Source organism: Dipteris shenzhenensis, chromosome 25 (genome assembly GCF_047967505.1).
Source record: "Dipteris shenzhenensis isolate YYH24624 ecotype China chromosome 25, Dip_SZ_1.0, whole genome shotgun sequence".
Classification (NCBI taxonomy): Eukaryota; Viridiplantae; Streptophyta; class Polypodiopsida; order Gleicheniales; family Dipteridaceae; genus Dipteris; species Dipteris shenzhenensis.
Window position 1 is genome coordinate 21,730,092 of NC_141620.1, and position 72,089 is coordinate 21,802,180.

The following is a 72,089-nucleotide window of genomic DNA, read 5'->3' on the forward strand; positions in this document are numbered from 1 at the left end:
AAGCTATGAATGGCTGATCATTAGAATGACCTTTTCGAGCTTGAATAGCTTGAGTTCTGAGTTCTTCACCAAGTAGGATTGATTGAAGTTCTTCCAGTGTCAAAACTTAACATTGGATGGCAATACTCTGGACTAGATTCTTGTATCCCTCTCTTAGTCCATTCAGGATTACTTGAACCATTTTTGCGGGGTTCATAGTCTCTTCTGCTGTTGCAAGTTGATCGTTGTAGTCTTTTATCTGGAGTACATAAGCATGACTGGTTTCGCTGCTGTTGCGGAAACTCTGGTTAGTTGGTTTGTCAGTGTGAGAATCCTGGATGTGTTCTTGGACTTGTAGAGAGCTGCGAACATATCCCATGCTTCTTTTGATGTCTTGATTGTGTTGAGCTGTCCTAGCATGACATCTTACACATTTTGCTTGATCAAATGATAGGCATACTTGTCTTTCTTATCCCATTCTACCTGAGCTCGGGCAATGGCAAGATCTGCTACAGGTGTGAAAACTGTTTGTGTAGCTATAGATCCCGTTGTAGATCCCGCCGCTAGTGTTGTGACAAACAAGTGGAGTAGAGCTACCATTGGTTGGATTGTCCAATGGTCTAGGTGTAGACCCATCGACATACTCCCATTTGTCCTGAAGTACAAGAATGGTCTCCATTCAGTATTTCCATGTACCGTAATTGGAGTTGTCTAACTTAGCAGATGCCTCCAAAGTCATAGACATGGTGTAAGAAATGTACTCAAAAGTGTCGTGAAAATCTCTATATGAATCAACTGCAAATACACTGATTGTGCCAAGTGGAATCTGAACTGTCGGTGAAGAACTGCAATATATAGAATCTGATCTGTGTTACAAGGCTTGTGGCAATGATATCAGGAGTTTGAGGTGTTAGTGATTCTATCCTCTATTTCCAACAATGAGCATCCATCTATGTTTCTCTTCTTTCTAAGGAAAGCAAGCACATAACTCAAGGAATGTTATGCACTTCATGTAGTTTTGTTTCGATGAGGTCATGCATACTTGTAGACTTTATTTTCCCATTTTGAACTATACAACATCAATCCAACAAAGATAGCTTATAGCTATGGAGATTTGTCTTGGAGACATGTGCTATATGTTTTGAAAGTGAGCAATGAGTGAACAGTGTGGAGTGGGAATTGTGGACACAAATTATGTGCCTTTTTTCAAGGAAGCACTAACATTTGAGGGACTTCAAAGAACATGAAGGAGAAGCTTCATTTTTGAAGCAACAAATGAGGGGATGGGTAAAGCATAGCTTTAAGCCATAAGTAACCACAAAGGGTGTGATCATTGAAAATTGCAATTTTATTTTGGGTTTAAAGTTACAATTCCTACTCGCTTGGGGCTATATACCAAGTCACCATTGTTGATGCACCCAATTGCACCTATGAGGATTTTCAACGAAGAGTTGGAAAAGGAAAATTTGCACCATGCAAGCACATGTACTTATATATAACAGATTTTGGGATTGGATATTAAAGCAATATGTGCATACATTAGGGAAGGTTCATTACACAAGAGCTTTTCCTCATCCTCAATCGATAAAGGAGTGAGGCAACACTTTAGAGTATAGTATAGTACCTATTCATTGATTGGAGTGTGATGAATTTTTTTGCATTGTTTAGTTTCAATCCACAATCTGGATCTGGTTTTTCCCATTATGGTAAGTGAGCATTGAGTGTATTTGAATTGTATAATCTAGTTGAAGGCTACTCAAAGATTGCTATTATTTTGATGAAAAGGAATAAGAGGCATGCTTGCATTAATTTTGGCATTGTTGTGTGTGTTGCTTTGCAAATCTTGGAATGCATATTATATAATGGTAGCAAGCTAGTGAAAGCATGTTCAAAAAACCTCGCACAACCCACACCAAACTTATTGACATTTTGCCAAAGCTCTAATTTTGAACACAATTGTAATATGGTTCCATACTTTGGCATCAAGCCAATTCTGAAAACTATCTTCCAAAATGAGCTAACAAGGTTACAAAGAAGCAACAAAGTACCATGGACAATAATCTTGATGCTGAAGAAGAATAGTAATGTTCCTTTTGCTCCTCACTTATCAATTGTGTTTAAAAAAAAAGATATGCAAGCAAACTACACACCTAGGTCTCTTAACTTGGTTGAAAATTCCAATAAAAAAAATTTTGTTTTTCATGCTTTAAAATCCCATAATGTTAGAATAGTTAGTTATTAAGTCTAATATGTACATAGGATAGTGAGTGTGGATAAGGATGATAAGGCTTGGATAAGGGGATCAATCCCATCGACATATACATAATTGAATATAAGAATGTTCTTTTTTTTAAGATGTAGATTGGTAGATTATTATGTTGTGCACCTTTGTCATATGTCTACCGCTGTGTGCCCTCCCTTGCCAGTCCCTATGCTACCATGCTATTTGAGCATGCACTACCTCTCTCGTACTCCCTTGCTTAAGTGGTGGAGACTAGAAGCTTCCTAGAGAGCATTAGCCTTGAGGTGAGGGAGCATTTGATGTTTACAAAGAGCACAAATCTCAAGAGAGCTAAGGGCCAAGACACTAGTCAAGGTGGCATCACAAGTTGTGGGGTAGAAGCCTTGGAGGCCTCAAAGGCCTAAAGGTTTCCATAGACTTACACTCTAAGGGAAGGCCTCAACCTTGTCTCAGTAGTCAAAGAAAGTGAGCAAGAGAAGGAGTATGTTGAGGATTAAATTACATTATGTGTATAATGTAATTCAAATTACATTCACCCTCTCCTATTCACCCTCCAAGTTGAATTCAAAAATCTATGCAGAATGAATGAATACACAAAATCTTCATGTCAGATCAATTCCATCACACTCCTAATTTTTGAGCGAAAATTATCATAGGCTCAGAGTGGGAGGCTGATAGAGGGAGGCAAGAGAGGCAGAGAGACCTCCATGCTCCTTCTCCTACACCTTACTCTCCTGCCCTCAATTCAGCCTCGCCCTCCCCTGTCCTTCTCTCTCCCCGTTCTCCCTTCCCTTTCCCTCTGCCTCCCCCTTCCCTCACCCAATAGCCTTGGAGTCCCTTCTCTCTCCCCCTCTCTCCCTTCCCTCTCCCTCTGGATAGAGCAGGGACACGTGGTAAAAAATTGACATACAAATCAACCTTACATTCAATTTTGTCCCTTCCCCCCACACGCAAGACTTCCATGGATTTTTTTTTATCATAGGGCACCTATTTGGGGCAAGTATAGGAAATTGCATATAATTATAGAAATGGGTATCTTCTACATTCTAAGGAATGGTGTGAATAGCCTAATAGGGTTATGCATATAACCACTCACTCATTCTAAGCAATGGTGTGAATAGCCTAATAGGGTTATGCATATAACTACTGACCCTTTTGCAATAAAGAATCGTGCATTTGTATAGTATCTAGACTTGTGGTGGCTACCCTCCTCCCTCTGATCCCACCTTCTTTCAAGAGTCTCTCTCCCTCTCTCTCTCTCTCCCTCTATCTCTCTCTCTCTCTCTCTCACACATATGTGCCCCTAGGATAAGGCCCATTCTCCTCTCCGACATTCACCACTTCTCTCAACATGGTAATAGAGATTCAAGTGACACACACACACACACACCCCCCCCCCCCTCCCCCTAGGATTAAGCCATTCTCCTCTCAGACCTTCACCACTTCTCTCAACATGGTAATAGAGGTCCATGTGGTAATAGAGATCCAAGACTAGCTCTTGTCCACTCCATTCTTCCCTAGTTAAGGATCGTTTGTTATTTTCCATACCATAGGTGCTTGTTGTGGGTGACTAGCCATATGTTTTTTTTTTAAGATTCTGGAATTTGTAACTCTATGAATGGAGTTTTATAGATCAAGTTACACAATTTTAAGATTTCAACCTTTAGAAGTGAGTAGTTTTTTTGTTAGGTTTCCACCTTTAGAAGTGTGGGTGGGTAGTTTTTGGTTAGGTGGCTTGTGAGCACTCATTTCATAGCTTTAGCAACCCATCAAGGACAATTTTGGACTCCTACATTGGAGAGAGCTCAAGCCAGAGCATGTCGAAGCCTATTTAAAGTGAGGTGGTGTTCCTTTATTGTCATGTCAGCACAATAAGACTTCTTAAGCCTATTTAAAGTGAGGTGGTGTTCCTTTATTGTCATGTCAGCACGATAAGACTTCTTCATCATGGTTTGTTCAAAGTAGTTTCAATCCTTTCATTAGCTTGCGAGAATACTTAAGCAACTTAGCACATGAAGAGAGCCCAAGAAAGTTCCATATGAAGCTCTTGAGTCGCTAAGAAGACCTACAACATCATAGAAGTTGCTCTATCCCAACAAAGGATTATCAAAGCCTTAGAAAGCCTCATAGGAGGCTGGGTGACCTTCACGAGGAAAATTGCAATGCCTAACAAAACTCGAGAAGATGTCAAAAAAAGCGCAAGATTGATGTGAAGCTTGTGAAGAAGAAGGCGTACATGTGCATGATGGTAGTGCAATGAGATTTTATTCTTTCCTTTCCCTAGACTCCACCGAGTCTTGGTTAGTGGTTAAGCTTTATGGAGAAGGTCTTGTGTTTGTGTCCTTGGTTTGTGCACTTAGTTGTTAAGTTAATTAAATGACGTGTTGCACTTGCCTCATTGAGAGAGAGAGAGAGAGAGAGAGAGAGACTTCATGATAATTTTATACAAGGAAATGCAATATCTTTTTTTGGAAAATAATATATGACAACATAGTTTTTATGCCCAAAAAAATTATATTTAAGGGATACATTTTGTAAAACAAAGGTGTGGTATAGTGTAAGAGAGCAAGGAAGAAGTGATAGTAAATGAAATATCATGTGTACATGAGTGCACTCTGGTTGTTTAAGAGGTCTCATTGCCCCATTGAAAAAGTTAAGAGTCTTTTTTTAAAGGGGATGCATATCCTAAAGAGCATCCGCAAACAAGAGAATGAAAACAAAATCTTTTGAATACCAAAATGAAGACACAATCTTTTCATTAAGAAAATGAAATAACGTACCACCATTACAATGGGTGATGATTTATTGACTTTTATGTTACACTTATGATTAGCTAGCTTCCTCCGTGGGATATCACCCACTCATACAACGACTCCATGGGTTGCTTGAACTTGTGACAATGCCATTCGACTACACTGCCACCAATTCTCCCGCCACAATAACCCCATACAAGAACCACGATGCAAGCACGGGTGGAATGGCATCATCACAAGTTCAACCAACCCGACAAGTCGTTGTAAGTAAGAAGCTAGCTAATAATAAGGGTGACATAAAAATACAATGACGGTACATGATTTCATTTTCTGAATGAAAAGATTGTCATGACTCATAATGAGGTTGGCTCTTTACTGAATGCACGCACTCTCACTCGAAAAAAAAGACTCCCAATCTCAACCGAGACGCCCGCGTTGCCTTGGCACTGCCTCCAACCACATCGTGCATTGAGAAGCGCTCAGATGCATTGAGAAGCGCTCAGATGGACGAGCAGCCGGCGCTGGTAAAAGAAACAGGCCAACCGTTGGAGCATTGCTTGAATTATCACAAGGGTCCTCAGCACGATGGCTAAAGCCTCGATGGGAGACCGCCTGCTATCCTTTCAGCACATACCGGACCGCCTGCAGGCCAATAATCACTATCTCCAACCCTGCAAAAAACGCAGCTGCTCGTGAGCATCGGAAATATTGAGCTAAACATCAGTTGGTACCACTCGCTGCAGTCCTTCGGACTTGAGAATTGCAGTCAAGGGTTTATGGCTGCCAAGTCTTTCCTGCTGCAGCTAGCCGTTCCATCAATATCTAACAGGAGAAGCATTGGAAAAATTGGCAAAGACAACGCTATCAATGCCACATCACAACAGTCTGCCAATCCGAGCAAAAAAGATGAAGAGAAAACTCAGAAATAGACAAAAAAGATCTTCGGAAACAAAACTGTTAGCAGCTGGACAGTCAAAGAAGCGTACAGAGAGACCTGATGCTAACAACTCCAAGATATCTTCCGACTCTTAATACGATACTAGCAACGCTTCTTTTCCAAACAACGTTATCCAAATACGATTCCTCGTTGCGAGTTTCTTAACCTCTCACCTCAGATTTTGGCTCCAACTCATGCGGAGAACTTAGATCTCCAGCCGATGTTGCAGGCATGCCTCTGCCAGACGAGCTGCTCCATTGCCTTCGCCAGTTGTTGCCTGGACGTTGAACAGCATATCCGAGGATATATCAAGGGGGTTCAAATCCTCAAAAATCCTTCAAACCATACTTGTTGCGCCGCGAACACTCCCGAATTTTGGCACTGGGCAAGAATACGCATAGAGCGCGGATCCGCCGGCCTAATGGGATTTCTACACGGACCATTAGCATTTCTAGATAGAAATCCCTCTAGCAATGACGATCACCTTTAGAAAAACATCAGACGACCACTCATTCGATGGAAGAGATCTACACTGATTCTTTATGGTCGCTCTCTTTGGCGAGTCTCCTACCGTCTTCCTTCCAAAATATAGTGCACGAGCAAAGAGAAATGTTAACTCAAGAGGAAGAAACGAGTAGGTATTTAATGCAAGGTGTGAGACATGTGTGAAGAATAAAGTAGAAGTACTAGGATTTGTGAGAAGGTCTTAACTCAAGAGGAAGAAACGAGTATACTCAATGCAAGGCGTGAGACGTGTGTGAAGAAGAAAGTAGAAGTACCATACAACAAGTGTGTGATTTGTGAGAGAGGTAAAAGTTCAAAGTATCAAGCAATAAACAACAAGAGCACTACTCAATCTCTAATGTAAGACCCCCAATCAAGGAGTTTGAGGGGATGTGAGCCACTGCTAATGCCTAAAGATACTTAAAAATATGAAATACAAGAGGAGAGGGGGGGGAAATAGTGTTCAAGAAGAAAAGTAGAGTTCTACCATACACAAATAGTGTGAAAAAGGTAAAAATACGATTTCAAAGCATCAAGCTTAGAAGTTAAGATCCACAACTCCCAATGGATGACGACAAAAGTATAAAGAACAAGAGCATTACTCAATCTCTAAGGTAATGTGAGGGGATGTGAGCCACCTCTGATGCCTAAAGATAATTAAAATGCAAAATACAAGAGGAGAGGGAAAAAACAATAGTGTTCAAGAAACAAAGTAGAGTCGTGCCATGTGCAAGGAAGGGAAAGGCTTCAAAAGAGGCATTTAATTTACCATACACAAATGGTGTGAAAAAAAAGTAAAATATGATTTCAAAGCATCAAGTGTAGAAGTTAAGAACCACAACTCCCAATTAATAACAGCAAAAGTATAAAGAACAAGAGCACAACTCAATCTCTAAGGTAGTGTGAGGGGATGTCAGCCACCTTGATGCCTAAAGATACTTAAAAATGCAAAATACAAGAGGAGAGGGAAAAAACAATGGTGTTTAAAAACAAGAGTCGACCTAATCTCTAAGGTAGTGTGAGGGGATGTCAGTCACCTCTAATGCCTAAAGATACTTAAAAATGTGAAATACAAGAGGAGAGGGGAAAAACAATAGTGTTTAAGAAGAAAAGTAGAGTGGTGTCATGCACAAGGAAGGGAAAGGCTTCAAAAGAGACATTTAATTTACCTTTGCTTTATATTTTATCGTACTTATTAAAAAAAACCTTGGCAACAAGCCTCAAATGACTCATAATTGTAAATATATTTGGTCGAGGCCATAACAATAAATGATGGCAATCATGGACTCCTTAGCAACACTTGTGTTTTAGTGAATATGATTCCTAAACAGATATTACAATGGTTAAATATATTAATCTATTTACTTAAAGAAATCTCAAAGTAAATATGTCTAATAAGAGACCTTTTGAGATACATTTCATCTCCAATGAGGGATGCGATTTCTATGCTTAACTGTTTTCTGAATAAATTTGGATAATCTAGTATTGGCTTTACTTGCAAGTTACCATAGGTTCGTACAACACACCGATTCCATTCATGGACTTTGTGAGAACATATCATGGAAACAGCAACTATTACATGAGAATAGCAACAAAAGCATTTAGTTTTTTAAAAAATTGTAACTCTAGAATTTTTTGACATTTTGATGATTTTGAAAACAACCTTTTCACTTGAAAATTACAATCAATGAAAAGTATTAGATTTCATGATTTTAAGAAGTCTAAAAATTCATACAATATGAAAAAAAAAGAAAAATAGAAAAAGAATTTAGGAAGATAAAAATAGAGGATAATAAACCAAAATGAAAGGATGCTAAACTACAAGCGTTCTTTGGTTTATCAAAATATTATAATGTCTAATATATTGATTATTCATAAACTAGAGTTAAAAGCCACGGCAGACAACACCAACGTGATAACACATGATATCTCTCATGATACACAACTTCATTTAGATTAAAATAATTGATGAAAATGAACCTTTATATTTTGAGAATACATAGTTCCACTCTTGTATGTAAAGGTTGAAAAGACCCCCGCTCTCTATCTTTAATTGTATTTTAGTCGAATGACCAAAATTTGTCCTTGTATGCAATTTCTTATGTAAATAAGTTATCCTAAAAAAAGGGCAACCCCTTACTTTCTAAGAGAAAATATAATACTTGGGTGGAGGGCAAAGAAGTTATCCATCGTCTCATTTATTTGACTTAAACCTATAAGAGTGCTTGCATCCGTTCTAGTTGGTGTGCACCCACATGCCCTAGGGGGCACCTTTTATGGCCTAGGGGGTCGCTTTTATGGCCAAACCACATTTTCAAAGGCGAAAAATCTTACGTCAATATGGCTTGTTCCGTCACCCTTTGCCACATATAATAGCTTATAGACATGTCACACAATCGTCCTAACTACCAAGCTAATGTCTAGTCAAAGTCTAGTATTTTCTTTGCATTCCTTCGGCTAAAATGTGATGTATCCAATAATGAAGTATTCAAGAAAGTGAATACTTGGATGAATCATAATTGACTCATTTTTGTTAGCTATATTGGCTCCCTAACAATAAAGATCACTAACAAGTAACCGAGGAACATGGAACGCTCGTATGACTCAAAAGGTCATGACATAGTAGGTCTATTGAGACAAACCTAATCCCTACTAACTTCCAGGCACAAGTTTCATAGTCTCTCCCTCTTAAGCATATACCAAAATCATGGCAGGCAATGTCCTATAGCCTCCCTCATGGTGAGTCATAATCCGCATGGAATCTAAAGGGAAAAAGGATAGGCCCGACCCTATAGTTTGTTCTCTAAGCAACAAAAGATGCTTGTCCTAGATTAATCACTAATGTATGTAGCTCAAATAGGTTCTTGAATCCATGAGTAGGCTCTTTAAGTTAATCATTACCTATCAATATTCATTTCAAGTAGTTGATGATAAGGCTTTCCTATAGAGTATGTAAAATCCCCAAGACCCTGAAATGGAAAAGGCTAATTGTGTTGCTTTCGCATTAGCAAATGTGGCATTTGGAGGGGGAAATAATGAATTAGTCTATTTACCATGTATGTGTTAGTGTGGTCTTTGGATATATGTATGGTGAGTAGGCCTCTAAAGCAACTCCCCCTGACCCCAACCCAATGCAAAAGGTTTTTGGGGGTGCTCTAGTGATGTGCATTGATGTCTATGAGATAGTGTCTCTCACAAGTTTTTGGTGGTCCTAACATGGTATTAAAGCCGTAGTTGTTCTTGCCCACAAGGGCGGGGTGGTTGTTTAGGAATGATCAGATGACACTTGTAGAATATATGAATGGATATGGCATATGTAGAGCATGGTAGAGGTATGTGTCGGGCGAGCTTGACATGTGATGGTGGAAATTGGAGTGGCTCTTGCACAAAATATGGTAGCTTAACCTAGATGCCACACCTAAGCCTAAAAAACCCTACATGCAAGCAAGGCTTGACTTGTGCCCGAGTACAAGAGCTTTAAGCTCAAGTAGTTAACATGACCTGAGCATAATATCAACAGCATCGATATGGATTGTTGTAATATGCGATGTTGCAATGTCCCATCTCGTTTATTTGAGTCGACCCACTTCAATACATGGGTTGCCCCAAAAAAAGAACCATACATGGAAAAATCTATGAGCTTGAGTGACAAGCCGTAAAGTCAAATGCAAAGCACCAAAGCAAAAGGTAAAGTCTCCAAAGCAATTTAAAGAGAGAAACTGCACATGTAAGGCCCGACGTATCCTGGAGTATATGAATTTTTGGGCTTGAGAACATTAGCTTATGCTCAGTGCAAGCCACTCTAGCTCATCACACATTTCCCCATAGACTCTAAAGCAAAGCTCTCCCAACTTGACAAAACCTAGTATCCGGGTTTTTTTGGGGTGCTTAAGTATGTGTACGATGGCTATGGGATGTTCTACGTGATCCTACACTCCATGCACATGTTATCTGTGTGCATGGACTACAATTGTCACTCTTTGGTGGTCTTAACACGGTATTAAAGACTTTAAAAACACGTCCAAGTGTTTTATTGGTCTCAATCTCCAAGATATTAGTTGTAACTTGTAGGTTGATTTTGACTTGCCACTATCCAATATATGAGCTTGAGTGACAAGCCATAAAGTTGAATGTAAAGCACTAGAGTATGAAATCTAGACCTCACATGTATGCACCAAAGCAGAAACTATAGTCTCCAAAGCAATTCCGAGAGGGAAATTGGCTCATGAAGGTAACTTGACCTAAGAAAACCTTACATGCAAGGCTCAACTTATGCTCATGCATATGAGTTCTTAGGCTTGAGTAGATTAGCTTATGCTCATTTCGATCAACTTTAGCTTATCATAGGTTAGACCTCTAAACCTCCCCCCTCTACACGCGCTTGATAAAACCCAATGCCTAAGACTTTTTTGGTGCTTTAGTATGTGCAAGATGGCTACGGGATGGTGTACGTGATCCTACACTCCGCACACATGTTGAGTGCATGCACTACACTTGTCACTCTGGTCTGGTCCTCACATGGTATTAGAGCCCCCAAAAAACACGCCCAATTACCCTCAATGTTTAATTGGTCTCAATCTCCAAGATATTATTTGCACCTTGTAAGTTGCTTTTGACTTGCCTCTATTAATGATTGTTAGTCAATAGGAAGTATTTTCTATGTAATGTGATATACACATCATCTAGCCTATGAGATAACCCAAAAGTATATTCCAATCATTAGCCTCCTTTTTCTCTTACTAACATAGACTCCACGAAGTCAAGTATAACATGCTTGATCTGGCCGAACCTTTAGCGTGAGTAATGTGTAAGTGCAATCCTCTTATTTTGTATTATCTAAAAGACACACTCGAAACGTTTTGGGCCTCAGTAAGTGTAATAATACTCTTAATTATTTGTATTATCCAACAATGGCAACTATAGTCAAGCAATATTGAAGCTTTTATACGTGTAAGGAAAGATGCATATGTTATGTGCTTTTGGAACCACTCAAGCATCATGAAAGTGATCCAATGCATGAGAACATCTAGTTTCCCACAAATCCATTCATCAACTCCAGCATCTGCCTGTCAAAACTCAATTCGAATATAGAATTCAAAGCTTCCCTCCTATGAGCTGATTCGTGAAATACAAATTTGTAACAAGATCACTCTCTGTTGAGCCTCTAAAGGTTGTAGAGAGTATGATTTCTCTCCACTCCTCATGGTATTAAGTCAAACCCTAGGTCTTTTATCAAGAGATGATGAGTAGATATTCCTCTAGTTGCACATACATGTCATGTGATTGCTTCTGGACAATAACTGAAGTTGTAGACTACTGGCTACTTCTTGATGCAATGCCAGCTGCAACAAAGATTTCATATTCGTTGTTAAGCTTCTTGCAAAATCTTCCCCCAAAGACGGACGCCCAAACTCGTCATATAAAATAATCTCAAGATGGCAAGAATTCTTGAGAGAGAGATCAAGCTTGCAATGTCAAAACAAAATGCAAAACTTATCAAGCCCAAACCCACTCACCCACGACAATTACCTTCAATCAATAGAAAAATCACATAAGGAATTTCTGGTTTTCTATTGTGGCGGACAAACAATTGCCACGGACTGGCCAATCATGTTTTCCTTTCTTACGGTGGAGGGACCAAATTTCCATCTTCCGTAGCAGTCAACAGTCAAGGTGAACTATGCTCGTTTATGAGGCCAAGATGGTTTAATAGAGAAGTCGAAAACTGGAATATGTTAGCTAAATTTATGGGAGACCACACAATTTCCAAACCTAAATTGACGATAAGAAAAACATCCGGTCAGATACATCAAATCATACATAAACATGTGCAACCTCACATGATCAACACACATAATATATAACAAAAGAAAGAACATGTGCAACTTCACAATATATAACATTCCGGACGAGAAGAAAAACATCCCATCAGATACGTCAAACAATGCATAAACAATGTAGATTCACCAGTAATTGTGAGTTCCAGTTCAAGGCAGAGGGGGACGTATTAAAAAATATGTAAATCTCATACCACCAAAGAGAATCCACTATTGTTTCATAGTCCTTTCAACCATACTAATTCATGGAATTTTTTACTCATTCAGATAATATTTGTAGCTCGTTGTAATCACAAATGAGGATTTAGTTTTGAGAGGAAAGGAACCCTTTGCCAGAAATGCCTTTTCTTCCTCGGTACAAAAAAAATTGCCACTTTCCCTTGTCCGACACACTGAAGCTGATGACATTTGAAAAGAACAGCTTAAGGTATGTCTAAGGGGGCCAACTTTTTGGCTTTGTGATCGACAAAGTGTACCATGTAAAGAGAGAAAAGAAAATGTCCTTTGCTGATTCATTGAATCGTATTTAGAATTGTATAGGTCACGCCATCCAAGGAGAGAACAACTTTGCTCTCCATGCTGCTTAACAGAAATCTCTATCATGTTCTCAACCATGCTGGATCCACTACTAGGTGCATCCTCAGTGTCGTCACCAGAAGTGTTTGAGTCACACCTTCGTCTCTGTAATTCTTTCCATGTACTGGATGGAATGCAATCAAAATAAGAGGAGACCTTTAGGAACGTTGGTATCTTCCATATTGTACGAGTGACCATTTCTGCCAGGTCAGCCATCACATGGTCTGCAATTTCTTCATACTCATACTTGTCATCATTCAAAATTCCATTGCTGTTGGTATAAATGACAGCTGACAGGAAAAATCCTTGGCCTCTTTCCTTGTCAAAAATATACCTGCATTCGAATCTATCAGAAATGCAAACAAGCACTCATAGGTGACTCGGTTATCATGGTACTTAGATTACTCACGCGTTTTCAATCGTGAATCCATAAGCACGTCCCAACTTGTTAAAAACTCTAAGAGATTTCTTCGGTCGCACTCGACACAACCCTGGAAGAAATAGCTGTGATAAACACCAACCATCATTCTGATGTAAGGAAAATATAAAAGCACATACTTAGTATCACACGCCCTACAGTTAATAGAAAACATTCGTAATGAACAAAAGTGCACTGAGATTACCACCAAACGACTGAATTCCATTTGTGAACCACCTTTGACTGTGTAAAAGAGTAAATGACATCCACTACTGAAGTTTCAAATGCAGACCCAAAGATCTGAGGGTTTGATGCTACCATGCCCAAGTCATATAGAGTAGTGCAGAGAATTTCCTAATGGTCATGTAATGAATGATGAAGAACTTCTTCGAAATTGCATGGAAGACTCTTATTTTTGGGCAGCTTGAGTGGCCTAAACTTACCTAACGAGCATCCCTCCAAAGCTACCTTTCCCCATCTTTTGTCATCCCACTACTGCTGTGATGCTTGAAAACTGTCCTATGAAACTACTCTAACATCCATAGAAGATCCCCTTGTTCTCTCTTTTCCTCTTCCCTGAGATGCATCATTGCTCTTTTGAAATTTGGAACGGAAGCATCTATCTCATGAGATTACATTCCCACAACAACAAACTTTTTGAACTAGGGTTGAATCACTAGAAGATGAGAGAGAGAAAAAAAGAAAGAAAGAATTATATATTACCATATTTTGGAGGCCTCGTGGGCCCATGAGACAAAGTACAATCACAAAGGTTGCCCATACAAGCCACCATGGGCTGAATTTAGCAAAGGGCTCACTAAGATCCTTTGCCGAGCACTAATATAAACAAACTCAAACTACAAGACAACAAAACTAGTATTCAAACTTAGGGTTAAAATACATAGCCCGGTGCTAGGGTGGCTCTCCTATGAGCTGTGAAAATATCTCATATCTGTGTCTGCCAGGTGATCTCTCTCACCGGTAGGGGGAGTGGTCTCCATGATCTCTATATCCTGTGGTCTATGTCGATAGTATCTCCTCTGGTCAGGTGATCCCCTCCGAATATGGCTGTGATGAGCTGAACCTCCATCATACACACCTCCATCCTACGTGCCTTGGTCCGTCTCTGCATCTCTGGTTGCGTCTCTCCTCCTTTTCGTCTCATCCCACTAACCCACTCAGCTCTCATATTATCTATCTCCTCTTCAACTCCACTATGTCCAAGGACAGACTCAAATGTGTAAAAATCTGTAACATGTCACTGGGCATCCAGCTCAGTCTCAGTGTCACTGTCTCCCCCTGCTCTCTGATGTGGTGCAACAAGGTCTCGCATCTCCATCAGGTAGAGACCAACGCAAAGCTGGTCCTAGAAGTGAATCAACCGGGAGAGAGGCCCCAACCCGTGTCCCTCCTGAAATAAGCAATGATATTGTCCTAGTATATAGGACAAGTACGCAAGAAGTGCTCCTCTGTCTCCAGCTCCTCCAAGGTGCATAGTCTACAGATGCGTTTCCTCTCTCGGTGTACCTGTGGCTCTCCCTGCCTCATGGGGTACGATCTACAGGACTTGGGGTACGATCATGAGATCATCTAGGTAGTTATGGCACTTTATGAGAGAGTCTCCGGTAGGGTTCGGATTGATGCAGGATGGACAGAGGAGATGATGAGCACTATTGGGGTCAAACAAGGTTGTCCATTATCACCAACTTTGTTTGGCCTCTACATTGATGAGCTTGAGACTTTTAGGAGGCCAGTTGATCCTTGCTCCAAATATTGCTATATGCGAATGATGCGATCCTACCATCCTCCACTGCAGAGGGGCTTCAACGACATCTTGATGCACTACATATCTTTTGTGAGACACACGACTTGAAGGTCAACCTAGGTAAAACCAAGGTTATGATCAACACATCCCAGGGAGCCATGCACAGAGAGCATTTCACTTTGGATGGGTTGCCAATGGAGGTGGTTGCATCATATACCTACTTGGGGGTCTTGCTCTCCGGCCCGATTTTCACGATGCGACTAGCACTACAGGCTCGAGTGAGTAGAAAGGTACGCTACGCTACCCAGACTCGAGCAATAGTGCTTTCACTCTAACTTCCAGGACCCTCAAACCAAGTCTCTCCTCTTTGACTCTCTTGTTCGACCTACAAGTATCTATGGCAGCCCTTGTTGGGGGCATGATCTTTTAGAGACGCAACAGGCTCGAGTCGAGAGACTTCAAGTTCTCATGCTTTCACCGATGATACATCGTAAGCCTTCTGCTCCACATCAGATGGTCCTGGCCAAGTTCGAGGTATCCCCACTACAACTAGATGCGGCATTCCAAGTCATCGCATATCCGTTCTACATTTGACAATATGGATCTTACACCATAGGGCGACGTAGGCTCCCATGGCCGGCTTTATGATCCTCCATGACACTGGCAACAGAGGGGGATTAGAGGTGTTGGTATGCACATACTCACAGGTCGTTTGAGAGCCTTGGGCTCGACATAGACAGATTACCCCCCTTCTAGTATAGCGTTGAGGCCCCCTCTATCCCACTCACCTACCATGAGGTGAACTGTTATGCTCTAGCCGAGATAGCATGACCTCGGATAGATCGGTGGGCATTTTCTCTTAGATGACCAACTTTTGTAATAATTAATGTGCGTAATTAAATGGTCAAGAGAAGTAACTGCCAAGGTCCTAGGTGAGGGCGTAATGGCATTGACTAGATAGTTCTAATAGGGCTAGGGCCTAGGTGCATCTAATGTGTAAATTGCCAAGGGGCAATTGTTTTAAAAGGGAACTCCAAGAGAGGAGTGAAAAAAGGATGCATCTAAGTAAGGGCCTAAAATGTGACATGTGGCCAAGAACTATCTAGGGAGATTGGGGTCTCAAGGATAAGGATGAGAAAAGAATAACGAAAATAGATACGTAACGAGACGAATCGTATCTTGAGAGATTGGCTGGGTGGATAAACGAGTTGCCAACGCCCGTGACTACTTGAGTTTAGGATCGAACTTGGGAAATGGTGTTACACTTGGTATCAGAGCACAGGAATTTAGAGAGGGTTCGAGGGACAGACTGAATCTATGCTGACCTGCGAATTGATCGACGAAAGACGCGCAGCAAGGGGCAAAGTGATCGCGATTTCAAGCGATTGGGGGAACTGAGCGTGAGCGTGAAAAGTCAGAGCGCAGGAACACTATTAGACAGGATCTGCAGACGAAATCGAGGGGGAAAAAAATCTGTTACGCTTGGTATCACGTAAGATGACGACGAGCTACGAACGGGGAGAGATGGTGCAAATGGCGACGTGACTGAACTAGCGTAGGAATAGTTGATAAGATGGTTACTGATCAACGAAAAGAACTGACGGGCTCATCCTCATCTAGACCAAGGCTGTGCGGGAAAGGAAGTCGCTGAGACTGGAGCGATGGGGAATAATTAGGCGCAGCTTCAGTTTAAATTTGACGAAAAGCGTCGGAATTGACGATCTAAATGGCGTTACATTTGGTTAATCGGAACTGACGAAAAGCCCAGGGAGCATTTTTTCTGTTCGCTTCAGTTTATCGTTTTTCGCAGAGTGAAAATTTAAAAAAAAAAAAAACCAGAAAAAGGAGGCAGTATATATTTTCCTTTTATTTTATTTTTTTTAAAAAAAATTCCCTTCCAACAAAATGGAACCAGAAGGGCAGAGTTCAAGGGTGAATCCTAGTGAGTCTAGAGCTCAATCTACACAACAGATGTCCAATCACGCAGCACCTACATTGATTGGTAGGATCTCAATATTAGAGGATGCTTTACAGCAGATCATGAACCAGCAGCTTCAGGTGAATGCTGGTCAAAATGAGATTAGGGAGATGGTGCAAGCCTTGTCGGCTAGACCGTCTAGGATTGATAAGGGCAAAGCTCCAGCAGAGCCAGAGCCCAGTGTACATTCCTTAGAGCGCGCAAGGGTCAAAGTGCCTAATATCGCTAATTATAGACCGGAGAAGTACGCTGGTCGGATGACCGAGCGCAGCTCTGATGTGATCGAGGTTTGGTTGCACAAGTGGGAAGAAGCCTTCGCCATTTGTGAGATTAGATCCGATCTAAAGAAGATCTGCGAGGCCACACACCTGTTTATTGAGGCAGCGGACAGATGGTGGATAAAGCAACAGAAGGATCAAGTTGCTCCAACCACTTGGGAAGGGTTCAAAACTGAATTCAAGAAACACTTTCTCCCACCTGATGAAGAATCCCGAGCTTGGGATGCTTATAGAAATCTTCGTCAGAGGAGCTTGTCAGTGGCAGAGTACACTGACAAATTTAGGGAATGTGTTATGAAAATAACAGACCCTCTCCCTATGTCGGTTCAGTTAAAAGACTACATCTATGGACTGAACGACAAGATAAAAATGGAAGTTCGGGCTAAATATGTAACTACATTAGATGAATCTATTGCAGTAGCCCTGAACTATGAGGATGCCAGAGGCAGATCTGGTGGATTTGTGCAGGCAGGGACTCAGTATGAGCACCCGAGGAAAGGGGGATTTTCGAGGAAATGGGTTTCAAAGACAAGTGTCTCGCAGCCAAGTGGCCAAACCAAGCAGGTGAAGCCGGTTGAGGGACCAGTTAAGACAAGTACCACCGTTGGGGTGAAAAGGAAAATAACTCCAATGGCAGCCCGGGCTTGGTCAAAGTCCTCATTGACCCCTAAACAAAAAGAGAAAGCTAGGAAAGAAGGATTGTGCTTCGGCTGCCTTCAGCGACATCAGTGGAAGGATTGTCCACTGAATAAAGATCGTCGCACGGCTAGTATGATAATATCTGAATGCGACGTGGAAATGCAGGAGAGTCCCAGTGCGGAACATATGCAGATGCAACTGGCGGGACCTTCTCAGAGGTTAGTACCTTGTTTGTTATGTGTATCTGTTGCTAAGTTAGTGACGAGTGCACCTGATAACATCCTATCTAAGCCCGCAGCAACGGGGTATACAGCCTTCAATGATACGGAGCTAATCAAAATGAAAGGGCAAGTGGCCAGTCATGATGTCATTGTGTTGTTTGACTCAGCGTCAACTCACAATGTGATTAACTCCAAGCTCGTGAAGAGGCTGAAACTAAAGACAAGTCCATCTGACTATGCGTACACAGTCAGGATGGCAGATGGAAGTTCAACTGAAGTATGGGACCAAAGGGTTACCCAGTTGGAGCTTCGGATTCAGGACTATGCTGAGAAGCTTGATTTTGAAATGACCAAGCTTGCTCATGCGGATATAGCCCTGGGAATGGCGTGGCATTCTAGTAAGAATCCAGCCATTGATTGGAAAAAGCACGTATATCAATTCAAGATGAATGATGTGCTTTATGTCTTGCGAGGTGAAAAAGATATACCTCAAGGACCGTTGGTTTCCGTGATGGAAATCAGAAAGGCTCAAGTAGAGTTTTTATACCTTTGCACAGCATCGGTAGAGTCGGTGGATGATTCTTCGACTAGCAATGATGTTACGCAAAGTGGTGAGATGGCCAAGCTGGCTAATCTTATAACAGAGGAGTTCTCTGAATGCTTCAGGGATGAACTACCTTATGGGTTACCTCCAGAGCGGAATGTTCAGCATAAGATTGAACTGATCCCGGGGGCAGAACCTGTAAATAGACCTCCCTATAGGATGAGTTTTGCTGAAGAAGCAGAGGTGCGTAGGCAACTGAAAGAATACCTCAAGTTGGGGCAGATTCAACCAAGTTTCTCACCTTTTGCTTCACTAGTGATATTAAAGAGGAAAAAGGATGATACGTTTCGCCTCTGTATAGATTACAGAGCATTGAATAATATCACTGTTAAGCACAGGTATCCGATGGCTCGGATTGATGATTTGCTAGATGCATTACATGGAGCCGTGATTTTCAGCAAGATAGACCTTAAGTGCGGCTATCATCAGATCCGGATTAGAGCCGAGGATGTGCATAAAACCGCTTTTAGAAGCAGGTTTGGTCATTATGAGTTTTTGGTAATGCCCTTCGGACTTACCAATGCTCCAGCGACCTTCGTCATGCTTATGAACGATTTACTACGTCCGTATATCGGAAAGTTCGTAGTACATTTTATTGACGATATCTTGATATTCAGTAAGAGTGTTACTGAGCATTGTGAACACTTAAGGATAGTGTTCAGTACTTTGAGGAAAGCCAGTCTTTACGTGAATAAAAAGAAAACTATACTGTGTATGGTTAGGCTTGAGTACTTAGGGTTCATAATTACTCCACAGGGGGTAGAAATGGATCCGAAGAAAGTGGCTGCGATACTAACTTGGCCAATCCCTCAGAGTCTGACCGCGTTGCGATCATTCTTGGGATTTGTCCAGTTTTACAGAAGGCATATCAAAGGATATTCCGGAATAGTATCGCCGTTGACTGATCTGACCTCAGATAAAGTACCTTTTGTTTGGGGACAGAATCAACAGGAAAGTTTTAACACCATAAAACAAGCTGTGGTCACAGGACCGGTGTTAAAAATAGTTGATCCCCAGAAACCGTTGTTCCTAGAAACCGATGCGAGTGGCATTGCGGTAGGAGCAGTCCTCCTTCAAGAGGGAAGGCCAGTAGCCTTTGAAAGCAAGAAGCTTTCTCCCTCTTAAAGGAATTGGCCAACTCATGAATTGGAGTTGTATGCTGTTATCCATGCTTTGAAAACATGGAGGCATTACCTGTATGGTTCAGAGTTTTATGTGGATGTGGATCATGATACTCTGAAACATTTTTGTAAACAGCCTGACTTGAGGGGCCGCCAAGCTAGGTGGGCAGAGCTCATGCAGGAGTTTAATCTAACGATTCGGTACCGAAGAGGAAAAGACAATAAGGTTGCTGATGCGTTGTCTCGCATTGTACACAACCTGAGTTTCACGGTATTAGAGAGTGCTCTAATGACCGAGATCAAAGAAACTCAAAAGGTGGACGAGTTTGTCCAGAGCTTATGGCCTAAGGCTCATGTGTTAAAACCCGGGGAAAGTGAAAAGGATGACCTGGCATCCAGAAAAGGCCAAACTTATGCAAGATATACCATAAGGAATGGTATGCTAGTTAGAAATGGCAAGGTTGTAGTACCTGGTCAGAATGATCTCAGGCAGAGAGTCATTCGGCAATGCCATGATAGCCCGTGTGCGGGACATCCAGGTGTCGAGAAGACATATGATCTCGTGAAGCGAGATTTCTTTTGGCCAAAGATGAAAAAGCATATTCATGAATATGTGACACGGTGTTTCTCGTGTCAGGTAAGTAAGGCCGAGCGGGTGAAGCCACCCGGACTTTTACAGCCCTTGGAGATACCACTAAGTAAGTGGGAGAGCATTTCCATGGATTTTATTGTAGGACTACCTGCAACACAAGGAGGGTATAATTCTATCCTTGTGGTGGTTGATCGTCTAACCAAGATGGCTCACTTCATTCCGACTAGAGAGTCTGTTAGTGCCCCGCAAGTGGCGGATTTGTTTATTAGACATATATTTCGTCTGCATGGATTGCCTAGATCCATAGTGTCAGACAGAGATGTCAGGTTTACCGGTCATTTTTGGACAGCGGTATTTGAGACACTAAGGACTGAGTTGGGAATGAGTAGTGGGGATCATCCTGAGACGGATGGTCAGACGGAGAGAGTCAACCAGACTTTAGAGGATATGCTGAGAGCATATGTGTCATTGAGGCAACATACATGGGACAAGTGGTTGCCATTGTTGGAGTTTGCCTACAATGATAGGAAACATTCATCTACTGGGTTCAGTCCTTTTGAGCTGAACTATGGTTATAGGCCAGCCAATCCGACTATAGTCGGAGTACCTCAGAAAGTGCCTAGTGCCGCGAACTTTGTAGTTCAGATGCGGGAGATGCTAGCACTTGCGAGAGCTAATATCCGTCAGGCTATGGATAGAGCCAAGGTGTATGCGGATGAAAATCGGTCTATAAGAGTATTTGAAGAAGGAGAAAAAGTTTTTCTCAGAATTCCTTCGCACTCGAAGTCGTTGACTTCAGGAGAGTGTGCTAAGTTATCACCTCGATACTGTGGGCCGTGGTTAATTCTGAAAAGAATAGGCAGTGTAGCCTATAAATTAGAATTGCCACAGGGGTGTAAGGTGCACCCGGTTTTTCATGTTTCGCGCTTAAAGAAATTTTTACATACTCGTGACTCACTAATCGAAGGTGTGGTTTTGTTTCAGGAGATAGAGGATATTGCAAGGCGCAAACCAACAAGAATCCTGGACCGAGGAACAATGCAAATACGAAATCGGAAGATACCCACGGTGTTGGTTGCATGGCATGGTCAGCCTCTATCGGAAGCTACCTGGGAATCCGTGTACCAGTTGCGGAGAGCATTCCCAAATTTCATCATCAAGGACGCTGATGCTTGAAGAGGGAAGGAATGTTATGCTCTAGCCGAGATAGCATGACCTCGGATAGATCGGTGGGCATTTTCTCTTAGATGACCAACTTTTGTAATAATTAATGTGCGTAATTAAATGGTCAAGAGAAGTAACTGCCAAGGTCCTAGGTGAGGGCGTAATGGCATTGACTAGATAGTTCTAATAGGGCTAGGGCCTAGGTGCATCTAATGTGTAAATTGCCAAGGGGCAATTGTTTTAAAAGGGAACTCCAAGAGAGGGGTGAAAAAAGGATGCATCTAAGTAAGGGCCTAAAATGTGACATGTGGCCAAGAACTATCTAGGGAGATTGGGGTCTCAAGGATAAGGATGAGAAAAGAATAACGAAAATAGATACGTAACGAGACGAATCCTATCTTGAGAGATTGGCTGGGTGGATAAACGAGTTGCCAACGCCCGTGACTACTTGAGTTTAGGATCGAACTTGGGAAATGGTGTTACATGAACTAGGTTATACAAGAGGATCTCCTACAGCTACACACATTCAGGACTTGGTTAGCACCACGTGAGCTAGATCAGCTTCTATAGAGACCACTACCTACAGATTTCAGAGGAGGGGTTCATCGACCCACCAAGATACATGCGGATCCACCTCCCCCGCTCCATGAGGATCTCGATTGGGCAGTTTTGGGTCTCATCACACCACCTCTGTATAGAGAGTGGTCGAGCAGAGAGCATACCCAAAGAGGGCCACATTTGTACTCTGTGCAATTCCCGGGAGATCGAATCAAAGGAGCATTTCGTTTTCAGGTGCCCAGTGTACTACAAGATCAGAGGTTGTCGATACCACTACCTCTTCAGAGATCTTTCAGCTCCCTACCCAGCCTTCTATCCTACCCAGACTAGTGGTGCTTGGCAGCTTTCATAGATTGGCCATTCGGCAAAAGGAGCTGTTGCTCAGAGCATGTAGGGGAAATGAGTACACACATCTAGACGCTACCGAGTTTTTCCAACCAAATAGTTTTGATCGCGAGGGCTAACAGAGGCGACAACCATGGGGACCCTAGCTAGAGCCAGAGACCCACCAGTGTATTGAGGCACAGATCATGCTAGGGGACATTACCTTGATGTTTGCTCGACCAGATGCACAACCCACTGGAGTGTGATTGTGGCACTTGTTCGCCACAAGGATACAACTTGGAGACCTTTGCGGGCTATACATGCCGATAGCTGCCAACGCCCTATCACAAGATTTTTGCCCCTGGAGCACCCTGACACACCGACGCCCCCCTCCTAGAGTTTACACTCTTGCCGGATTCCACCCAAAGAGTCTTTTGCTTTTATTTACCGACGCCTTTCATGGGCAGGACTATGGATTTTTTTAATTATGTATGCATCCTGGGTGTTGATGCCTATTTAGTGGCTCCACCCATCAGTTTATTGTATCAGCTTCTTTTAGTCTCATAGACCCTTTCTGGTCTTCTGAACATTGTAATAGACTTTCTTTCTTTCTTTCTTTCTCCATTTCTATTCAAATGTGCTGCACTTCTCACATGGTATCAGAGCCACGGTTGCTAGAGACTGGAGGTGTGGAGGGAGTGTTCAGCCAGAGGAGGTTTAGGGCTGCTGTTCAGAGGTATTCGTGAGGAGTAGTGTGCAGGGGTGTGGACCGTATGGGTGTCATTGAAGGCATAGATTCTTTGAAGGGTGTTTTCAGATTTGAAAGGAGTTCTCGAGGCAAAGGTGTGAAGATGCTTAGGCTCTAAGACTCTTGATCGTCCTCTTCAGCCCTCTCCTCTCCTTTTTCCATCCCTCCCCTTCTTCACCTTCTTTCCCATCCAGTCTCTCTTCTAGTTTGGTTCTCTCTTCACTCCGACATGTCTACCCTGGCTGAGATGGCAGAGAGCAAGGAAAAATTTCTATTTCTGCCCACCTTCCCCATCGACCGTCAATTTTAGGGCCCCACCTATAGGCTGTAGAAGGGGTCGCCCTAGGGTGGCTGGGCTGGCCACATCAAGCCTGCTGGTTGGCCTGGTAGACCAGCCAACTATGCTGAGTACTATGCTGAAAGAAAGAGAGCTCAGTAGCTCAAGCAAAGTCAAGTACAAAACATATCATATCATGTGCTATCTGCTATCTGGAGCAAGCTGAGACTTGCAGCGGGAGCTAGAACTCAAAAAACGAAACCCGGCACTGTGGTGGCTCGTCTATGAGGGGTGAAAATGTCTCGGATCTGAGTCTGTCTGGCTGTCTCATGTTGTGGTGTCAGAGAAGGGGTGGTCTCCTTGCTCTAAACCTGCTGAACTATGTTCACAGTGACCCCTCGTCTCGAGCGGTCCCCTCTGAGGAAAGCTATGATAGGATGGACCTCAATTGAGTGTGCTCTAGTCGCTCTCCATGTCGTGGATGGCCTCTGCAATCCTCTCAGTAATCCAGACTGCCCGCATAGCAGTTAGCTCCTCCTCCTCCACTCCACTGTGTCCCGGAGCTGACTCAAATGCATAGAAATCTGTGGCATGCCGCTGTGTCTGGTCAGCCTCTGTATCATGTGGTCTGATCGCCTCCTACTGCTCTCTAATCTCTCGTAGCAGGGTCTCCCTGTGTTGGCGCATCTCAAGCAGATAGAGCCCAATGCAGACCTGGTCATGGAAGTGGATCAATGGTCTAGTCATGGAAGTGGATCAATCGTGATAGTGGACCGAAGCCACTCCCATCCTGATAGAGACAGTGGTATCGCCCCTGAATCTCGTAGTAGGTTGGGCAGGTGTAGAGAAAGTGTTCCTTTGTCTCAACCACTCCCAATACACACACCAACTAAACTAGAAAAGAGAGAGAGAGGCAAGAGAGACTGCAAGGGATCTCAGACGAAACCCTTGAAGTACAGGGAAAAGCTCTGCTATATATAGGCACAATTGTGCTCCAAACTAAGATGCCACATGTGAGGGAAGGGGGGCCTATATATAGGCATCCGCCCCCTCCCTAGTTGGCTGGTCTACTAGGCCCACCAGCAGGGCTGAGGTGGGTCGACCCACCTACCCTAGGGCCGACCCACCCTACAGCCTATAGGGGCTGCCACACAGCCAGTTAAGGGGCTGTACCCTTGCATCTCTACCCGATTGGGCTGCTCCAAGGGACTGACCCCCTCCAGCCCCCTCATGGACTGCCACGCAGCCATATAGAGGGGGTGAACCCTCCTACCAGGCTGACCAACAAGGCAAGGTGGCCGGCCACAGGTCGGCCCACCTCAGCCTATAAAGGCCTCCTAAAGGGCAGGACTCTAGTGCGAGGGGCAGCCATGCAAGCCCCCAACATTGCCCAGCAGATGTGCCACAGCAAGGGCTCACCTGTGGCAACCAATAGGCCTAGACAGACCCCCAGGTGGGGCCTCCACAGTGGGCAGATCTTCCCTTAGACCTACCCTACTCTACCCTCACAAGGGGCAGGCACACCCACAAGAAGTCCTCACTCAACCTAACCTAACATCTCACGGGGCAGGCATACCCACAAGCAAGGCCCTCGCTCTCTACTTAACCTACCCAAGTGACATCAGGAGATGTTGACCTTGTGACAGACGATGAGGTCCCTCGTCTGAGGTTGGTTGTAGAGAGCCCAGATGCCCTCCCAGAGGTGATTCTCTTGGAGACACTTGAGAGAGATACTCTTTGCCAAAGACTGGAGGTCTCTGGACTACCAAGCTAGTGTTTGAGGTGCAAACAAAAGAGGCACCTTGCCAGGGATTGTACGAGGGGTTCGAGCAAGGCCCATCCCCCCTCACAAGAGACCCAAGGACAGCATAGTAACACTCTAGAGCATGGGTCCGGAGACAACCCAAGCAGACATAGCAATAGGCTCAGCGACAGCAACCAAAGTCATAGACCCCTTGGGTTGAGCCTTCGGAGGGAAGATGGACTAGAGTAGGGAAGAAGAAGCGGAGTAATTGGGCCAAAAAGAATCAACAACTACATGCCAACCGTAAGCGGCACGCGCAGGCAATGGCGCAGTCATAGGGAGACAAGGCTAGAGGCCCCCAGGTTGGTGTATCTCAGGACACAGAGAGAGGGCCTTTGACTTCAAGACATTCTTTAGGCCCCACCAAAGGCAAGACTTCTTGCCCGCAGGATCCTTCACAGCAGCAAGAGCAAGCACCAAAGGCTCCCCGAGCACCAATGCCTACTGCCCCTTTGACCCACCCTCCGCAACGTTTCTCAAAGGCTGCATACTTTGGCAGTGGCGGATCCTACATAGCCCCCCCTGGACCCGCTAGCCCCCACGCAACAATCCCCTTGCATGCACTCCCCTTCTCCGCCTCTCCCACCTACTCCTACAGTGATGACCCTCACCACTCGCCCCCCCCCTCCTCCCCCCCAGCTCCTCAGGAAAAAATGGCGTCACCAGGGGCCTCTTCCTCACATGCCCCCCTAACTCTACAGTGGACCCATCAGTTGTGCATAAGGGAAAGGCTGTTGTGCCGACCTCTCCCCAGTAAGTCGGATCTGTGGGCACATAGGATTCAGCTTCTTCTTCTCATACCGCTAGGGAGAGGGGTCCCGAGATCTAGTCCTCAGGCCTCCACATGCGTGCTAGAAGGCCTTTGCAGAGAGAGTTCTGACAGCTGGACCTTGGAACTATTTGGAGATCTCGGATTTGTGCCCCATGCCCTTGGAATTGACCATCCTCATCTTGCAACCCAGGAAAGGGGGCATCAGTGCGGTAGGATCCACCCACCCCGTTCCGATCCTCCAGTTTGCCTCCACAGGGTGGAGAAGTGGACTCCAAATCTTTTCAACACGATGATGGAGCACCACATATACCAGATGATGGACGAGTGGCTGGGGCCTCACGGCATGGATCTCTTGCTCGTGCATGGTGCTTCCGCGTATTTCCAGCTCGGTTTCTCCCCAGTGAAGCCTGTGGCAATAGCAGTGATCCGCCTGCTGCTGGAGGTCGTACTCACACAGCTCCACTACTAGACACTTCAGTAGTGCGCTGACCTTTTTGGTGTTAGATGTTTTCATCATGCAGTATTGGGCACAGAGGATGGGGATTGAGCCAGTGGCTACCTCTGTTCGTCGGCGTACAGATACAAATTACTGGCCCTCCAAAAACTAGCGAAATCACTAAAGTCTAGTTTCCTAGAGCAAGCTCCCACTCACACGCGAGCCTTGTTGATTGCCGACTCATCTCCATAAGCTAACGTTGGTGAGCTAGAGCGTGCATGGGCTTCACGACCGTGCGCGTAACCAGCCGCAGTTTCTGATTCTGCGTCAGGAACTGCAGTGGTCTCTAGTAGGTAGAATAGTAGAGTTCCTTTTGATTCAGGAGCACATGTTTTCAGCAGAAAACATCACATGTCAACACCATCTCCTTGCTAGGAGGGGCCCTGAGGTTTGGTCCCCCACAGTTGGCAAGAGTGAAGGGGTATGCATCTTGGTATCACAGGCAGTGGCCCCGGAGATTTCTTCACAGGGCAAACTCATCCCTGGCTGCGTAGTATGGATGGGCCTCCAGGCAGGAGACACTCGGATCGATATCATGAATGTGTATGCACCCGCTTGAGGCAGCACCCCTAGCTCTCTGGTGGCAGCTCATAGATAGCCTCCTAGAGGTGGACTCATGGATTGTTGGAGGTGACTTCAACAATTTCCAGCTCATGGAGGATTAGGGAGGAGCCTCTTTCGCAGAGATGCCAACGAGGGAGAGAAGTACTTGGGAGCAGTTCATCTTTGCAATTAGCGGCAAGGATCCATGGCGTGAGCCGGAGCTTACCAAGCTTCCGGGTAGCCTGTAGTTTTCCTTTGCTCAACGGCGCCATGATGGCTGCTGGAGCGCCTAGACAGATTCTATATAGGAAATTGGACTCTACTCCGAGGCGGCTCCACCAGTATTCTAGCAGATACCACGATGTCAGACCACTATCCAAGAGTCTTTCATTTGGACACCTCCGTCCCCAAAAGGGGGTCCGTATACCAGATGATTTCTTACAAGAGGTGGAGGTGCAACAGGAAATAGTAGAGCTCTGGAGACAGCCTGAGGGTAGACCTACGAGGGGTGGGCAGCATGGGTAGCTGAGAGAATTATGAGTGAGGGCTTGTCTACGGGCCCCCGCCTCTCTAGGAAGCCACCTCCATGCCCCAACGGATCTAGCTCATCCACTCTCCCACTGTGCCCATCCAATGTGAGTCCGCTAACCGAGCATGTGCCCCTCCGAATCCCTAACCTCCGGGTGCCATATGAGCAGTTGTCACTCAAACTCCTCCCTGCATGACGGCCTAGTCCGAATGAGTCCACCCGCCAATCTCTGACATACACTGCAAAGACTCCTCATCAATGGAGAACCCTTACCTATCAAGGGAGCCTCGGAGAAGATCCACCTATAGGACTACTGCCATTGGCCTCTGATGCGTGGAATGCTCCCAAGAAGCCCCCGCTGAAGGAGCTTCCATGGTTCTGCTCCTAGAGTGAGGCCTCTCACTATCAGCTTGCTCAAGAGGGCACTGCTCTGCATTTCTGGATCAACAATGCCCAGTCCACCCTACACCGTGGCTCTGGTGTTGCGCGTTCCATCCGATCCTGACTATAGAAAGTTATGAACCAGGCACCATAGCTGCCCCCATGCAGCCCCGGTGGAAGCACCAGTAGGAGGCAATGTACCAAGCTGTGGCAAGGAGTAGCACCCGACCTCCAAGCGAGAGTTTGGCAGGCTCCAATACAATAGCTTACGTCGAACACACTCTAGGACTGAGCTGAATTGCTGCTCTGCCGAGATGTATATGCCAACCCGGCAGCCCAAGTACCTCGCTGTCTCCCCTCTCAAGATCCATCGAAAGCCAAAATCAGCTCCCCAATCTCGAGCCTCCTGGACTCCTCAGAACCTCATGAATGAACTAACAGATTTGGTTCAATTTATGCGAGCTCCGGAAGCCTCACAATAAATAGATAGGGCTCCGCTAACCCTCTCTAGATTGGATGCTGAGCCGTCCACATAGAGGGTTGTGTCATCTGCAAAATCCGAGTCTCGGAGCTCCTCCTCCTGTTGGATCGAAAGCCTCATCCTCGAAAGTCCAAGTGCCTAGGAATGCAGAAAGTACCCTAGGGCCTCCGCTACAAAGAGGAATAGATAGGGGGCCAAAGGACAGCCCTGCCGCACTAAACGGGAAAGAGGAAGGCCTCTCCAATGTGGCCCCCAATAATCACCTAGCTGGAGCTGCCCCACCCGCATACAAAGCTGAAACCCGTCTAATCCATCTCTCCAAGAAGCTGAGTCTCTGCATAGTACCCTCCAAGAAGGACCACCCCACTTTGTAATATGCCTTCTCGAAATCAAGAAGAAGAATGGCTAGAGGCTGAGACTCTATTCTGGACCAATTCACGACCTCCCAAAAAGTGAAGATATTATCTAGTATGCTACGCTCTTGGACAAAACCGGTTTGTGTCTCGTGAATGATGTTCAGTAAATGGAGTCTCAAATGCAAGCTCAAGACCTTAGCCAACATCTTGTACGCTGTGTCAAGAAGGGTGATCGGCCTCATCATACCTTTTGCCCCCCTTGACAGGTGCTACCTCTGCTCAAGGAAGGTGGAACGGATCGGCACTCGAAAATCTCCTAACAGGCTAACCTGTGTTAGGTGGAGATATACTCCTAGAACGCATCGAAAAAAGGTCGGGGTCAAGCCGTCCTCTTCCAAGCATTTTTGGGCTGGAAGAGCCTGTAAGGCCTCCAAGAGCCTGCTAAGACTCTATGAAACAACTGAAGGAACCTGCTCCCATACCGCTGATAGGACAAAATCTGTATCAAGTTTTTGAGCACTATATATAGCTGTGGGTAGGCACATAGTTGTACACATCTAGGGTAGGTGTGGGCTTTTGGCATTTGTGGATTTTTCTTTCACAAGCATGATGGACTGATGTATAGTTTTTTGAGACAATAAAGTATGTTTTGCAGGGACTTCATGGGAAATGATGAAATGCAATGTGGTTGTACTAGACTTCCAGAGCAAGGGTGTCCAGTGTGTGATCAAGCGAAATGTTTTTGGGGTCATGTAAAGTCAAGTCATGAAGGGTTTTTTTATATTTTCCTGAGTCAATGTGCACTTGCATGTTACAGGAATTTGACATGTTATGGTGTCCATGTCAAAGGGCTTTTCATGTGTGTGTACGGGGTTGCATGCAAGCTTTAATGTGCATGCTAATGTGTGTGGGAATTGTGTGACTAAAGGTCCAAAATGTGCATTTAATGTGATTTGGGGGAAATGTCTTGAGAGTGGTAAAATGTCACTAATGAGGCGGCAAATTAGGCTGAGGTGGCTGGACTGATTGGGAAGGCATCTTGCTCATGCAAAGGTGGCTACGTGATGGGATGAAGGGGAGCTTCTAGGCTGTGAGCTGGAGCTACGTGGAGATGGCGGCTGGGAGCTGATTCAGTTTTTACACTGGAAGGATCTACGATGCAAGGGGGGCTTTGAGAAGAGGAGGCTGAACGACGAATAATGGAGGGGGCTCTCGTAGATGAAAGAGGGTGTGTGCGCTGAGGAGACCTTGGCGCTGGGGATCTCCAAAGATTACAAGCTGTTGTTCGTTGACTAAGCATAGCTACTACGTAGGTAGGACAGTCGTTGTTTGCACATGAGCTGATGCAGAGAATCGTGGTCTGGCTGAGATCATATGGAAGGGCTCTGTTTTTTTCTGATTGAGGAAGCTACGTGGCTGTGCGGGTGATGCTATAAATGTGAGCTAGTCTCTCCGTGAGAAATGAAGGCAGCAGGGCTATTGCTGGAAGTGTCTTCCGTTGGGTTTGTGCATAGTTGGTGATGATCTATGGATTAACACAGCTTAAGGCATAGCTGTGTATCATTGTCTGCTAGCTTAAGGATTTTGGGCGACAGAGACTCCATGAACTCCGTATGCAAAGAGATAGAGGGACCAAGGAATTGCGGGCTAAGGCGCAATGGATCGTGACCTGCATCGATGATGGTTGTCCTAAAGGAGTTAGGCAATAGATGCTTGCTGCAGATGTTCATCAATCACTGATCTTCTGCTTTGTGAGGGAAGAGAAGTTACCGTAAAGGAATCGAAAGCCTCTTTGACATGGTTGTGATCTTATGTTGATTTGATTGCAGGAGATTTCTGAATACTGATAGAGAGGGAGAGGAGGAGGCGCTGTTGCAGCTTTGCAGGAATTATGAGCTGTTGTTCTTGATGGAAGCTTAGGAGTGTGGGCTGTGGGTTCATAGTATTCTGAGGCTGACTGTTTTCTGAGTTTTGGGGGAAAGTTCAGTTCTAAGTCTATCTGTTTCGGGCTGTGTAGTCTTTTGGCTCTGTTTAAGTCTGTGTGATCCATGTTCAGTCAGTTTTTGTGGGGGGTTTGTCTCGGTGCCTAATACAAAGACACATGCTCTGGAGGCTTATAAGCTCATCATCTACGAGCCCATATTGCAGCTGATCAATATGAAGTCTCAGCTATCTGATGTGGTGAAGTACATAATTCCTGGTTGTCTTTCCTTTTTTTCTTCTTATCACCGCCTCTCTTGCCAGAGGAGCGGTGGGCGAGGCCTCCTCCTACTGAAAGAGCTAGCGATAGAAGGCCGTGGTCATCTCGATGTTCTCCTGAGGCTCGGTATGCATGTCCCTAAGAGTCCCTAAGTCGCTGAAGCTAGATCCCGGCAGACCGAGGTCCTGTGGTCCGGAAAAACTGTTTGGTCATACTGTCTCCCTGCTAGACCCATTTGGCCTGAGCAGAGCGATAGGAGAACTCTGCTCTGTAGACCTCCAAATCCTGTAGCTCTAGTCGTGCATACTCCGGACCCCTGAGCCACTGTGAGCTCAAATCCTGCTCCCTGAGTCTCTCGATAGATGCTAGGTCTTGACAAAGTGCTCTGTCTCGCTCCTGTACAGCCGCTCTCCGTCTAAGAGCCTGACACTGTAACTCTTGACTTCTCCACTCCAAGAAGCAGGTACTAGGATGGTAGAGATTGAGGTAGCGATCCCGGACTTATGGTGGGATGGATTACGGAGTCTATGGCATTGCTAGTCAGGACAGTTCTCGCGACTAGGGTACCACTTAGGATACGCTTTTTTCGTGAGTCTCTTGGATTTGGCTAGTCTCGGATTATAGGGTGGGACCTGGAGGTTCACTATAGGCTAAGTCAGAGATGGAGGATGAGGCAAAGGTGGACCTGAAGGCTCTAGAGTGGCCTCTTGGGCGGGACTTGGTACATCGACCCCACCATGAGTGGCGTTTATGGATTTGCAAGGGCACACCCTGATGCGACATCCAAGAGAGTGGTTCTCGCCAGCCCGCATAGGACATTCGAACTGGGTAGAGGAGGTATCCTTCTTTCCTTGCACAACGCGCATAGGGCGTCGTCTATAGCTTGACTCTTGAGGCAGCAGCATGGTCCCCCTCTAGAAGACGCCACTGGCTAGAGCTAGACGTCTCAAGAGAGGTAATTTCCCGTCTTTGGCCTCGCCTTTGGACGAACTTACACCCACGTAAGATCTATTTCTTCTAGTTGATGGCTCACCAAGTCTTCCTACTGGCCCATGGCTGGAGCAGATGGGGGTGGATGGTAGATGCAGTGGCTACACGGACGGAGTTTTGGAGACGATTCCCCATGCCTGTCGGGTTGCCCGATCGCACAGCGGATTTGGTTGGCGTCTTTCATGATTGTGGCTTGCACACAGAGGATGAGGACTTCACTAGGGGAATGGCAGCTTGGCTCATGGAGAGAGGACACGCCTTTGCGATCGACCCTGTCTCTTCCGGATTGAGGTTCATGATGCACTCCAGCCTTCCGTTCACGACCATCACCTATACTGGCAGACAATGTATGGGAAACAGCATCCAGCATTACTACTTGGAACATCTGGGTCGCTCGGTTCTTTTGGGTGACGGGAGGCCAGCAGGTTTCTCCGACAGCTACCCTAGTAGTCATCCAGCAGAATATCATCTTCACTCTGCACGCCATTTGGGAGCGTGGTACTCCAGGTTTGAGAGCGACTGCCAAAAAGCAGGAGTGCTTCTACCAAGCATGGCCGGCAAGAGTCTTCTACACTCTTTCCACGAGGGGCATTCGCTGGATGTATAGACCTCCATCTTGGTTTCTAGCTCCTGCTTCGGAATCTCTCTAGGCGGTGAGCCGTGAGATCCGAAATCAGGTGGCCTTACTATAGCTGGCAACCTGTTTTTGCCTTTGTACTTTCATCGACAGCTCCTTTTGGAAGCTGTTTGTATGGTGTTCTCAAGCATTAATAGAATTTACTTTTTTCTGGAAAAAAAAAAAGGAGATGTTGACCTCCAACACTTCCCACCCCATGATGTCTAGTGGGTGGGACTGAGCTGGAGGATCAACAAGAGTGGAAGGCACAAACTCAGGAAAATCTCCATAATCAGCCAGAGGCGTAAAAGCATTGCTCTACATGAGCTAAAAGGGAGCTGGAGTCCGCAAAATTCCAACCTGTACTAGGGCAGCCAAAAAAGAAAATGAGATCTCCACTTTGGACTGCCAGCCAAACCAGGTCCTCCATCAGGTGAAAGAATGAAGGAGAGAGAGGCTGAACAAGAGTCTAGGAAGGCTGGGCATGAGAAGATGTTGGTTGCACCAAGTAGTACAAAGATGCACAGCTGCGTCACAGTAGTAAGAAGATGCACAGCTGCATCACAGTAGCACGAACATGCCTAATTGCACTACAGTAGCACGAAATGCATCTTACACCAATGGCTTTTTCTGACAATATCTCCTTAACAAGGACATTACATCCTAGGAACAGAACCAAGTAGCAGATAGTGTGAGGGTCTAAGACTATTAGTTAGTCTTAGGAGTCTAATCATGGTGCAATCCTAAGAGTGGGATAAGGCCTAGAGTGACTAAAAAGGAGGGGGTACCTTCCATAGCGGGGTAATCATACCTAAGCAAATATAGAACAGTGTAACCTAAGCTTACGAGTTGTGGGGTAGCAGCCACTAGCGACCTTTAGAACCTTCTTCAGAGTGGGAGAAGGCAAGAAACTGTCAAATGGAGACAACCATCATACACAAAGGCTGAAGCTGCTCCTGAATCTGCAGTAAGAGATTTGACCAATTGTAACACAGGGATCACTCCAAGGCATAAGTTCTTATGCTCAATCTAAGAGTTGGTCCACACATTGTACATAGGATCAGATTCAAGATGGTGTTGCCAGATTCGTTTGTAGATTGTTCACACCCTATGAAGCTAAGCTTGAAATTACATGCGACCTCATTGATTTTATTAGGCTTTTTGTAAGGGTATGGGCAACAAATACTATGGTATTCTTCATGTTACACATTTGCTAACTGTTCTGCTATATATTTGATTATCAAGAGGTCTTTAACAAAACTCAGAGTCTGAGAGGAAAAGTGGTGAATGGAATACTCAATGTCCTTTTATAACCTAGAACCAGCATGTAACAGTTTTGGCAACTCTTCCATTAGACATTTGATCATCGAGACATTGGTTAAACAATCTGAGACTCTTAAGAGGATAAGTGATGGACCTATTAGAACATTTTCAGTTATTTTCTGAGAATGGATGTGTGAGATGCTTGACTCACTTTTAACTGCATCTAATAGTCTCTCTAGAAGTGGCCAACAACATCAACTCAATGGATTGAACAGTCTTTGCAATGCTCATACTTGAAAACTTCTACTTGCCAGTGTGAGGTGTAGCCATAAGTTATGGACACATGACAAGACTTGGCACAGATGTTTTTCAAATAAACACTAACTCAACAAAAGGTGCTCATGAAATTAAAAATGCCCAATATAACTCTCAAGCTCCGAATTACCTTGCCGTAGTCATCAGGAAACTCAGACTCTGCATACACTGGATTACAAGACTTTGAAGGATACTCGGACATTGCATCCATCAGCATCATTTGATAACCATGAAACAGATCCATTGCTTCACCATCTAGCTTCATGGAGGCATAAATAAATGTCACAAGAAATTTAAGTCCATGTGTGCCCATTTTGAAAGATGTTTCGTTCAGAATATCTGTTGTTATGAAGAAGCTATCATTTCAAGGCAATGTGTCCAAATTTGAGAACATTTAAATTCCAAAAAAGCTTGATCTTCTCACCTTAATATCCTGGCAAAAAATCTTTACTAGTAGGTTCTGTAGATCAGATAGACTCATATAATTTTTATCTGAAAAATCTATTGGTTTTGAAACCTGTAATTGAAAACAGTTTGCTCCAATGAAAGTTGCAACAAGAAAGTGGATAACTAGATAACCAAAAAAACTAAGGCCAGAAATAAGCCTGAAAAACAAACACCCTTTAATCCATACCAGATCTCCATCTGTGAGAACATGAGCTATCCCTAATTTCATGCCTTCCACTTCCTTACTGATTGGTTGCATGCATTCGCTTTTCTTAGGAGGGAGAGTGACTGACGTGCCTCCAAGATAAATTCCAACTGGTTCACAAAATCTATTGTCTTCTGTGCTGATTGGCTCTGACAGCCTATGCTGAAGTCTCGTGCTTTCTAAGCCCAACTGCCACCTTCAAACAAATTTAGAGCACCTGATAGGATTGAGTCATACCTAACATCTCCTTGATACCTTGAGAAGCAGAAATTATTACGTTTTGAGTCAATACTTACATGGTCTTGTTAAGGTAGTGTTGGCCAGCAAAAGCATATAAGCGATTAAATGCCACATTATCTGACACCTGGTAAAAGACATTACCTCTGTGACGATCCAAAAAAGGACAAATCATATTTATTCGAGTACAACCAGAGATGAGCTCAGCACATAGGACAAAACAAAGCGCCTATGTTTCTTTAATTTGTTTCATTGTTGCAAGTATGGTCTAATTTTCTTTAATTTGTTGCAAGTATGATCATTAGAAAATCTTATCACTCGGAGCTTGCGGAGGATTCCTCAACCCACAGATAGAACAACATTTTTCCCACAACCCCTACGGCCATGTATCATAAAGAGAATTCTTCAAACATCCAGATTTTGTGCCAAGTATACCTGAGCAATGATTTGTACTTTTAAAAAGAGTGTCGTCTCAAGCACTCAAAACATGATGCTCAGAGGCCAGCATGATTTTGGAATCCTCCAACTCTCTACTATAAACAAACAGGTTCCATCCACCATCCCATCATATTTAGGTGTCAAAGTAGGAACTCCAAGAACTTGAGCAACCCTTGCTTGCTGGATGTGTCGTGCTGCAAGCCCTCTTGAAATAATGTTGTACCTCTCCATCATCATCAATTATGTTATGTCCATGGCTAACTATAGGTTGCCCATTTAAGGCTTTGGTTGGGCATCTGTTCAAAACATGTGCAGCACATAAAATGGCTTCCATTCAGAATGTATGTGGCAGCCTTGTAACCTTTATCATACATGTGGCTTTCATTAAAGCTCAGTGAAACCATTTGCTGAGATGTGTACGGCACTGTACACTGGTGAAAAATGCCTTTGTTCTGCAAACATGACAAAGGCAATTGACATACATTCCCACCCTCTATCTATTCTCAGTGTCTGCACCTTGCAACCTGTCTGGTTTCCAGCCATGATTACAAATTGCTAAAAATGCATATATACATCTGAATTCTCCTTCAAAGGATAGACCCAAATGAAGTGGAAAAGCCTTCTATGAAGGGCACTAAATACAGATACTTTCCCATGGCTGGTGTCCTCACGGGACCACACACATCACTATGTATGAGCTGTAATTTCCTAACTGCTCATACAGAACCATCCGTTGGAAAGACATTCCTATGCATCTTTCACAAACATGTTTTGAGGGGGTCTCGAGTGTAGGCATTTCACAACCATATTGTGTATCTAGAGAAGCTACAAACTGTTATAGCTTATGTGGGAAATTTTGGTATGCCATAATTCTGCATATTTCATTGCAGATGTATCTGTTGCCACACAAGCATTTCAGGAAAGTAAAGGGAATTTTTTAAATTTTATGCATAGAATGCAAAAGTAAAGTGCCTACTTTGTGTGAAGGCAAAAGAAAAGTGAAGTTTTGTAGAAGGCATTAATTTACATGCATACGTAAAAGCCTAGCATCATCTATATCTGTTGCTGCAATTTTCGCCTAGTCTTCACATTACCATTCTCGGGCACACAGTCGCCTATGAATCTACTCCATCTCTCACCACTCCTTTTTTGCTAAGGTATCTACCTTAGATCTAAGTTTAATTTATGAGTCCTCTTTAGTGTTTTATGCGGCTTAGGTGACCTAACTGTCCTATCTAAGCCTCAAGTCCCAACTCCCATCCATCTTGATTGGCTTATTGTCCTAAGATATACCTGATTAATCCAGGAACATTCCCGAACTCATCCTCTAAAAACACAACATAGTGCACTTTCAATCTCACAATAGTCACTCATAAGATTGAAAACCATAAACAGTATAAAAATATGCTCTCACACATACAAATCCACACACCCACACATACTTGAGCATCCATTTATACAAAGTCTTCGTACTGAGTTTCTGTCGGCACTCCGGAGGTGAAGGGCAAATTCAGCCATGACGAAGGCTAGCACTAAAGTAGAAGGCTAATCAAAATGTAGTCCAAATCTCTTCATTCAAGCTACAACTGCTTGTGAAGTCTAAACGATTTCATTTTAGTCTCTCCCAAACGAGAATCTAAATCTACCTGATAGGGCAACGTATCATTTAAGATAGAAAGAATTATCACAATACCAGCAGGCCGCAACTTGGGCGAAAACTTCACAAGGTGAAATTTGCATGTCCGCTAATACAGCAAAAGCATATACCTAGATGAATCTAGGAACATTCCCGAACTCATCCTCTAAAAACACAACATAGTGCAGTTTCAGTCTCATAATAGTCACTCATAAGATTGAAAACCATAAACTCCATCACGCATAGCAGGGACTAGCTACTATGACATCCCACTGACGTCATCGGCGCCCAATAGTGGGTGTAGACCATAGTATAAAAATATGCCCTCACACATACAGATCCGCACACCCACACATACTTGAGCATCCATTTATACAAAATCTTTGTACTAAGTTTATGTCGGCACTACGGAGGTGAAGGGCAAACTCAGCCATGACAAAGGCTAGCACTAGAGGAGAAGGCTAATCAAAAAGTAGTCCAAATCTCTTCATTCAAGCTACAACTGCTTGTGAAGTCTAAACGATTTCATTTTAGTCTCTCCCAAACGAGCATCTAAATCTAGCTGATAGGGCAATGCACCATTTAAGATAGAAAGAATTATCGCAATACCAGCAGGCCACAACTTGGACGAAAACTTCACAAGGTGAAATTTGCATGTCCAATGATACAGCAAAAGCATATACCTAGATGAATCTAGGAACATTCCCGAACTCGTCCTCTAAAACACAACATAGTGCACTTTCAATCTCACGATAGTCACTCATAAGATTGAAAACCATAAACTCCATCACGCATAGCAGGGACTAGCTACTATGACATCCCCACTGACGTCACCAGCGCCCAACAGTGGGTGTAGACCATAGTATAAAAATATGCTCTCACACATACAAATCCACACACCCACAGATACTTGAGCATCCATTTATACAAAGTCTTCGTACTGAGTTTCTGTTGGCACTACAGAGGTGAAGGGCAAACTCAGCCATGACGAAGGCTAGCACTAAAGGAGAAGGCTAATCAAAAAGTAGTCCAAATCTCTTCATTCAAGCTACAACTGCTTGTGAAGTCTAAACGATTTCATTTTAGTCTCTCCCAAGCGAGCATCTAAATCTAGCTGATAGGGCAACACACCATTTAAGATAGAAAGAATTATCGCAATACCAACAGGCCGCAACTTGGACGAAAACTTTCTAACGTATCCTACTTGCCTAAGTACTAACTGCCCTTTCTGTCCGAAACATTTGTAGTACCATTCTGAAAAAAGGAAGAAAAAAATCAGAAAGCTAGCCAGCTGCAATACCAGCCACATCCATGGGGACATGTAAGATTCTGCTAATCAAAAAGCTGCAATAAGCCTTCCTTTTTCCAAGGTAAAATAAACTCCAACTCTAGGCCATACAGTCATGTGCAGGTCACTTGCGGCTCAAGGTACTATGGTACAAAAACGTGCACATCTATCTTCAAATGAGCCCCTATCAAGCAACAATATGCAGATGGACACTGCTCAACTTGAGCAAAAGCCTACCACCCACAAGTGGCATATGCCTTCCAATCCTATGTGTCTTGCATCAGTATGTGCACAGGCTCAGTTTTTAGAGGCTTTGTCTCCAATCCTACATAGCAAACTTTTGTAGATGGGACAGCAACTTCGTTAGCAGATTAGCCAATAGGTTGGCCTGAGCAACATGTAATGCATGGGACTGAGAATGGAATTTGTTTGCCACGGGGCTGTTTCATGATAGATGCCACATGTACCATGCCACCTCACAGGCTGCCACATCAGCATTGACTGCCATGTCAGCATGCCTGCCACATCAGCACAGCTGCCCATGAGCATGCCACATCAGCATGGCTGCCACGTGTCATTCCCAACCTGCGTCTTTAGCATACAACACTTTGTTTTGTAGCATACCTTTTCTTAATCATACCCATATAGAATGCATTACTTGATCTGATTTCACCCTGAAGTTCCTATCGATTAGCTTTAGTCATTGGCCTAATCTAGGATTAATTCTACAGTCTTGGTTTGTTCGGTCTTCTCACATATCCTATTAGGCCTATTTAGTTCGTCATCTTGCCTTGTAAATCTCTCTTGTCTCATTCATGTTCACAGCCCCACACTTCAACTACAAACATTATTGTTAATAGTCACTAGGTTGGTATACATTTTATGCATTTGATTGGGGGGTGGGTCTTTTTCCCTGATAGAGCTACTTCTCAACTTGTTGGACGCTAATGCCCTTGATCCCTATTCTAGGAGTCCACCCAAAAATGCTGGACCCTAGCCAACTGGTACATGACTGAATAGTAGGAAAACATATATATATTTTTTGGCAAGTTTCCAAATTTAAATTGCAGAAAATAAAGATATGCATTACCAAGCAATTGGCATGGTGCTTACTGAACCTCTGGTGCATTGAGCGTTGAGTAAGCGAAACGCTGCACTTACCCCCAGTCCCCGAAGGGCAGACCCCTATCGGCATTCGAATATATGCTTTGTGTGAAGAGAAGTGACAATGAAATAAATAAAACTACCAAGCAAGTGGATACGGTTTGAGAAGAGCGTTGACATGTCATCCTCAAAACCTAGGTCAATGCTCTAACACCAACCAAGGGTACCCACAACTCAAACTTGCAAGAACAAAAAATCAAAACTGCTTGCAAATCCAATACCGGCATCACAGATGGAAAAGCACAAAGCAGGTGAAGCATGGTAATAGAGGATAGCTTGCTAAGGAGCAGGAACGTTGTCACAATTACAAAACTGTCACTGTTAAGCCTAATGTTATGATAAAGTAGTTAGGTTCTCTTTGTTACATGGTTATCAAACTTAGCATTATATGACCTAAAAGCCTTGCTGGTTTAATTGGGGTTTAAGCTTCCATAGAGAGATTCGTAAATGACACACAGACTCTTGACTCTTGTAAAAACTCTTTTATCATAAGGGTAAGGTACTTGATTACACAGCTTCTTACATTTAAGAACCCATTTTTAGATGTCATATTATGTCGCATTCACAAGCTATTAAGTCATGAACAAAGACAATTTGAAGAAAAGTAATAGTCACCAGAAATAGCTTGCGGATCTCATGAGCAATTGTTATATTTCCACTAGCAATGTTTGACGGGTCATATGCTGCTATTTCCTCCTCTTCTCGCAATGGATAAAATGCCAAAGGTGTCGTGCATGTTATATCAAGACCTAGGGACACAAGGAAACAGATTCATGATTCCAGAACATCAAAAGTTTGCAATACAGTTTTAGCTACATGTTTTTTTCATGCATCATGCCATCAATATGTGAAAAGATCTCAGACGAATCACATAAAATGATTTTTCAATCGTCAGCGATAGCAGCTCACCCTTAGGCACAACGATGCTCAAGGTTGGGGATACTGGCAGTTGCTCCCCTTCGCTTGAACATGTAATCATGCGTTTGTGTGTGTGAACTGAGTGAATAACTCGATTTTCTTTCCATTATTGTTATTCCCACATATACAAATGTGTTATCCAACACCTTAATGCTGTATATAACTCTAGAGTTTACTCTTACCACTAATTTTGCCTTACTGTAAACAACGTCAAAGTTACAATAAACAAAGCAGACCAACTTCTAAAGCTCATTGAGAATAGCTTCTGAAACTCACTGCTGAATACTGCATTCTCAATAACTGCAATGTAACCGTTTATTTAGGTTCTCATCTGTGTACTTAAATAAACATTGTAATACCTTTTTCTCAAAAAAACCAGAGGGTATCATCACATGGACAAGAGTAGAAAAAGTGCTTTTACAAAGTGGACAGCTTGTTGCGACACCAATCATAAGACTAGACTACATCCACTCTTACAAATTAAGTTTTTTTATAGAACAAGCAAAAGAACAAAGGGGAAAAAAAGAAAGAAATGAGTAAATTAGAAAAATAAAAAAGAAGAAAAAGAACTTAGTAAGCAAAGTTACACTTATATGTTCTCATCAGTACCTAAGCATAAGCTGCCATCTCGGTCTCAAAAGATTCCGTAATCTCTCAAGTAAACTCGGTGCTTACTAAGCTTTGAAATCGCAACCAAACAACAAAAACTTTGAAAGCAAAAAAGAAGAAACGAGTGAAAATTTAGAAGAAGAAAAGCAGAGAGAGAGAGAGAGAGAGAGAGTTTAACTGGTTAAATCTCCATCACAACCCAACCTAACCCTGAAATTTTTTAAAATGTAAAAGAAGCAGAAAGAAACAACAAGGAAACAAAGATATACCAGCATACAAATTAAACACCAACACAAGCACAAGGAAACAATTATTATCATTATTATGTAATTAGTTCGTTTTTTATTTGTTTATTTCATATATATATATATATATATATATATATAAAAGAAGTGGGAGAAAAAATACACACAAGAACTAAACTAAAGAGGTACCTAGGAGCACAAGAAATTTAAAAATAGAACAATCTAAGAAATAAAAAGAAAATGGGCTATGAAGCTCCCCACTTTGGATTTTGATTCTACGTTCAAGGATCCTAAGCATACCCAAAGCCGAAATTCTGAAGATATAACACTACAACGACGGACAGGGCGGAGTTTCTTCATCGCTTTTCTTGTATTAAGCCTTTTCTAAGAAGTAATAGAATTAAATTTAGAGATACATGCACTCTTACTTGTGCAAAGACAAGAGAAAACCTATAGAATTGGGAAGTAGTCACTCCATTATTAGCCATATCAGAGATGTTTCAGTCAATGTGAGGCATTCGTATGATATTCATACGCAAGTTGTTGTCACTTATCATAGATATCAATTTCTAAACCTAAGGAAGGTTGAGTAATGCTAAGGTCCAAGAAACTACAAAAGCTTCCAATAGATATGCGATTAAGTTCACAAAGCTCTCAGGGATAAATTCCTCCACCAAATGAGTTTGAATCTTTGTACATAAAATCTCTAAAGTTTGGAATGTCTGGGACAAATAAGTCATCTATGAATCTCCTAACCTGACTTAGTTTATGGAGAGCAATTGGAAAAGTCTCACAAGAGATCAAACGCTCCATAAACTCAAATTCATAAGTAAAAAGGTAGAAGTTTGCTAAGAAAATAGCACAATTAGTGCCCATTGGAATACCAATGCTTTGTTGAAATAAAGAGTCTCCTAGAGCTATGAACAAATTATATAGAAGGAAGTTCAACCAACAATGGACATATTTAACAGCTATCACTTTTGTGCACCTTTTCTTCAAATCCAAGTCTTGCTTTTTAGATTTCATCCAACGAAAATCAAAATGCAAGGCTGATTTTTCAACTCTTGAAACTTTGCATCTATCTTTTTCATATCTATAGTTGAAGACTTGTGAAACAAGATTTCCTATTCGTGACTTCAAATCTTCTAAGTCTATCTTACTAAAGAGTGTAATAAAATTAAATGTTTCAAGCAAGATTGGAGCACACTTCTCTTCTACACTCTAAGAGGAGTTAGAAAACTTTATGACTGCAAATTATTCAAAATCCAACTTAAATCTACTGTCAACATTTCTCCAAAGTTCATGGACAGTTGGTAAAACGGCCTTGAAGCAATAACTCAATCACTTTGAGAGAAGTCTTAGAAGCCACTGCAATGAATCTAGGTTTCTTAGGATTTTTATGGAACTTCCCGGCTGCATAGAGATAAGGAGGACTTGGGTTGCAAACGAACCCAAAAGACTTACAGAAGTTTTGATGTTTAAAAATCAAATCCTTTGGAAGTATAGAGCAACTAGCATATGTCCTTGCTACAGGGAAAATAAAACTTTTTACAGGTGAAGAAGTCAGATCCTATGTATACTTGGGATGCATTTTCACAAGCCCTAAGCTTACCATGAAACCAGCAAGACAGGCATGTTTGACTACAGGGCATGCTTCATTCTTGAATTGGTGAGACATTGTTTCCAAGCCCACTTCCATCACATAAACATGAAATTGTTCCTTTTTTATTCTCTAGTTTGACCAATGGCCTGCTGCTTTTTGGGTAGTAGACCTTAGAGAGGATGAGTGGATTAGGTTTGAAAGACTACAGGACATGATGCTATCTCACATGATCTGGGCGAGATGACATTATCCTCCCATAGTTTGCAATGTTATTCCAAATCATTACCTTTCTGGACCAAGTCAAACAGTTTGATTGGACAGATACAGACCATTTGGGATACCATCATTGCCACATCTTGACGCTAGGCTACTTTACACCATCCATGACTTACTCCCTACACAAAGAATGCCAGCACTAAAGCTTGGATATGTTCCGAATACACCAAGATTTGTGGGACCCCAATCGGGCCAGATGGCCATCGGTGCCAAGGAACGAGAAAAGAAACAGGAACGTCTGATGCTAGAACAGAAATGTTTCGGGATGGGGGAACGGGAAAGCGACATCGCACAATGCATCATCAAATCACATGGAAATATACCAAAGTATGACAACAAAACTAGGCTGGGTGTGGGCTGCAAAGGACTGGCCGTCGGCTAAGCTATGAGAGTGAGAGGCTAGTGGAGAGTAGAGTGAGGGGTGAGTCGGTAGGAGAGAGTGTAGTGAGGGCTGAGAGGGCAGTATAGGCTGAGAGGGCTATGATGCAGTGAGAGCGTAGAAATGGACCTCAATGTGTAGTTTCGGCCTGTTTTGCTAGTCATGTGGCACACCAAATCCCGGAACACCATTGATTGCATGGGAACATGTTTCCAGGAATGGGAATGTGTTCCCCTTTCGTGATGTTACTGTGATGATGAATTGAAAATGACAACGGAGTTGTCTTGTGCTTCAAAGTACTTTCAATCCCTTGACACATTTTAAGAGAGTCATTTTCCTCCATCAGTTTTGCACTCAAGGCATAAAATTGTTAAAGTTTCTCTGAATGCAAAAACAACTTTGATTTTAGTTTCATCATTGTTTTTTTTTTTTGTAGCATGAAATAAAGTCTCTTGCATGATACTGTTTGGAGGAGACGAAAGGAGAAAATCAGAGGTAGTTGCACAAGAGAGCTGCGCACAGGTAGCTGTGTGCTGAGCTGCAGGAGGCTGCGAGGCTTGGGCTGGGAGAAAGTATAGTGCTCCCATATTGCGCCAGTCTGATTCTTTCCCTGTTTGTGTGTGTGTCTCTATATGGGATACAAAACTTAAGATGGGTCGTACTAGTTGGATGTTGGTCCTTTATATTGAAATGAGTAATCTCCTGGCATTGTATCGTTGAGGCTATTCAAGCCAAGGCTTCAATCAGTGGAAGCATTTGGTTGATTCCGCCGGAAGTTGCATCTAGCATATTGTATCAAATTATAGCATGTGTGTGTGTGTGCACGCGCGCGTGCGCTATTGCTCGTGCTAGAGTTACCCAAAGGGTTTATTCGACAGAATTCTCTGCATCGGATCCTAGTTCCACTCCGAACTCCATATGAATGGCTTGAATAAATTGCAGACATAGATCACAAAATCATTTTTGAACCTACTCATGACAAATGAAATAAGTAGTGTAGGTTGTAGGAATGTTCGAAATGGCTTGTCACTATGTGGGTTGATGAAATGTGTTAATTGTCAGTATTTTTACACTTCTCCATACAATGTACATGTTCATGTATTGCAAGGTGGTTACAGAGATCACACACATCACCCTATTTTCCTATCATCGTCTGATGGTGGCTGGGGGTTCTGCTCTCTCGCTCTCACCTTCTCTGTCCTCCATGAAGTGATCTAGGTAGAGAGACTCCTATTTGGCAATTTGCTCTGCCTTTTGGATTTGCTTGCGCTCTACTGGCACTTGGTCGATCTCACCTTCCAAGAGGATATTCAGCTCAATTAAGCGAGTCTTCACATCTTGGGGAAACTAATCGATGGACTCGTGCTTCAAGCTCTATAGCTTGCTCCGCTCATCCTCTTCATTCACTTCCTAGCTGAAACACCGAAGGAAGGCTTCATTGATCTACTTCCAATCCCGAAATTATCCTATCAGGAATTCTTTAAAACAATCGCTAAGCCAGTTTTGGTAGCTGAAGCAAACTTCTCCTGGGTAGAACCCTCCTACCAAGGGGAGGAAAATCCATGGGAGAGCGAACCCCTACACCTGCGGAGAGGGATGCTCTGTCGATAGGAATTCGCAGAACAGCATTCCCAAAAGTGGAGGGTACAAACTCCTCTTCCCCAATATCTGCCATATCTGCCAATACAGAGAAGGAGTTCCTTTGAATCAAGCCTGGCAGAGGCGTACAGAGAATCCCTGCACTCAAAGGAGGAGGAGAGACAACCCCCTTGCCTCTATCTAAAGAGGTAGACCGAAGGGCAGAAGAGGTAGGGGGCTGCACCAGAGAATGGCCAGGTGTCTGAAGATCACAGTGAGCATCACCACTACTCCTATCCAAGGGTGGATCTGAGGTATCTCTGGCGGGGATCAAGGCACTGGATAGCCCCTCTTGAGCTGCAACTGGTGGAACAAGGGCTGGGGCATCTGTATCCACAACTAGAACTAGGAAATTCCCTGCTCGAATCTGAGGGTCGGGGGCACGGCAGGTGTCCTCCTGTGAGGAAGATGGAGGATCAATAACCCTGACCAGTACCCAACCGGGGGCAATAGGTGCTGGTTGTGCTGAGAGTCCTAGACGCACTACAGGTGCTGGGTGTGACACTGGAACTGGCCACCGAAGTTGCAGAATGAAAAGATGGTGCCGAGGAAGCACTACCAGGAGCCGCACCAAAAGAGCACTTGGGTCATAGGCAACTGCTTTGTAATCAGCTTCATCCAAGTGTTACTGGGGGCTCCATTGATCTAGAAATTGTGCCAAGTCAGGCAAACCCAAGTCATACATTTTGGTCACCTACCTTGGGTTCTAGGAGTGGTACATGCAGTTCAGTTTCGCATCTTTTTTCCCCTTGGTTGTTGGACACGGGGTGATTATTCCTTCTAGAGCTCAGTGGATTATTCTCTTGATTGGGGTCCCCAAGTGTAATCTGTGTGTCGGTCCTCTGAGCTGCCGTGTCACTAGCTCTGGGTCTCGATCATGCCTCTAACCTATGGAGGGGGGGTCTATATGGTATGGTTGGAAGAAATCTGTGATCATGCTCTGAGAAGAGTCCACCAAGGTATGCTCCTCATGTCTCTGAGATCGGAGTAAGCACTCACAATGCCTAACGAACTCATGGATGAACGTGGCCAGGCACCTCTGATCTGGAAAAGAGAGGAATCGGGATAACAGCCCAGAGCTATCTCTGAACAAGCAATAAAAACGTCCTCTAATCTCATATAGTAAATAGGGCACCTAAAGATGAAATGTTCCTTAGGCTCAATCTCTTGAAGTTGCACAACTTGCATATACGGCTCTCCCTCGATATACCCTCTACCCGATCACTCTCAATGCGGAATCTATGTGAAGAGACCCAAAACTGCCCAATGGATATCCTCAATGAATGGTGCAAGTGTATACCCTAGTAGGTCAATTAACCCCTCATCTAAGATATGTAGGCAATGCTCCCTGTAGAAGTTAAGCTTCACTGGAAGCTCGATCGGCTCCAACCAAGTCCGGAATGTGTGTAGCTGTAGAAGATCCTCCCGTGTGACCTAGTTGACCTCATGATATCGGAGTGGGGAGAACGCCGCATCAATGTTGTATTCGAAGGAAGGAAGTCTATCCATATGTAACCCCAGTCGCTCAAACCATCTCACTGTATGCGCAAACCAGCATCTTTGGTTCCCTGCCTCTAATAACACCATGGAGGAGGACAGTGCTAACCACGGTAATATGTTGCACTCCGAGGTGTAATCTCCATATGCTCAAACTCTATATAAGTAGGTAATGACCTGAAATGCTGCATCGAGCTGCAATGGTGAGGATCCAAACTCAGCCAAGATGATCTGGTGAGGAACTGACGGCTTACTACGAATCATTCGTGATAGCATAAGAACCTGTAATTGCTCCACACGAGCCCACTCAGTATCAAACAAGTCCGGCCCCCAACAAGGGCTGCCATACATCCCTGCTGGTCTAACTAAAGAGTCGAAGAGTAGACACTTGGTTTGAGGGTCCTGAAAGTATGAATGGAAGCACTGCCTCTCCAATCTAGCTAGCGAGGCATATCCTCTGCTTAGACGAGCTTGTATCGTGTAAAACTCTCAAGGATATCTCACGCTGCTATGCAATATAAACTAGACCTGCGCTACTTCTTCCTCACGGGCGATGGCTATTGTTCTTTCCTCCCAGCCAACTCTCAAGGACTTGATGCGTGATTCCACCTTTCTCAACGTTAATTCCTTCATCCTTATCCCTGAGACCCACAATTCCCTAGATAGTTCTTGGCCACATGTCTACATTTTAGGCCCTTACTTAGATGCATCCTTTTTCACCCCTCTCTTGGAGTTCCTTTAAAAACAATTGCCCCTAGGCAATTTGCACATTTAGATGCACCTAGGCCCTAGCCCTATTAGAACTATCTAGTCAATGCCATTACGCCCTCACCTAGGACCTTGGCAGTTACTTCTCTTGACCATTTAATTGCGCACATTAATTATTACAAAAGTTGGTCATCTAAGAGAAAATGCCCACCGATCTATCCGAGGTCATGCTATCTCGACTAGAGCATAACATTCCTTCCCTCTTCAAGCATCAGCGTCCTCGATGATGAAATCTGGGAATGCTCTCCGCAACTGGTATACGGATTCCCAGGTAGCTTCCGATAGAGGCTGACCATGCCATGCAACCAACACCGTGGGTATCTTCCGATTTCGTATCTGCATTGTTCCTCGGTCCAGGATTCTTGTTGGTTTGCGCCTTGCAATATCCTCTATCTCCTGAAACAAAACCACACCTTCGATTAGTGAGTCACCAGTATGTAAAAATTTCTTTAAACGTGAAACATGAAAAACCGGGTGCACCTTACACCCCTGTGGCAATTCTAATTTATAGGCTACACTGCCTATTCTCTTTAGAATTAACCACGGCCCACAGTATCGAGGTGATAATTTAGCACACTCTCCTGAAGTCAACAACTTCGAGTGCGAAGGAATTCTGAGAAAAACTTTTTCTCCTTCTTCAAATACTCTTATAGACCGATTTTCATCCGCATACACCTTGGCTCTATCCATAGCCTGGCGGATATTAGCTCTCGCAAGTGCTAGCATCTCCCGCATCTGAACTACAAAGTTCGCGGCACTAGGCACTTTCTGAGGTACTCCAACTATAGTCGGATTGGCTGGTCTATAACCATAGTTCAGTTCAAACGGACTGAACCCGGTAGAAGAATGTTTTCTATCATTGTAGGCAAACTCCAACAATGGCAACCACTTGTCCCATGTATGTTGCCTCAATGACACATATGCTCTCAGCATATCCTCTAAAGTCTGGTTGACTCTCTCCGTCTGACCATCCGTCTCAGGATGATCCCCACTACTCATTCCCAACTCCGTCCTTAGTGTCTCAAATACCGCTGTCCAAAAGTGACCGGTAAACCTGACATCTCTGTCTGACACTATGGATCTAGGCAATCCATGCAGACGAAATATATGTCTAATAAACAAATCCGCTACTTGCGGGGCACTAATAGACTCTCTAGTCGGAATGAAGTGAGCCATCTTGGTTAGACGATCAACCACCACAAGGATAGAATTATAGCCTCCTTGTGTTGCAGGTAGCCCTACAATAAAATCCATGGAAATGCTCTCCCACTTACTTAGTGGTATTTCCAATGGCTGTAAAAGTCCGGGTGGCTTCACCCGCTCGGCCTTACTTACCTGACACGAGAAACACCGTGTCACATATTCATGAATATGCTTTTTCATCTTTGGCCAAAAGAAATCTCGCTTCACGAGATCATATGTCTTCTCGACTCCTGGATGTCCCGCACACGGGCTATCATGGCATTGTCGAATGACTCTCTGCCTGAGATCATTCTGACCAGGTACTACAACCTTGCCATTTCTAATTAGCATACCATCCCTTATGGTATATCTTGCATAAGTTTGGCCTTTTCTGGATGCCAGGTCATCCCTTTCACTTTCCCCGGGTTTTAATACATGAGCCTTAGGCCATAAGCTCTGGACAAACTCGTCCACCTTCTGAGTTTCTCTGATCTCGGTCATTAGAGTACTCTCTAATACCGTGAAACTCAGGTTGTGCATAATGCGAGACAACGCATCAGCTACCTTATTGTCTTTTCCTCTTCGGTACCGAATCGTTAGATTAAACTCCTGCATGAGCTCTGCCCACCTAGCTTGGCGGCCCCTCAAGTCAGGCTGTTTACAAAAATGTTTCAGAGTATCATGATCCACATCCACATAAAACTCTGAACCATACAGATAATGCCTCCATGTTTTCAAAGCATGGATAACAGCATACAACTCCAATTCATGAGTTGGCCAATTCCTTTGAGAGGGAGAAAGCTTCTTGCTTTCAAAGGCTACTGGCCTTCCCTCTTGAAGGAGGACTGCTCCTACCGCAATGCCACTTGCATCGGTTTCTAGGAACAACGGTTTCTGGGGATCAACTATTTTTAACACCGGTCCTGTGACCACAGCTTGTTTTATGGTGTTAAAACTTTCCTGTTGATTCTGTCCCCAAACAAAAGGTACTTTATCTGAGGTCAGATCAGTCAATGGCGATACTATTCCGGAATATCCTTTGATATGCCTTCTATAAAACTGGACAAATCCCAAGAATGATCGCAACGCGGTCAGACTCTGAGGGATTGGCCAAGTTAGTATCGCAGCCACTTTCTTCGGATCCATTTCTACCCCCTGTGGAGTAATTATGAACCCTAAGTACTCAAGCCTAACCATACACAGTATAGTTTTCTTTTTATTCACATAAAGACTGGCTTTCCTCAAAGTACTGAACACTACTCTTAAGTGTTCACGATGCTCAGTAACACTTTTACTGAATATCAAGATATCGTCAATAAAATGTACTACGAACTTTCCGATATACGGACGTAGTAAATCGTTCATAAGCATGACGAAGGTCGCTGGAGCATTAGTAAGTCCGAAGGGCATTACCAAAAACTCATAATGACCAAACCTGCTTCTAAAAGCGGTTTTATGCACATCCTCGGCTCTAATCCGGATCTGATGATAGCCGCACTTAAGATCTATCTTGCTGAAAATCACGGCTCCATGTAATGCATCTAGCAAATCATCAATCCGAGCCATCGGATACCTGTGCTTAACAGTGATATTATTCAACGCTCTGTAATCTATACAGAGGCGAAACGTATCATCCTTTTTCCTCTTCAATATCACTGGCGAAGCAAAAGGTGAGAAACTTGGTTGAATCTGCCCCAGCTTGAGGTATTCTTCCAGTTGTCTACGCACCTCCGCCTCTTCAGCAAAACTCATTCTATAGGGAGGTCTATTTACAGGTTCTGCCCCCGGGATTAGTTCAATCTTATGTTAAACTTTCCGCTCTGGAGGTAACCCATAAGGTAGTTCATCCCTAAAACATTCAGAGAACTCCTCTGTTATAAGATTAGCCAGCTTGGCCATCTCACCACTTTGCGCAACATCAGTGCTAACCGAAGAATCATCCATCGACTCTACCGATGCTGTGCAAAGGTACAAAAACTCTACTTGAGCCTTTCTGATTTCCATCACGGAAACCAACGGTCCCTGAGGTATATCTCTTTCACCTCGCAAGACATAAAGCACATCATTCATCTTGAATTGATATACGTGCTTTTTCCAATCAATGGCTGGATTCTTCCTAGAATGCCACGCCATTCCCAGGGCTATATCTGCATGAGCAAGCTTGGTCATTTCAAAATCAAGCTTCTCAGCATAGTCCTAAATCCGAAGCTCCAACTGGGTAACCCTTTGGTCCCATACTTCAGTTGAACTTCCATCTGCCATCCTGACTGTGTACGCATAGTCAGATGGACTTGTCTTCAATTTCAGCCTCTTCACGAGCTTGGAGTTAATCACATTGTGAGTTGACGCCGAGTCAAACAACACAATGACATCATGATTGGCCACTTGCCCTTTCATTTTGATTAGCTCCGTATCATTGAAGGCTGTGTACCCCGTTGCTGCGGGCTTAGATAGGATGTTATCAGGTGCACTCGTCACTAACTTAGCAACAGATACACATAACAAACAAGGTACTAACCTCTGAGAAGGTCCCGCCAGTTGCATCTGCATATGTTCCGCATTGGGACTCTCCTGCATTTCTACGTCGCATTCAGATATTATCATATTAGCCGTGTGACGATCTTTATTCAGTGGACAATCCTTCCACTGATGTCGCTGAAGGCAGCCGAAGCACAATCCTTCTTTTCTAGCTTTCTCTCTTTGTTCAGGGGTCAACGAGGACTTTGACCAAGCCCGGGCTGCCATTGGAGTTATTTTCCTTTTCACCCCAACGGTGGTACTTGTTTTTACTGGTCCCTCAACCGGCTTCACCTGCTTGGTTTGGCCACTTGGCTGCGAGACACTTGTCTTTGAAACCCATTTCCTCGGAAATCCCCCTTTCCTCGGGTGCTCATACTGAGTCCCTGCCTGCACGAATCCACCAGATCTGCCTCTGGCATCCTCATAGTTCAGGGCTACTGCTATAGATTCATCTAGTGTAGTCACATATTTAGCCCGAACTTCCATTTTTATCTTGTCGTTCAGTCCATAGATATAGTCTTTTAACTGAACCGACATAGGGAGAGGGTCTGTTATTTTCATAACACATTCCCTGAATTTGTCAGTGTACTCTGCCACTGACAAGCTCCTCTGACGAAGATTTCTATAAGCATCCCAAGCTCGGGATTCTTCATCAGGTGGGAGAAAGTGTTTCTTGAACTCACTTTTAAACCCTTCCCAGGTGGTTGGAGCAACTTGATCCTTCTGTTGCTTTATCCACCATCTGTCCGCTGCCTCAATAAACAGGTGTGTGGCCTCGCGGATTTTCTTTAGATCGGATTTAATCTCACAAATGGCGAAGGCTTCTTCCCACTTGTGCAACCAAACCTCGATCACATCAGAGCTGCGCTCGGTCATCCGACCAGCGTACTTCTCCGGTCTATAATTAGCGATATTAGGTACTTTGACCCTTGCGCGCTCTAAGGAATGTACACTGGGCTCTGGCTCAGCTAGAGCTTTGCCCTTATCAATCCTAGACGGTCTAGCCGACAAGGCTTGCACCATCTCCCTGATCTCATTTTGACCAGCATTCGCTTGAAGTTGCTGGTTCATAATCTGCTGTAAAGCATCCTCTAATATTGAAATCCTACCAATCAATGTAGGTGCTGCCTGATGTGACATCTGTTGTGTAGACTGTACTCTAGACTCACTAGGATTCACTCTTGAATTCTGTCCTTCTGCTTCCATAGGTTCACAGTGGAAGATGGTTTTTTTTTTTTTAATTTTAATATACACAGGAAAGAATAAACAACAGTCCCTGCTGTAAGAACGAACTAACTGTAACTCAGAAAAAAAAAATTTTCGAAAGAAATGCTTCCTGGATTCTCCACGCGATCTATCCGTTCGTGCGCTTCTGACTTTGGCGATTATGATCTCTCTGCGCAAATTTTCGACGCCTGCGGGTATCCTTATCCCTGCTGGAGACGCAGTAGCTCAGCACGCTTGCGGTGCCTGTCGTACACATCTAGGATTGGGAACAACTGACGAAGAAGCCGTAATCTAGTAGCGAGAAATCTGCCATCACGCATGCGTTGATCGACAAAGCCAAAGAATGTTGGGGATAGCAAATTTCGGGTTTTATTCCATCGTCGCCTCCTGTTCCGCTATCCCACTCTCTTTTAAAGGTCTTACGATGAGCAAATTGTCGCAACCTCAGACCATCAGCAGAACGTGGTTGTCTTCTCGTCACGACAGCCAACAATTCAAATTTGTCGTAAATCGTGCACGTACGTCGCTCATCCCTTACCCGCTGTCCGCCACAAAACGACGGATTCTACCTTACCTCAGCTCTGATACCAAATGTAAAACTCTCAAGGATATCTCACGCTGCTATGCAATATAAACTAGACCTGTGCTACTTCTTCCTCACGGGCGATGGCTATTGTTCTTTCCTCCCAGCCAACTCTCAAGGACTTGATGCGTGATTCCACCTTTCTCAACGTTAATTCCTTCATCCTTATCCCTGAGACCCACAATTCCCTAGATAGTTCCTGGCCACATGTCTACATTTTAGGCCCTTACTTAGATGCATCCTTTTTCACCCCTCTCTTGGAGTTCCTTTAAAAACAATTGCCCCTAGGCAATTTGCACATTTAGATGCACCTAGGCCCTAGCCCTATTAGAACTATCTAGTCAATGCCATTACGCCCTCACCTAGGACCTTGGCAGTTACTTCTCTTGACCATTTAATTGCGCACATTAATTATTACAAAAGTTGGTCATCTAAGAGAAAATGCCCACCGATCTATCCGAGGTCATGCTATCTCGACTAGAGCATAACATATCGCCAGTCTCATGGTGAAAATAGGTCAAAAAAAGATAACCCCTAGATAAGTATATGATGAAACAATCTCGACCGGTGACCCATCAAACGTAAACCGCTCCCGATGCATCGTGACCCTAGATGTATTGAAGAGATGCTTGGATTCAAGAGCACCTTGCTACAACAAGGGCTCAACAATAGATATTGCTCGATCAGAGAGCAGAGGATGCCTTCCATGCCCATGAGGCATTCTAGACTCAAATGGGGGGTAGGGTCAATAAACACTTCTTCTCTCTTCTTGGCCCCAGACAGTAGAGAGAGTTTTTTGCAGCTTATTGACTCAAACGGGATTTTGCAGACAGATCCGGATGTCGTCTTGTGGGGATAGTACATACTTTTTTCCTCACTGTCGATCCTGACATACAAGCTAGAGATGATGCTAGACATGCTATTTGGCAAAGCATTCATGTGTTGGTGAAATCTGATATGTGTTTCGGAAACCCTTCTTTGTTTTGGCTTTTCAAATGCATGGATAGGAAGGGTTTCCTCTTTATAAAGAACAGCCCACAGCTTGGTGCTTATTGGTGGAGTAAGGGGAGAGAGTTTCCAAATCCGCCAGGGATGCCCCCTTCCTCTTTTTATTTGTGGCTGAAACTATGAGAATCTTCATAAGATCTCGAGATGATATTTTCAGGCTGACTCCCATTGAGACAGAAAGAGGAGCTTCTGGATAGTGAGATGGTAGATGATACTACTGTTGTTTTGCATGCCACGCCATAGACGCTCACGTACTTCAGAACAGCCTTGGATTTATTTTGCACTGTTGCAAGGGCATACATCAATTGGCACAAATCCAATGGCTTTTGGATCAGTGACGAGGACACTCCAAATGGGAGGGGTATTCCTGTCATATATTTGGGATGCCAGGTTGGTTTGGGCATCTCTCCAACACAACAATTTGCTCCTGTGTTGGAGAGCATAAGGAGGAAGCTTCTCTTTTGGGGCACTGTCAGCTTGACCTTGCCTCCAAAGTAGTGGTGGTCAACCAGGTCCTCTTGGCTATGGCGTGGTTTGTTTGCTCTCTTGCTAGTGCCGTTCCAATAAATTATATCACTCAGCTTGAGAGATTGGTAAGGAATTTTATATAGAGTGGTCTTGATGGCATAGAAGATGTTACAGCCAGGGAGACTTTGCTTCTCTCGACTAGGGAAGGAGGACTTAACATAATAGACACAGACTTATAGTGCAATGCCTTGCTCTGCAAAATGGTGGTGAGGGGTCTTATGCCTGGGCAGAAGCCTTGGAAGGATTTTTTCATCCACAGCATACAGTGCTGCACACCTTCATTGGGAGGAGACTAGATGGATAGTACCAGATGGATCTTTACTTCAGCACATCTCAAATCTCCTTCTTCCCTTCTTATGGCTGCGATCTTGAAAGCTTGGGCCAACTTTAGGAGTACTCTTCAGAGGATTCCCTCTTCCTCTCGCGAAGAGATTAATAGGCAGCCCGTCATGTGGAATGATAGTATATTGGATGAGCATGGCAGACCACTTGGTGCTTCTCACTACATGCAGTGGTCCAGCTAGAAGAGGGAGCCTGCCTCCACCTGTGGGATCCTTCAAAGCTTTTAAAAAGCTTCCAGAGGACACGAAATTGCAAATTGTTAGTCATCTCAAAGGGAGTGCAGGCAGAATTCAGCAAATTGATGCAACCCTACCAGTAGATTGGTTGGATACAGATGACATGCCTATTACTTGTTCCACTTGGTTGGCTGCATTCACCGGTATGGGCATTCCGCTTTAGGTTATTGCAGTTCGAGATGCACATGAGGATGCCCTGGTTTTTTATGTGCATTAGGGAGGCAGGTTATCCACATCTACAGATGACATCTTGCAGGAGAGAGCATTTCAGCTTGTCAGGATTGTGGGTTATGTGGAGCTCGGTTCTAACTCATAGTGGTACCTCGATCCTGACCCTCTTCTCATTTCTTTGGAATCATGGAGATTATGGCTTTATGGAGGTGTCCCCATAAAGCTTTTGCAATGGGACCCAAGAGAGTGGGAGTGGATTGACGAAGGGCACCGAGAGAAGACCTCCCCTTCTTTTGTTATACTGTCAATAATGCTATGAGATTTCAGCTTAGCTGTAGAGATTGGAGGCCTTCCCACAGCTCCTCATTGGGATAGTTTTCATATTTTTCTGCAAAAAAACTTTTGGAGGAGACTCTAGAAATCCCACGGGAATAGAAAAATCACTCACTTCTTCTGGCTTCTATTCATGGTAGGATTGCAGTGGACCTGTGGAGATCCAAGTTCAGGGCAACCCTATCTGTCACGATTGCCATTCTGCCGTGGAGACTCTAGAAATCCCACGGGAATAGAAAAATCACTCACTTCTTCTGGCTTCTATTCATGGTAGGATTGCAGTGGACCTGTGGAGATCCAAGTTCAGGGCAACCCTATCTGTCATGATTGCCATTCTGCCGTGGGACTAGGCTCCTTGTACCTCATAGTCTGCTCAGGTCAGATCTGCTTATTTAGGATCAGAGCTCATCTATGCCAAGTTTCGGGATAGCATCTAGCATTCATTCATGTTGTCCTTGATCTTCCATGACTGCTCTGCTATGCTCCTCTGCACGACAAGTTGTGCACTATTGGAGCCTCTCACCTCTACCATCCGACATCTGCCTGTGCAGCACCCATCCTCTCAGCAACAATCCCGTCCACATGCCTATAGTCGCAGCAGAGTGTGAAAAATCTAATATATGATCGCCACTAAGCCTAGTGCACACAAGATTAGTCGCAGCAGAGTGTGAAAAATCTAATATATGAGCTTCATTTTGCTTCAATGGCATTGTCTAATTGCATGTCTAATTGCATACAACGATTCTGACTTGATAGGCGCGTAGAGCTCAAAAAGGAGAGCACTTTTCCTTTTTGGAGCATGTGCAAATTCCTCCTGTATTGCAAGTTACGGCTTGTCAAAGTTTTGATAAAAAGAGAAGCCTTTGATGATGTGGCATATGGATTCACATGTTGCTTGCAAACAGTGCTTCGCAAGGGGTTATTGTGCTGAGGTGGCCCTGTGCCACGTGGCAATCTTTTAGCTCAACTGAGTTAACCCAAGGCTAGATAAACTTAACCATGGTCCAACTAAACTGAGCCTAACTATAAACTTAACCAAGGTTTACTTAACCACACCCACACCCAACCTTATCTACCACGTGTCCAATCAAGGGACTGCCACATGGCCTAGGGTTCAACCTTAGAAAACAAAAAGAAAAAGACTTTGCAAACTCCAGAGACGCGACGACGACGGCAATTATCAAACGTCACAGGCATACTCCGCCTCAATCAGATGCATCCTGTAAGAGCAAGAGATGACAGACTTCTTGAACAAAGGTGATGGAGTTGCGCACGTTGCAGAAGGTAGTTCATAGGATTTGCTTTGGGCTGCAGCTTGTCGCTTGGAGAACAGGCTCGTTGGAGACAAGCTTTGGAGGCGAGGTGCTGGCTATGGAGCTGGCCCGTGACCGGCAACTAGCATATGGAGGCTAGAGCTGTGGTCACTGAAGCAGGAGGTCGCGGGCGACATAGCTTGGCACCTTATGTGTGGGAGTCCATCGTTCGTATGTAGAGGTTGGAGTTCGTAGCAGCCCTGGCTTCTGCTATTGACGATCATCGACAGCGTTTGGAGTTGGCAGTCTCCTAATTTGGAGAGGCGTTGGGATAGCTGGTGTTGCTCATTGGAGAGGCTTCCGGAAAGGCCAATCGGTGCAGCAGGGAGTCGTAGAATCAGATGGCGAGGGGAGCTCAGAGGTCGTTGCTTCTTGCCCTTGGAGGCTCGTAGAGGCTGCCTTGCCTTGAGGATCATAGAAGGCCGTTGAAGGTTCGGGGCTGCTGGATGCGCTTGGATCTAGGACACTGGAGGTTGGCCGAGAGAGAATCTCTGGGAGCTATGGAGATAGAAGTCGGGCGTGACGCTATCGTTGTTGAAGAGACTAAGTTCCTGATGGAGAGCTAGCAACTGCAAGCAAAGCAAGGTGCTTGCTACTTCAGTCAAGACTGGGAGGCCGCTATAGGTCCTTTGATGGAGCTTGAAAGCTCCAACTTCCAAGTATGTTACGCATCTGCCCGAGAACACCAGGCGTTGCTGTGGTGCTTACCTTTGTTGGACTGTCAACAAATGAAGCAGTCACACATGCCTTTGGTGTTTAGGATAACAATATTTGTAGCAAACTCGCAGCACCATCAATCTTAGTGGAGCAACAGCTCTGTTCTTGCAGCAACCTTTCTTCCACAGGAGCAGCAACTCAGCTTTATTAAATCAGTGAAGGACCAACTCTCATCCTCTCTCCCTAAAGATGATACTATTGTGCCATTTTCCTTTTTCTAGCCATACCCAAAATGAGAAACAACAATATACAAACACACTAATCTACAAGCTAGACTTAGTGGATGACCCGAAGCTCTGATACCATGAGAAAGATCCAATATATGATCGCCACTAAGCCTAGTGCACACAAGATCAGTGGAAGAACTAAGGAGGCTCAAAGCACACTGAATAAGACATGAGAGGGAGATAGCAAATCTATATCTCTTGCAATGTGTGTTCTCAACAATACATGATAGGCCTCTTATAGAGAGTGCCCTTTGAATAGTCAACATCTGTGGGATACTCTGATCCACATCTCTCCTTGTGGCTATCCTCAATCCACATCCTCACACCATGTAGTCCACATCCTAGGGTGGCTACTTTAATTCTTTCCTATACCATACCCTAGCCTCTAATATGTGCTCATGGCACCACAACTCTCAACAAGTGTGTGAGTACCTGCACGTCTTGCACTACCATCGCTACAAATTGATGAAAATAGGACATGCAGCTCGACAACAAGCACACCTGGTGCTTTGCAAGCATGGTAAATCTCGATGTGGACTCAACTCACAAGTGGATGGCAAAATGCTGGTGCACTCAACTCAACTCTATTAGAGGCGATCCCATTGTGATCACCAAATGTTGACGGCATTTTCTGACACTCCCTCACTCAGGATGCTCACCTCATGTGCATCCTAGCTTGTGCAAGCTAGTCGCTTGCGAGAAGAGTGTGAGTGCAGTCGAGTGTACATCAAATGAGGATCATTGCCTCAACAACATAACTTCCGAACAGCTGAGAGATTCTGAAAATCTGAAATGCAGCAGAACTAACTCTATCCGCATTGAACTGGTCAACTAATCAACCCCATTTTGGACACACCTCTCCATCCTTATACTTTGAGCCTCGGACTTCAAAACTACCATTAGGGATTCAAGAAGGGCCTCTGTGCGAGATTCCTACAACAGGGGAATCAAAGTAGTTGGCCAAGATGGCCAAGTGCGTGCGCATCTCATGAGTATACCCGCATGCGGGCTCCAAGCATGCGGATACTGGGCTTAACACTTCAAAAAAGTACGAAGCCCCATAACGTACTAGAAATCACATTTCAGGAGAATGTAATGAAGGCTCAGGCAGTGAGTACGATGTAGGAGTACATGGAAAGCCACCGGATACCATATTTGGCTAAGCTCTAGAACAATCACGCGAGATAGATGGAAGAACACATTCTAATAAGTTCACTATGATTATACTCTGCTTTCAGTTGGTTTAGTCTGTTATCCTTGGTCTACCTCTCGCAACTTTTATTCAAGCACACGAATGCAATTCCTTCCCACAGGTTATGTACCAACGTAAAAAATGGAACGGTACAAGAAGGATAGCTACCCAATGTCTTTTGCAAGTGCTGGAGCTTATACAAAGCTGCGACTGCAGCGCACAATTTGATGGCACTGAAATTCCAGAGGGTGATGTTACTAAATATGCCCATACGTTCAAACAATCGAATGCAGGCAATCTGATGCCATATGAGGTGTTGGGCGAAAGAGAGAGGAAACCTGGCGGGGTAGAAGTACTCATGGTCGAGACGATAGCCATGGCGAACTAAGAAGGGGCGACCGGTCGAAGGATCAATCTTCACTTCGGAGAGGAGAGCTTGGAATCGGAACTGGGGAGCATGGTGGGTGATGAAGCCAAATTTGGAAGGGTGATCGGCCAGCACCTTGTGCAACAAATTCTCCTCCATTCCTTCTCAGAAGCTACACACTCTACACTCATCACCCTTCCATGATTTCTCTCAGTCTCAAGCCTGCTTTCACCTCAACTTCACCTTGTGCAACAAATTGTCCTGCAGAAACTGATTTCTTCATGACACTTACATGATTTCTCTCAGTCTTAAGCCTGCTTTGAAGTATGCTCGACCCTTGCGGACACATGCTCAAGGAGAGTTCTATGAGGTTCATGGCAGCTTTTCATTGGTTGTTGGATCCTTGCTTGCCCTTCCTTGCCTTGCAGTCCAATTGCAAGATTGCCATATATATGTATGTATATAGATATATATGTATATATACGTATATATGTGTATGTATATACATATATATATATGTATATATATATATATATGTGTGTGTGTGTGTGTGTGTATGTATATATATATGTATATACATATATACATATATATATATGAATATATATATATGTATATATATGTATATATATATATATGTGTGTGTGTGTGTGTGTGTGTGTGTGTGTGTGTGTGTGTGTGTATGTATAATATATATATGTATACACACACACACACACACACACACACACACACACACATATATATATATACATACACACACACACACACACATATATATATTTACATACATATATATATATATATATATGTGTGTGTGTATGTATACACACACACACACACACACACACACATATATATATATATGTATGTATATATATATATGTGTATGTATATACACATATATATATATGTATATATATACATACACACACACACACACACACACACACACACACACACATATATATATACATACACACACACACACACACACACACACACATATATATTTACATACATATATATATATATATGTATATATATATATATATATATATATATACATATACATACATATATATATATATATATATATATATATACATATACATACATACATACATATATATATATATATATATATATATATACATATACATACATACATATATATATATATATAAAATCTCTTGACCTTAACAATGTTTCCAATGTTGAACATTCCAAACTCCACCATTTTCCCAATTTTAATCAATATCTTGATTGTATCATTAGCTTTAACCGATACACACACTGTGTGTGTAGACTCTCTCTCTCTCTCTCTCTCTCTCTCTCTCTCTCTCTCTCTCTCTCTCTCTCAATTGTCCATCTCTTGTTTTGGGCAGTGTGTGCGCAAATTGGTAGTCTAAGTGCGAACTGGCAGTTTAGGAATCTGGAGCTGGCAGGCAAATCGTGACACGTGGTGCAATGGCACGCGCGACAGTGCGGCAGCACTATGGAGTGGTATGGGGCAACCTATGGTGCGACAGTGTGACGCCCTTTACTGTTGCTCTGCCTCAATGATCTGTTGTGCCACAGTTTCAGCTTCTCCCCCCTCCTCCATGTGGCATCACATTAGCTCTCCCCTCTCCATAGTCCTCCTCCGAAGCTCCATAGCCCTCCTCCAAAGCTCCACGAACCTCCCTCTCGCTCATCCCGAACCTTAAACCTCCTCCACGTGGCAAGTTCTCCCAAGGCAATTGCCGAATCTAACTCACTTGTCACTTTTTCGAGCAGCCCTTGTTGCAAGATTCAAAATACATATGTAATGCACTCAGAAATCTTGAGGTGTGGAGACTATCTATTTGCTACGTAGTTGGATTTTCAATTGCTAGGAGAAGGGGTTTTTCTTAAGCTTAGATCCTCAAAGAGTGAGTAACTCCACTCTCAAAAGGGGGGGGAGAGAGAGAGAGAGAGAGAGAGAGAGAGAGAGAGAGAGAGAGAGAGAGAGAGAGCGAGAGGGAGCACACGACAAATTTGTCTATACAAAGGTGGGCATTTCTTGGTAGTTATACAACTTCTATAAGGTTGAGCAACTAGCATGACCAAGCTACCTCCACCATTCTTCAAGTTTTCCTTCTCTCCTTCTTCCTCCAAGTCATCTTAAAGCCCCTCTTGAGCTTGCCCATAAAATTTCCTCTTTCTCATCTTCCTCCTTCCTATTCTTCTCCATCCTCTCCCTCACTCTCTTTCTTTGTTTCTTTCTTTCTTTCTTTCTTTTTCCCCTCATGATGAAGGTCGCTCCTCTTTGGGGAGGGGGGGGGGAGAGAGAGAGAAAGAGAGAGAGAGAGAGAGAGAGAGAGAGAGAGAGAGAGAGAGAGAGAGCTCTATTATTCCCTTTTCACAGCTTGCTCCTCATTGTGATGGCCCTTCTTTTCTCTCATACTTTCCATTTTCACCATGCCTACCCTTGATGGGTGGAGCTATGCCTATTACCTAGAGAGGGTACGCTTCTAGCTAGCCTACACAACATGTTGGGCAAGGCCACCCCATTGGCCAACGTGTTATCACAAAGCTTTCCTACCTAAGACAAAAAGGAAAAGCTACCTAACTCACATCTTAAGATATTGAGATTGATAAAAAACCTTACAACATTTGGAACCTCTCTCTAGACACAACCTTGTAGTTGCAATTGAACATTGGCATTGCTTCCATGATTGCTTGTTCTAGCAGTGGACGTGGATGATGGGGACTGTGACAAAGAGCTTTAGCCTCCTCTGATTTCGTCTATCATGTTTAGCACATAACTCATCTTTGGCCTCTAATTAAGAGACACAGACATAGACAGAGACACCATGGCTATCTGTAGCATCACAACCATCTCTTCCTTCTATGTTCTTGTGCCGCAAGAACTTCAAATCATACACTTGGATGCTATCCATTCCACTCGCACTATCTATTGCACCCACCTTGTGAGATCCATCCTATCATCTTGAAGAGATTGAATAGGAACCTAAAGATGGTAGGCAATGATGTACGTCCCTTGATTTAACTTTAAATGTTCTTGAACATGCAACCTCATCTTCGAGCAACATTGGACTTAAATCATGGAATTCCTCTAGAATCCTCAATATCTTAGGCATCTAGATTCCAAGACTCTCAAAAAAGGCTTCCTTACACAAAAAATATCGAACTTCAAGAATTTATACCCTTCCCAAATATGTTTTGCATAAGAAAAATCCATGAATCATATTATGGGTGGATTGCATGATGATCGACTTCTCTAGATTGAATATAGAAATCAAAGGTTCAAATCTAAGGGCAGTGAGTTCATAAAACCTCATTATCCATTGAGGAGATGATATATCTTGTCTACAACTTGGGAGAAAGTCAGAGTGTTTTCTACATATTTCTTGGTAGTGTTGTTGCAATTGACGTTGTGCCTGTTGAGGTTGCCAATGCCTTTGGGTCTGATTAGAGTGGACTTTCAAAAGATTCTGGGTAAGGTACCTCTTCTTAGTATGTGCACGTGTGCATGTGTGTGTGTGTGTGTGTGTGTGTGTGTGTGTGTGTGTGTGTGTGTGTGTGTGTGTGTGTGTGTGTGTGTGTGTGTGTGTGTGTGTGTGTGTGTGTGTGTGTGTGTGTGTGTGTGTGTGTGTGTGTGTATGTGTGTGTGTGTGTGTGTGTACATGTGTGTCAAGAATATTTTTAGATGCAAAGGCCCCCAAAATCAAGCAAACATGAAAATGTACACATAGATAGCTTCTATGAATGTGAATTCTTGCATGATGTTTCTGGGGGGATACCTCATACTTGAGTAACAGTATGTTTTAAGGATCATTCATAAGATATTTGCAAAGATGCAAATCACCAAGAAAATCAACAAAGGATTACCTACTATGAAATGAACATTTGAACCCCCTCCCTTTATGAATAATATACATGCCCCAATGGAGATGATGATGGAAACCATGTTCACCACTATTATTAGGGTCATAGACATTGTCTATGTCAAACCTTATACATCACTCTCACTACAATTGAAGGGCAAAGAGGCAAATTAGGAATGCCCTACCTGCCCAAAAAATGCATCTTACCAACCCCACCAACACGGAGAGTAGAATTGAGTCCAAAAAATGTTTCTCCATCTAGCATGCACTGCCTCTAACTGACAACCTTTGCATCTACAATGCTTCTACCTTCATACCTAAAAGCCCCAAAGCCCACCTAGGAATACAAGGAACCCTACCATCAAATACAATTGGACTGCTATTTTGTGAGGAACTCCAACTTCCCATGTTATTGATTTTATGAAGTAGAAGTGAAAGATCCAAGCATATTTACAAAAGAATTATAAAACCCATTTTTTGCAAAAACACAAAATGGTTTTTGTCATGTCAGAAAACAAAGTGAAAGAAAAGCAAAGATGTGTGTTTCCCACCCTTTACACAAACATAATTACAAAGAATAATAAAAAACCTAGTGAGCTTTTTGCAAAACACAAAAATGGTTTTGGTCGTGCCAAAAGATGAAAATGAAAACAACAAAAGTGAAAGAAAAGCAAATATGTATGGCCTCCCACCATTTACCCTATGGAGTACCTAATTGCAACCTGATAATCGCAACAATGCCCCAACATACCTCTATAATTTCCTTTATTTCCTGCCCTACTCACCTCCTCCTTCTCGTGATTCTTGTCCTTATCCAAGCTCAACCTCACCTCTCTTGCTTCACCAAAATCACAAAAAAAGCCTTCTAAGGGGCTTACAATCGGTTATAATCGTAGGTGTAGAGTTGTAGATTCAAGAAATGGCACATGGAAGGCAAAACAAGATGCATCTACGACAAATTGAGCAACAAAGTTGAACTGATCTACAATAATTACAAAGTGATGGCATGTTGGGTAGGAAGGGCTCCCCCCCCCCCCCCCCCCTCTCTCTCTCTCTCTCTCTCTCTCTCTCTCTCTCCCCCTCTCTCTCTTTCTCTCTCTCGTCTCTCTTTTATGTCCTCTCTCTCTTACTCTCCCTCTCTCTCTCTCTACACAACACACACACACACACATATACGTATAAATAAAAATAAAAATAAATATTAATAAATAAATAAATAAATACACACACACACACACACACACACATATTGCTTCCCCCCCCCCCCCCTCTCTCTCTCTCTCTCTCTCTCCGGGCTTGATATCAGTCGCCATCCATTCCCTATAACCTTCAATCTCCTCCCCATGCAAAGCAAATTCCAATTATCTTCCATCTCCTCCTTGCCACTTGTCTTCCACCTCGTCCCTTGGTAAAGCCTCCCTCTTGGAGTGTCCTTATTTTTGATACATGGTAGGCTCTCCTCCTCCAAGCTACCACCCTGTGGCTGCCACATGTCCTCTCTTTTTTTCCCCGTGTCCATGGTTAATAGGTAAAAGACCTATAATAAAATAATTTAGTTTAACTTTTATTTCTTTTTGGAGGCCACAAAGAGAGAGAGAGAGAGAGAGAGAGAGAGAGAGAGAGAGAGAGAGATTGTATATTATATATATTTATATATAAATATATAAGGATATAAATAAATATAAATGTAGATGTAAGTATAAATATGAATATAAATGAATAAATAGATCTATTGATAAAGATATAAGAAATAAATGAATAAATATATATATATATATACATATATAGATGCCTGGTTCAGGCATGACTTGTGCTATACTAAATGGTAGCATAGGGTCCCTTCAGAGGCAAGAAAGGGGAGAGAGAGAGAGAGAGAGAGATTAAATTAAATATTAAATATTATTTTATATGTCTTTATTCAAATCTTAAATATTAAATATTTGATATATTTCTTTATATGTGTGTGTGCGTGTATGTATGTTCATGTATATACACACAGAGATATTTATATTAAATATTTACATATAAAACTTAAAATTTTTAAATATTCAATATAAAAATGTGTGTGTGTGTGTGTAGAGAGAGAGAGAGAGAGAGAGAGAGAGAGAGATTATATATTTCTTTATTATATTTAATATTTCATATAACATTCAATATTATATATATATATATATATACTTATATTATTTATTTACTTATGTATATGTGTGTGCATGCCTGCATGTGTGTGTGTGTGTATAAGACGGAGTAGGTACGTGAGGAAGCATTTAAGGTAGGCCATAGGTAGCGCTAAACAGCCAGAGTAAGAGGAGATTGCGGTAAAGCGAGGCAAAGTGCCAGTGCGAGGCAGTGGGTCAGAGCAATAGAGGACATATGGGGCAGAGATCTAGCGGGCGTAGGTAGGGGAGAGGCAAAGATTTAGTGAGCTATGAGAGATAGGATGGGTACCATTTTATAGGGGAGGATAGGATAGTCGGGGAGTCGGGGGAAGTGAGAGGTCAAGGGGGAGGTGTAGAGCCCACGTTACGACGAGAATGAAACGAGGTAAAGTAAGAAGGGGGGTATCAAGGGTATTAGGGGGTATTAGGGCAAGGAATGTAAATAAGTAAAGTAGGGAAATTTTGAAGCAATTAAATTAGGAAAAAATGAAAGAAAGGGGGGGGGGGTGTTGGGGGGGTTTTAATTGGAGTATGGTAGAATTAAAAGTAAAAAAGGAAAAACATAAATTAAAGGGGGTTTAATTAGAGTATGGTAAAATTAAAAGTAAAAAAGGAAAATCATAAATTAAAGGATTAAGAAGGAAAATTTTGGCAAGAATAGAGAAAGGAGGAAACTATGGAAAATAGGGAATTTCGAAAAAGTTTTTGGAGATTAGGGACAAATAAGAAACTAGGATAAAAAGGGGGGCTTAGAGAAGCAGAAAGGACAAAGACAAGCAAATAGGAAAAAATTGGGAAGATAGGAAAAAGTTAATAGGGGTTTGGGAATTTAGGGAAAATTAAGGGGTTGGGGAGTGTAAATGAGAGAGAAAGACAAGGAGTGTAAATGTAACCGGGGGGGTGGGGGGGAAGGGAAAAAGGTAAAGTGACTATAAGGTAAAAAGTGAATAGGAAGTGTGCGTGTGTGTTGTTATGGATAAATTTGACCCAAGTAAAAAGGCATAAATATGAGTGTGTGCTTGTATGTGTGCAATAGTATAATAAAATATGGTGTGCATAGGGCCCAGGGTTGAGGTGGCAGGGCATGACCATGTGCCACCCTTCCACATAAGAGGACCCATAAGGTGTGATGTACATAATCCATGGTAGTAATATTATAAAATGTAAGGTGGCATGGCTCCTCCATGTGCCACCCCTCCACCTAGGCTGCATTTAGTGAGATATGGCCCAAAGTCCATGGGAGAAGTAATATAAAATAGGTGGAGATGGATATTATATTGGATTATTCCCTCCATGTAGGATAGGCCCATGTGGGGGAGGTATAGAAGGTCTAAGAATGCAAGTTAAATAATGGGGAAAGTAGGATGAGGCGGCAAGATTCCTTGTGCCAACCCTCCACTTGTCCTCCTAGAGGATTGAACGTATTATAAAATTGGGGAGAGACCAAGGGAGTATCATAAACTTGAGATATGGGGCTTGATTTATGTGGAAAAATGAGGCAAAGGGTTGTCGCACACAATTGAGAGTGCGTAACTGCCTAGCCTACATGGGAGACTTTTCCACACACACCATGCATGTGGGAGGATGCATTTATTGGGAGAGACCCCCTCTCTTGGCTATAAAAGGAGGGGGCTATTCCTTGATGAGACGCGCTCATTCTTGTAAAGCCACCTAGCTAGTACTTTGATTTCCCCCTTTCCTTCCTTTCAAATAAAGCATGGTCCTCTTTCCTTGATGTCTCCATCTTTACATTCCTCCTCCCATCACGTACATGCTTCTCTTCCCCCTCTCCTTTCCCCTTGTGCCATAGTCTCCCTCTTGATTCCCTCCCCTTCTAATCCCTTTTCCCCTCCCATGATAACGTTTCGCCCTCACGTTCTCCTTTCCTTTATGGCCCTTGAGCGTTGCCATGCTTAGTGTCTAGCCTCTTGTCCTGATTTCTTTTCCAGCTAATAGAAATGGTGTGGCTGCTAGGATCGAAATCTCCACGGCTAGCGGTGTAAAATCTGTTACTCCTATGACTGGGTGCGGCTCTATGGTCTCTTCCGTGTGCAGTTCTCTACTTTTTGCACCTCCAAACTGTGTGCCTTCCCTGTCTCTACGGCTGCAAAACTTCCCTGCTTCTGCACTAGTCTGCCTGCTTTCTGCTCACGGTTCCCACGTGTATTCTGGCTGGCGAATCTTCTGCTCATACCGATCGCATCTACAGAACTGTAACATCTGTGCTCCCTCTGAGCTCCTACATGCGTCCACTATGTACACCCGCGCACATCGCGGACAGATCGCGACGATTTTTTGGGCTCTTGTGTCTTCTGGTCACGGACAGTTTTTTTTGGGTTTCTGTAAAATTGTAACAGATCCCGCGCCCCCCTCTCTCTTCTCTTCTTCTTCTCTTTCTCTTCTCCTTCTCCTCTCCTCTCCTCTCTTTTTATGAAAGAGTGGGATTTGAACCCAAGACCTCCCCCTTCACGAAAGGGAGACTTATCATTGTGCCAACAAGTAGGAAGTGATTAAAATGTAATGATTTTTGCTTATATATTGAAATCTCGGGAACTATGACTCTCTAACCATGGGGAGTTTACTCTTGCTGTAAAAAGCAAAAGTATTTCATTTCATGTGCTCTATTCACATCTCCTACTAGATCGCCGATTCGAAACTTTTCCAAGTTCACTTCATGGATGCATGCCACACGATGTTTCGACCAAGAAATCCATTTGTACCTAATCAACATTTTGTGCCTCATTTTGAGCTTCAAGTTGTAATTATTTTTGGTCTAAAGATAAACTATCAACAAAGGACTGCAAGTTTATTTGGTGGTGGACGTTTGGATCAAGTATTGAATTCTCCCCACCCTCTCCTTCTACCTATCTTGGACTACCGAGAAACTTGCGACGTCCGGATTTTAGTCTTGGTGTGATGACATCTTGGATCCTTCTATTTGATGGAGCTTACAAACCTTCGACCAAGGCTGCTGGTGTGGGTGTGAAGCTCACTTCACCGAGTGGTGAGGAGTATTGTTATAGCAAGTCTGCACCTGCAAGTACTTGCAACCAAGCTGAGTATTTAGCACTCATTTTTGGGGTACAAAAGGCACAAGAACATCACGTCAAGCAACTTGAGGTGCAAGGAGATTCCCAACTAGTGTGTGAACAAGTTAGTGGAAGGTGGAAGGTGTGGAGCAAAGGCTTGGTTCCACGACATCAACAAGCATTGGAACTTTGCAACCAATTTAAAGAGGTAAAAATTCAGCATATCCCTCGAGCTCAAAATCTAGTTGCTGATTTCTTAGCACGTAAAGCTTGTACTTCAATCACGCATGAAGCGAGTGGAAGCATTGCCCCAACAAAGCTACAAGCCATGAATGAGGGTGATCATTTGTAAGGAATGCAAAGGTTGTGGTCATCATGAAACTAAGTGTTGGGCATATTTGATACGAGTTTATCGACTTTAGAAGATCATCAGAAAGGTCCTCAAGGACATTGCTCAAAAGAAGGATGCCAGACCACACACCCCTTGAAGAAATAGCATGGTGACTACAAGAACTGGAAGAAGCTGAAGGTGATGTGCAAGCTCTCCAACCGTTGACATTTGTCATGGCATTCTTGTTTGCCTTGATGAACAACCTCATGCAGTGCTGTGTCTCTAACCCTCGCTTGTAAAGATGGCTGCGATATCAGGAGGGTTGGTTCTTTTAAGATTGTTTATGAGCTATTCTATGCTGAAAATTCTTCCTGGGTAGTATTTCTTAATACACCAGTCACACCCTACCTTGCTTATGTGTGCTTTGTGGATGTATCTTCACCTGATTTTCAGTTCAAGCTACCTCCGTCCATTAGTTTGCCCATAGATAAGCCTCATTTCATCTCTCTTTTCCATTTTCCAAGCATGGCTGACATTCCCGTGTTTTGTGGACGGGTTGAAGAAAATCCAAATGAGTATTTTATGTTCTTCAAGTGCCGTTGTATTTCTCTCAACTTTCTTACTGAAGACAGATGGCTGTTGGTTCTTCCCACATTTCTAGAGAGTTTGGCTCAAGTGTGGTATGAGAAGCAGGCCAAAGACGTTTGCCAAAGCTGGCCAAGCTTGACAGCAGCGATGATTGAGTATTGACAAAGAAGAGGAGCCAGAGAATGTGTACCTGCAGGTGGCAAACTTAAAGCAGTCAGAAGGTGAGACGGCGCGTTGATATGTGGATCGAGTGGTCGTGCTCCTGGACCGTTTAATTGCCTCGCAAGAGGACAATGCCGGATTTTGAGCTAGAATGACTCAGCATGTGTTGGGCTACCTTGTAGTAGGAGCAAGTGACGAATCCCGCCTCAAGCTTAAATGGAAGAATCCAGAAACTATGGTGCTAGCACATGAGATTGCTCAAAAGTTTGATAAAGTTCAGTCTAACCTTGCTTCAAAGAAGACAATTGTCCCTACGCAACCCCCTCAATTCTTGCAACAACAACCTGGGGGGTCTAACTCAGGGGCGTACTCCCACCCCCCATTAGGGATGTATCCACCGCCTCCACCTCAAATGTATGGTCCTCCCTTAGATGCTTACCCTCAACAAGGTGTATATTCTCACCCTCCACTTCGAAGATTTTCCCAACCTCGCCCACGAGCCCCCCTCCTTTCTACTCCCTCGGTCCCTCTAGCTAAAGAGGCCGCCCCTGCAAAAGAACCCGGAATCAATGACCTAGCCAAGGCCCTGAATGATCTTCGGCTTGAGATGGTGGGCATTAGAAATCAAGCCAACCACCCTCCAAGAGACCGTGCTAATGTTCTATGCTACGAGTGCCACCAGAAGGGTCATTATCGCACAAAATGTCCCAATATTCCAAGGGTGAATCTTCTAAGGGAATCAGGCATTGAGGATTCTGACATAGAGATCCTTGACCTCGGGAAAAGAAGTCGAACCACCTCGGACCCCTCTCCAAACCGTGGACCGGGCTGCCCCAAGAAGAAGGTGTCCTTCTCAGAGCCCTCAGATGCTGAGATGGTAGACCCACCAATAGAGAAGACTAAAAGATCCCGCAGGAATATGTGGTCGCCCTCGGATTTTCCCATCGGCTCAGGCAAGAGGATTATTCGATAGTCACCCCAAAGAAAAACAAGTGGCGGGTCTGCATCGACTATAAGAAACTCAATGCAGCCACCAAGAGGGACCATCATCCTCTTCCCTTTCAAGACCTCATTCTTGAGAAGGTAAGTGGTCATGAGATGTATACTTTTTGTGATGGTTACTCTGGGTTTTATCAAATCAGAATTGCCAAAGAAGATGTGCTTAAAACCACATTTGCCACACCTTGGGGGATATTTGCATTCAAAGTAATGCCATTTGGCCTCACCAATGCTCCTGCTACCTTTTAAGATTTATGCAAATGGTGTTTGCTCCTTATTTCGGGGATTTCTTGGAGGTGTTTTTAGATGATTTTTGTATATTCTCGTCATGTAAGGAGCATGTCATGAAGGTTAGGTTGGCCTTCCAAAGGGATAATGATGCGAATGGCAGTCTCACCCTGAGAAATGCACCATTGGAGCCACTCAAGGGAGGTTACTGGGACATATTGTCTCATCTGAGGGCATCAAGCCTGACCCCGAGAAGGTAGAAGCCATCCTCAAGCTCTCCTTACCAACAACCAAACGTTAGGTACGCTCATTTGTCAATCTAGCAGGATACTATCGCCACTTCATTGATCAATATGCTGCTTCTGCTTTGACATGACCCATGACTATGCTATTAAAAGATGGGGTTGATTTCTCTTGGGATGAGGATTGTGATTATGGGTTTGCACAAATCAAGAATGCTCTTGCTTTAGAACCCATTCTATGCAATCCAGATTGGTCAAAGACTTTCTATATCAATCCTGGGTTTGGTGAGCACACTCTGGCAGGTATTCTTCTCCAGCAAGGGGATGATCGGTTCATGTATCCCATTCGATTTGCTTCTCAACAATTGCTCGACATTGAGCAACGCTATTTAGAGGCTGACAAGCATGCCTTGTCTTTGGTGTTCTGCATTGACAAATTTAAGCATTATGTGAATGGAAAGTCCTTCATTATACTCACTAGCACTGGTCTTGCAAAGCAGGTTCTTCAATCGCCAAATCCCATGGGCCGGTTGGCCAAATGGTTGGTAGTTTTACAAGAATATGATTTTTCTTTCAAAATTGTAAAAGGGGGTTGTTCCAACTTGAAGAATGCTTTGACTGATTTAGAGGAGTGCCTTGATGTAACCCTTGTAGCGACCATAGAAGTTGGGGATCCATGGTATGGTGGTATCTACAAGTTTTTGACTGCTTTCTCCTTTCCTGCTGAAAGTACTAGCTATGAGAGAAAGAAGATCCGTAGAGATAGTAGGCGCTACACCCTCTTTGATGGGGTGTTGTACTGTCAATGCATGGATGCGGTACTAAGACAAGCCATTGATGCAGATGAAGTGCCTAAGGTATTGAAGCATTATCATGAAGGATTTTGTGGAGGCCACTATGCCAGTGACTATACAGCTAAGAAGA

General features: G+C 43.6%; 1 protein-coding gene and 1 pseudogene across 1 annotated transcript; both read right to left on the minus strand.

Annotated features, from left to right (window-relative positions):
- Positions 1-12,390: 12,390 nt before the first annotated feature.
- On the minus strand, positions 12,391-59,994 carry LOC147885603 (uncharacterized). The gene is made up of 9 exons (XM_087396720.1): positions 59,527-59,994; positions 59,357-59,421; positions 40,292-40,425; positions 35,210-35,277; positions 34,896-35,109; positions 34,686-34,778; positions 34,392-34,520; positions 13,238-13,332; positions 12,391-13,162 (listed from the first exon to the last, which is right to left on the minus strand). Exons 1-9 carry the CDS (start codon positions 59,712-59,714, stop codon positions 12,508-12,510), a joined length of 1,641 nt encoding a protein of 546 aa, XP_087252846.1. The 5' UTR covers positions 59,715-59,994; the 3' UTR covers positions 12,391-12,507.
- LOC147885604 (uncharacterized) lies at positions 41,949-43,083 on the minus strand (annotated as a pseudogene).
- Positions 59,995-72,089: the final 12,095 nt, after the last annotated feature.

Excerpts from the sequence above, each read along its gene's own strand:
- LOC147885603 (XM_087396720.1), bottom strand. The coding sequence starts at position 59,714 with ATGGAGGAGAATTTGTTGCACAAGGTGCTGGCCGATCACCCTTCCAAA. Across the intron at positions 35,278-40,291 it reads AGATCCGCAAGCTATTTCTG|GTGTCAGATAATGTGGCATT; the intron begins GTGACTATTACT and ends GTCTTTTACCAG. Across the intron at positions 34,779-34,895 it reads TTCTCACAGATGGAGATCTG|GTTTCAAAACCAATAGATTT; the intron begins GTATGGATTAAA and ends TTTCAATTACAG.